This window comes from Leucopleurus acutus, assembly GCF_964270905.1.
Source record: "Leucopleurus acutus genome assembly, chromosome: 3".
Taxonomy (NCBI): domain Eukaryota; kingdom Metazoa; phylum Chordata; class Mammalia; order Artiodactyla; family Delphinidae; genus Leucopleurus; species Leucopleurus acutus.
The window spans coordinates 85,509,841-85,581,929 of record NC_139145.1 but is presented as its reverse complement, the minus strand read 5'-3'; the positions used below and the strand labels follow the sequence as shown (position 1 = coordinate 85,581,929).

At 37.0% G+C, this 72,089-nt stretch overlaps 1 protein-coding gene across 2 annotated transcripts; it reads left to right on the top strand.

Moving 5' to 3' along the window:
• Positions 1-15,928: 15,928 nt before the first annotated feature.
• On the top strand, positions 15,929-53,574 carry WDR36 (WD repeat domain 36). 2 transcript variants are annotated; one of them, XM_082835507.1, is made up of 23 exons: positions 15,929-16,174; positions 17,445-17,472; positions 19,091-19,191; positions 20,632-20,749; positions 22,559-22,691; positions 24,173-24,227; positions 25,508-25,640; positions 26,193-26,368; positions 26,686-26,806; positions 27,310-27,375; positions 28,347-28,433; positions 29,634-29,779; positions 34,527-34,641; positions 35,149-35,314; positions 36,106-36,214; positions 38,190-38,269; positions 44,219-44,326; positions 47,016-47,113; positions 47,544-47,689; positions 50,166-50,285; positions 50,468-50,549; positions 51,977-52,164; positions 53,291-53,574. In XM_082835507.1, the coding sequence occupies exons 1-23, from the start codon at positions 16,013-16,015 to the stop codon at positions 53,438-53,440; spliced, it is 2,688 nt and encodes an 895-aa protein (XP_082691633.1). In that variant the 5' UTR covers positions 15,929-16,012; the 3' UTR covers positions 53,441-53,574. The 2 variants fall into 2 exon arrangements, 1 of the variants encoding a protein (XP_082691633.1); XR_014326071.1 differs by lacking the exon at positions 53,291-53,574 and having other exon boundaries at positions 50,166-50,248; positions 51,977-52,013.
• The last annotated feature ends 18,515 nt before the right edge of the window (positions 53,575-72,089 follow it).

The window sequence follows — 72,089 nt, the reverse complement described above, 5'->3', positions numbered from 1 at the left end:
GTGAATGCCACACTCTCACTTCATCCCAGCTTACCCTTCCCCCTCCCTATCCTCAAGTCCATTCTCTACATAGGCATCTTTATTCCTGTCCTGACCTTAGGTTCTTCAAAACCTTTCTTTTTTTTAGATTCCATATATATATGTTAGCATACAGTATTTGTTTTCCTCTTTCTGACTTAGTTCACTCTGTATAACAGACTCTAGGTCCATCCACCTCACTACAGATAACGCAATTTCGTTTCTTTTTATGGCTGAGTAATATTCCACTGTTTATATGTGCCACATCTTCTTTATCCATTTATCTGTTGATGGACACGTAGGTTGCTTCCATGTCCTGGCTATTGTAAATAGAGCTGCAATGAACATTGTGGTACATGACTCTTTTTGAATTATGGTTTTCTCAGGGTATATACCCAGCAGTGGGACTCCTGGGTCATATGGTAGTTCTATTTGTAGTTTTTTAAGGAACCTCCATACTGTTCTCCATAGTGGATGTATCAATTTACAGTCCCACCAACAGGGCAAGAGGGTTCCCTTTTCTCCACACCCTCTCCAGCATTTATTGTTTGTAGATTTTTTGATGATGGCCATTCTGACTGTTGTGAGGTGATACTTCATTGTAGTTTTGATTTGCATTTCACTAATGATTCGTGATGCTGAACATCTTTTCTTTTCATGTGTTTGTTGGCAAACTGTATATCTTCTTTGGAGAAATGTCTGTTTAGGTCTTCTGCCCATTTTTGCATTGGTTTGTTTGTTTTTTGGATATTGAGCTGCAAGAGCTGCTTGTATATTTTGAAGATTAATCCTTTGTCAGTTGCTTCATTTGCAAATAATTTCTCCCATTCTGAGGGTTGTCTTTTGGTCTTGTTTATGGTTTCCTTTGCTGTGCAAAAGCTTTTAAGTTTCATTAGGTCCCATTTGTTTATTTTTATTTCCATTTCTCTATGAGATGGGTCAAAAAGGATCCTGCTGTGATTTATGTCATAAAGCATTCTGCCTATGTTTTCCTCTAAGAGTTTTATAGTGTATGGCCTTACATTTAGGTCTTTAATCCATTTGGAGTTTATTTTTGTGTATGGTGTTAGGAAGTGTTCTAATTTCATTCTTTTACATGTACCTGTCCAGTTTTCCCAGCACCACTTATTGAAGAGGCTGTCTTTTCTCCATTGTATGTTCTTGCCTCCTTTATCAAAGATAAGGTGACCATATGTGCATCGGTTTATCTCTGGGCTTTCTATCCTGTTCCATTGATCTATATTCCTGTTTTTGTGCCAGTACTATACTGTCTTGATTACTGTACCTTTGTAGTATAGTCTGAAGTCAGGGAGCATGATTCCCCCAGCTCTGTTTTTCTTTCTCAAGATTGCTTTGGCTATTTTGGGTCTTTAGTGTTTCCATACAAATTGTGCAATTTTTTGTTCTAGTTCTATGAAAAATGCCAGTGGTAGTTTGATAGGGATTGCTTTGAATCTGTAGATTGTTTTGGGTAGTATAGTCATTTCAACAATGTTGATTCTTCCAATCAAAGACATGGTATATCTCTCCATCTATTTGTATCACCTTTAATTCCTTTCATCAGTGTCTTATACATTTCTGCATGCAGGTCTTTTGTCTCCTTAGGTAGGTTTATTCCTAGGTATTTTATTCTTTTTGTTGCAATATTAAATGGGAGTGTTTCCTTAATTTCTCTTTCAGATTTTTCATCATTAGTGTATCGGAATGCAAGAGGTTTCTGTGCATTAATTTTGTATCCTGCTACTTTACCAAATTCATTGATTAGCTCTAGTAGTTTTCTGGTAGCATCTTTAGGATTCTCTATGTATAGTATCATGTCATCTGCAAACAATGACAGTTTTACTTCTTTTCCGATTTTGATTCCTTTTATTTCTTATTGTTCTCTGATTGCTGTGGCTAAAACTTCCAAAACTATGTTGAATAAGAGTGGTGAGAGTGGGCAACCTTGTCTTGTTCCTGATCTTAGTGGAAATGGTTTCAGTTTTTCACCATTGAGGATGATGTTGGCTGTGGGTTTCTCATATATGGCCTTTATTATGTTGAGGTAAGTTCCCTCTATGCCTACTTTCTGGAGGGTTTTTATCATAAATGGGTGTTGAATTCTGTCAAAAGCTTTTTCTGCATCTATTGAGATGATCATATGGTTTTTATTCTTCAATTTGTTAATATGGTATATCACATTGATTGATTTGCATATATTGAAGAATCCTTGCATTCCTGGGATAAACCCCACTTGTTCATGGTGTATGATCTGCTTAATGTGCTGTTGGATTCTGTTTGCTAGTATTTTGTTGAGGATTTTTCATCTATGTTCATCAGTGATATAGGCCTGTAGTTTTCTTTTTTTGTGGTATCTTTATCTGGTTTTGGTATCAGGGTGATGGTGGCCTTGTAGATTGAGTTTGGGAGTGTTCCTCCCTCTGCTATATTTTGGAAGAGTTTGAGAAGGATAGGTGTTAGCTCTTCTCTAAATGTTTGATAGAATTCACCTGTGAAGCCATCTGGTCCTGGGTTTTTTTTTGTTGGAAGATTTTTAATCACAGTCTCAATTTCAGTGTTTGTGATTGGTCTGTTTATATTTTCTGTTTCTTCCTGGTTCAGTCTTGAAGGCTGTGCTTTTCTAAGAATTTGTCCATTTCTTCCAGGTTGTCCATTTTACTGGCATAGAGTTGCTTTTAGTAATCTCTCATGATCCTTTGTATTTCTGTAGTGTCAGTTGTTACTTCTCCTTTTTCATATCTAATTCTATTGATTTGAGTCTTCTCCCTTTTTTTCTTGGTAAGTCTGGCTAATGGTTTATCAATTTTGTTTACCTTCTCAAAGAACCATCTCTTAGTTTTATTGATCTTTGCTATCATTTCCCTCATTTCTTTTTCATTTACTTCTGGTCTTTATGATTTCCTTCCTTCTGCTAACTTTGGGGTTTTTTTGTTCTTCTTTCTCTAATTGCTTTCAGTGTAAGGTTAGATTGTTTATTTGAGATGTTTCTTGTTTCTTGAGGTAGGATTGTATTGCGATAAACTTCCCTCTTAGAACTGCATTTGCTTCATCCCATAGGTTTTGGGCCATCGTGTTCTCATTGTCATTTTTTTCTAGGTATTTTTTGATTTCCTCTTTGATTCCTTCAGTGATCTCTTGGTTATTTAGTAGCATATTGTTTAGCCTCCATGTGTTTGTATTTTTTACAGATTTTTTTTCCTGTAATTGATATCTAGTCTCATAGCGTTGTCAACGGAAAAGATATTTGATATGATTTAATTTTCTTAAATTTACCAAGCCTTGATTTGTGGCCCAAGATATAACCTATCCTTGTGTATGTATAACTGATTTACTTTGTTATGATGCAGAAACTAACACAACATTGTAAAGCAATTATACTCCAATAAAAAAAAGATATAATCTATCCTAGATAATGTTCCATGAGGCCTTGAGAAGAAAGTGTATTCTGTTGTTTTTGGATGGAATATCCTATAAATATCAATTAAGTCCATCTTATTTAATGTGTCATTTAAAGCTTGTATTTCCTTATTTATTTTAATTTTGGATGATCTGTCCGTAGGTGAAAGTGGGCTGTTAAAGTCCCCTACTATTATTGTGTTACCGTCGAGTTCCCCTTTTATGGCTGTTAGCATTTGCCTTATGTATTGAGGTGCTCCTATGTTGGGTGCATAAGTATTTACAATTTTTATATTTTCTTCTTGGATTGATCCGTTGATCGTTAGGTAGTGTCCTTCTTTGTCTCTTGTAATAGTCTTTATTTTAAAGTCTATTTTGTCTGATATGATAATTGCTACTCCAGCTTTCTTTTGATATCCATTTGCATGGAATATCTTTTTCTACCCCCTCACTTTCAATCTGTATGTGTCCTAGGTCTGAAGTGGGTCTCTTGTAGATCGCATATATATTAGACTTGTTTTTGTATCCATTCAGCCAGTCTATGTCTTTTGGTTGGAGCACTCAATCTATTTACATTTAAGATAACCATCTATATGTATGTTCCTATTCCCATTTTCTTAATTGTTTTGGGTTTGTTATTGTAGGTCTTTTCCTTCTCTTGTGTTTCCTGCCTAGAGAAGTTCCTTTAGCATTTGTTGTAAAGCTGGTTTGGTGGTGCTGATTTCTCTTAGATTTTGCTTGTCTGTAAACGTTTTAAGTTCTCTGTTCAATCTGAATGAGATCCTTGCTGGGTAGAGTAATCTTTGTTGTAGGTTTTTGCCTTTCGTCACTTTAAATATGTCCTGTCACTCCCTTCTGGCTTGCAGAGTTTCTGCTGAAAGATCAGCTGTGAACCTTATGGGGATTCCCTTCTATGTTTTTTGTTGCTTTTCCTTTGCTGCTTTTAATGTTTTCTTTGTATTTAATTTTGATAGTTTGATTATTATATGTCTTGGCCTGTTTCTCCTTGGATTTATCCTGTATGGGACTCTCTGTGCTTCCTGGACTTGATTAACTATTTCCTTTCCCGTATTAGGGAAGTTTTCAATGATAATCTCTTCAAATATTTTCTCAGTTCCTTTCTTTTTCTCTTCTTCTTCTGGGACCCCTATAATTCGAATGTTGGTGTGTTTAATGTTGTCCCAGAGGTCTCTGAGACTGTCCTCAATTCCTTTTATTCTTTTTTCTGCTCTGCAGTAGTTACTTCCGCTATTTTATCTTCCAGGTCACTTATCTGTTCTTATGCCTCAGTTATTCTGCTATTGATTCCTTCTAGAGAATTTTTAATTTCATTTATTGTGTCATTCATCATTGTTTGTTTGCTGTTTAGTTCTTCTAGGTCCTTGTTAAACATTTCTTGTATTTTCTCCATTCTATTTCCAAGATGTTGGATCATCTTTCCTATCATTACTCTGAATTCTTTTTCAGTTAGACTGCCTATTTCCTCTTCATTTGTTTGGTCTGGTGGGTTTTTACCTTTCTCCTTCATCTGCTGTGTATTTCTCTGTCTTTTCATTTTGCTTAACTTACTGTGTTTGGGGTCTCCTTTTCGCAGGCTGCAGGTTCGTAGTTCCCGTTGTTTTTGGTGTCTGCCCACAATGGGTAAGGTTGGTTAAGTGGGTTGTGTAGGCTTTCTGGTGGGGGGGACTGGTGCCTGTGTTCTCGTGCCTGTGTTCTGGTGGATGAGGCTGGATGTTGTCTTTCTGGTAGGTAGGACTGTGTCTGGTGGTGTGTTTTGGGGAGGCTGTGCACTTTTTATGATTTTAGGCAGCCTCTCTGTTAATGGGTTGGGTTGTATTCCTGTCTTGCTAGTTGTTTGGCATGGGGTGTCAAGCACTGGAGCTTCTTGGTCGTTGAGTGGAGCTGGATCTCAGCATTGAGATGGAGATCTCTGGGAGAGCTCTTGCTGATTGATATTATGTGGGCCCGGGAGGTCTCTGGTGGTCCAATGTCCTAAACTCAGCTCCTCCACCTCAGAGGCTCAGGACTGACACTCAGCCAGAGCACCAAGATCCTGTCAGCCACACCTCAGAAGAGAAGGGAGAAAAAAAAGCAAGAAAGAAAAAAATAAAATAAAGTTATTTTAAAATAAAAAATATTATTAAAATTAAAAAGTAATAAAGAAATAAAAATGTAATTAAAAAAAGAAAGAGGGCAACCAAACCATTAAACAAATCCACCAATGATAACAAGTGCTAAAAACTATAGTAAAAAAAAGAAAAAAAATGGACAGAGAGAACCCTAGGACAAATGGTAAAAGCAAACCTATATAGACAAAATCACACAAAGAAGCATACACATACACACTCACAAAAAGAGAAAAAGGAAGGAAAAAAGATATATATTTTTAAAAAAGGAAGAGAGCAACCAAATCAATAAACAAATCAACCAATGATAATAAGCTCTAAATACTAAACAAAGATGAACATAAAACCAGAAACAAATCAGGTGCAGAAAGCAAACCCCAAGGCTACAGTTGCTCCCAAAGTCCACCTCCTCAGTTTGGGATGATTCATTGTCTATTCAGGTATTCCACAGATGCAGGGTATACATCAAGTTGGTTGTGGAGATTTAATCCACTGCTCCTGAGGCTGTACGGAGAGATTTCCCTTTCTCTTTGTTCGCAGAGCTACTGGGGTTCAGCTTTGGATTTGGCCCCGCCCCTGTGTGTAGGTCGCCCTCTGGCGTCTGTTCTTTGCCCAGACAGGACGGGCTTAAAGGAGCAGCTGATTCGGGGGCTCTGGCTCGCTCAGGCCGCGGGGAGGGAGGGGTACGGATATGGGGCAAGCCTAAGGCGGCAGAGGCCAGCGTGATGTTGCACCAGCCTGAGGCGCACCCTGCGTTCTCCCGGGGAAGTTGTCTCTGGATCACGGGACTCTGGCAGTGGCAGGCTGCACAGGCTCCCTGGAGGGGAGGTGTGGATAGTGACCTGTGCTTGCACACAGGCTTCTTGATGGCTGCAGCAGCAGCCTTAGCGTTTCATGCCTGTCTCTAGTGTCCGTGCTGATAGCCGCAGTTCACACCCATCTCTGGAGCTCATTTAGGCAATGCTCTGAAACTCCTTTCCTCGCACACCCCAAAACAATTGTTTCTTGCCTCTTAGGCAGCTCCAGACTTTTCCTGGACTCCCTCCCGGCTAGCTGTGGCGCACTAGCCCCCTTCAGGCTGTGTTCACGCAGTCAACCCCAGTCCTCTCCATGGGATCTGACCTCCGAAGCCCGAGCCTCAGCTCCCAGCCCCGCCCGCCCCGGAGGGTGAGCAGACAAGCCTCTCGGGTTGGTGAGTGCCGGTCGGCACCGATCCTCTCTGCGGGAAGCTCTCCACTTTGCCCTCCACACCCCTGTTGCTGTGCGCTCCTCCATGGCTCCGAAGCTTCCCCCCGCCACCCCCGTCTCCGCCAGTGAAGGGGCTTCCTAGTGTGTGGAAACCTTTCCTCCTTCACAGCTCCCTCCCACTGGTGCAGGTCCCGTCCCTATTCTTTTGTCTCTGTTTATTCTTTTTTCTTTTGCCCTACCGAGGTACGTGCGGAGTTTCTTGTCTTTTGGGAAGTCTGAGGTCTTCTGCCAGCGTTCAGCAGGTGTTCTGTAGGAGTTGTTCCACATGTAGATGTATTTTTGATATATTTGTGGCGAGGAAGGTGATCTCCGCGTCTTACTCCTCTGCCATCTTGAAGGTCTCTGCCTTATTCTTCTTGACTGGATATTTTGTTTCTGCATATTCTGCTTACAATGACTACATCCACCTTGTGACTATGAAGTGAAGATTATCACTGACTTACTGACAATGGCAAAGTATAAAGTTGGAAAGTATCTTGGTCTGTGATGATATTGTTGAGTTAGTGAACCAACTCTGGGTCCATACTACCTCTAAATTCCTTGAAACATGAGATAATAAATAGCTTTATTGTTTAAGCCACAATTTAATTGAGTACTCTAGAACTTTCAGCAGAAAACAGAATCCATCTCTGTGTGTAATAGAGGACCTCCATTCAGCTGGCTTAAATAATGAGAAAAATGTACTATGTCATATAATAATATGAGAGAAAAGATGGTTTCAGGGTTTGGTAACTTAGTAGTTCAAATATATCATCAAAGACTCAGATTCTTTTTGTGTTTCTGCTCTGTTTTCTCAACATGTTGCCTTTTCCTCAGGATTTTCTCCCCATGGTTGTAAGGTGATTGCAGAATTTTTAGGTTTTATATGCAGATGCAATAACTTTAAGCAGAAGAAAGCCGTTTTCAATTATGTCCCCCCCCCACCTTTTTGTTTAAACAGACAGACCTTTTCCCAAAACCTCCCAAAAGACTTCCCTTAAAATCTAATTGGCCAGAATTAGGTCTCAAGCCTTTGCTTAAACTAATCTCTGGTGAGAAAAATATTAATTACCATAATTATATTAGACTAATTAATATTCATCTACTCAGGGGAGGGGATTAACCCTTAGTGAACCATGAGGCCCTCTGCTATGTGAACATAGTGGGGATTCTGTTAACTAAGAATGAAAAGAAGTATGTGTCTACCACAGAAAACAAGCACTAAGTGAAGTGATACTTAGGAATTCAGAGAAAAGAGAGCTCCTTATGGACTGAAAAAGTCAGAGAAGGGTTTGCAGAGGAGGCAGAACTTGAACTGGGCCAGTAATAAAAGGGAGAATGTTTGCTATCCAGAGGGGAGCTTTGAGGACACTATGCAGAGAAAAGAGCTTAAGTAATCGCATAACTATTATAACAAGGTATTTAATGTGTTCAAGTTACTATTGCTGTAAAATAAGCCACTCAAAAGTTAGTGACCTAAAATAAACATTGTATTGTGCTATGGATTCCCTGGGTCTAGAATTCAGAAAGGGCACAGCTGGGATGGAGTGTCAGTTGAGAGAATTGAAATCTGGGAGTTACTCGACAGCTATGAGCTGAAACATTCTAGCCCATACTCTCATGCCTGATGGTTCATGCTGGCTGTCAGCTAAGACCACAGCTGGGTGATAGGCTGAAATACTGCACATGGCCTCTCCATGTGGTTTCTCCGCATGAACTATTTTGGGCTTTTTCTCTGAATGGAGGCTGACTCCAAGAGTGAGCATTCCCAGAGAGCAAGGTGGCAATGCCAGGGATTTTTATGATCTAGGTCTTTTTTTGTTTGTTTTGTAATATTTATTTATTTATTTTGATTTGATTTTTATTTAATTTTTTATACAGCATGTTCTTATTAGTTGTCTATTTTATACATATTAGTGTATATATGTCAATCCCATATGATCTAGTCTTGAGAGTCACATAGTAGCATGCTTACCATACTTTATTGTTTGAAGCAGTCAAAGATCCACCCAGGTTCAAGAGGAGAAGATAGAGATCTCAAGACTCTATGGTAGTAATGTCAAGATCACACTGTATTACAGGCATGTGGGATGGGCAATAATGTCATGATCATTTTTGGAAACGATCTACTACAGGGTGAAACTTTTTCTAAAGTCTCAAAGCTGAGAACAATAAATGATAAATAACTCTCCTCTGCCCATGAACCTTCTAAAGAAAACTTGCAAGACATTCATTTAGGACTTGCTTAAGATATTGCCAGCCTGATCTAGTGACTATAACTGGATCACAGCCAAAGTAAGAGAAAGCTAGATAGTAATTAGAGGGTTCTTTGAAGAGATTCTGTAGATGTAGAGAGAGTTATCGTTTTCTCACCAATCTCACCAAGAAGGAGGGAAGTGAGTTTCCCAACACTTCCAATTCTCAAGCTAAGTATGTGGCTCCAAAAACAAAACAAAACAAAACAATTATAGAGACTAGGGTTATGTACAAGCATGTGAAATTGACGACTTACTCCAAGTTTGCTGAATTGCATAATCTTGTAGGCTCAAATCCATGCCCACCTAAATGAAATATAAGACAGTTCTTGGAAGATCCTCTTATGTATCTTTCCAGATAAAGCAGAGTGCATAGAAAATAATGCCTACCTCTCATTAGGAGAAATCTGAGGGAAGGAGATTAGTCAGAATAGCCTGTAACTACTGGGCTCTTGAAAGGGATCAAGAGTTGGGCAAGCTGCATGAGACAGAGGACATTTCAGAGTCAAGAAAGTACTACCAAGAGTACCATCTAAATGGGGTATTTTCTTCACATCCTCTTCCTTCCCTGATCCCAAAGGAGTAGACTCAAGATGGCAGGGGCAAGGATAGCAAAAATAAAGAAAGAAAGAAAAAATTAAAAATATAAAATAGGAACTGTTCTGGCTGCTGTCCTTTTTGAAGCATGATTCTCTAACTTTTCCTTTAGTTCTATACATAATCCCATATTGCCCCCATTCTTTTTTCCCCCCATAGACTAGGCAGATTATTTTGTTTTCCAGTTTGCTTGTTTTGTTGTGTGTCCAACCCGATCATTTCCAACCAATACAGAAATAAAGGGTATGAGGGGAATGAAGGAGGATGGGTAGGGGCAAAACAAGAGTTTTCTGAGGAAAGTCAATTTCTTATTTTTGAAATATTTTGATAAAAGCTTTATGTTAAAAGATAACCTCTCCTATAGTGTTCTGATTTTTTACCTTAGCCTCTCCATCCAAGCTTTTTGGAATAGAGCTGTCTTCTCTTGTTTTGCTTTGTTCCTTAAGGACTAGACATCGTGTAACATATTTGAGAATATAACCTGTTTTACTCATTTATTTACTCATTCACACACTCATACATTTGTTCATTTATCGCTTTTTTGCTAATTTCTTGATGTGTGGAGGGCAAGCATCTGATTCACAGGAAAATTGGAAAGTAATAGTTACCCAGAGAAACAGTAGCTTAACCAGAATTACAATCCAGGGATCCAATTTGTAATAGTAAAAAATTATAAATAGCTAAATGTTGTACAATAAGACCTGATTAAATAAATTATGGTATATGAATAAATTAAAAAGCAAAAGAATGATTATCACAGAATTAGTAACGATTATTTATGATTAGGGAGAATTGGGTATGTAATGTTGAAAAGTTACTTGGGAAACGTCTAAGTTACTATCAATGTTTAATTACTTTATGTGAATGGTGATTACATGGACATTTGTTTTATTAACATTATTTGAAAATACATATGCTATGTAAGTATTAAATAATATTGTCAATATTTAGTTATATGAGTTTAATATATTTTTGTATCCTACATACTCATAATGTATATAGGATACAAAAAATATATTTTATCCAATATATTGTTTAAACATTACCTTTTCTATGAGAATTTACCTGGCAAAGTCTTTAAAATTGTAATTCTGACACTATCTATCCCTCTCTATGCTTTTTTTCCCCCAGAACACTTATCAACATCCTTCAAAGTTATTATTTACTTCTTCTTTATTGTCTATCTCTCTTTCATAGAAGACAAACTTCATGAGGACAAGTTTTTGTATGTTTTGATTATGTGTATGTCTGAAACAAGTCTTGTACATCTGATTTGATTATGGTGATATCAGAAGCATCTAGAAGTGCCTGGCATTCATTAGATGTTGTATAAATACTTCCTGAATAAAATGTAGGTTATTTCGGTGACAGGCATTTTCAGCATGAGATCACCAAACGGAAGCATCTGTAGGTCTTTTCTTTGGAACTGTTCAGTTTTCCTGCAATCTTCTAGGTGTATACAGGCCTGAAGGTTGGCTTTCTGGGAGCATGGTGTGGAAGAAATTGGGAGACCCACTGGTCAGTGTGTGATGTTCACTTCATCTGCCAGTCTCAGCTGCAACGTCTTTCTGTGCCTGCTGTCCAAATCTGGATTACTTAGGGTTCACTTCTCTAGAAAATAAACTTTAGTCTCTAGAAGAGTAGAATAATAGTCTCATTATTCTTAAAGGGCTGCAAATAATTCTTAATGAGATTCAGTTATTCCTCTCCCTGGAACTTCCTTGAAGAATTCAGGGTGAATGTAATGAGATTCAGGACCATATATAACTGAGGTTTTCCATCATGCAAGACCATGTAATTTCAGCAAAGCCCTTTCTCAACTGGTGCCAGAGAGTTTGAAGCCTTGATAACAAGTACTGGAAGCACACATTCTATGATCTCATGCATTGCCAGTATCCAACAGCATGACTGTTTTCTCACCGGCCATTTCCTCAACAGTCAGTAGGTTTCAAAGTGGCTTGTGGACTACTGGTATCAGAATCACTTGGGAAGCTTGTTAAATGCAGATACCTGTAGTCCACCCCTCTCCTTCTGAATCTGAATACTGGGTGGTAAGGCCTCAGTGATCCTTTCACATACTGACCACCACCAGCGACAATAATTTAGTCAGACATTCAGCCAGGTATTCAGTTATTTAGAATTCTAAACTGACCCATGAATATAGTTTTATATGGCCTTTTGAGATTTATAGCAGGATAAATTTAAAAAGGTAAGAAAGAGAACCACAAGAATCTATTATTTCTTTCAAATTTCTAGTTTTGGAGAGGTCTTTGATTGGCAGGGTATTGCTTCTGGGGAGACCATTTTTGCACCGGTGGATGCTAATTCCGTACCAATAAGATAAGCATGGGGAATTATGCACTCACAATTCTTCTTACCAATTTTCCAGGTTGGTGGATACCTCTAATCATAATATCCTCATTTTGTGTTTATTATGTACCTAAAATCTGCTCAAATCATATTGACAACAAACCATGCTCACACTGCCCTCTAGATAATTATATCATGAAGATCCATTGCAAGTTAAGAACCTCTAACGGTAACTGCTGGTTAATTTCTTCCATTTGTTCTTTCCTTTTCTTTTTTTTTTTTTTTTCCAGTTCTCTTAGTCTCTTAGTGTCAGGAAGGTCTGATAATGAATGGAGAAGAAAAGTCTCTATTACTATCAATGTAGCATAGGATATTTTTTTAAATGAGGATAAAAGAAAGACAGTGACCTTACTGTCAGTGGGCCTACATGGGTCTAGTCTCATACCAGATATTCTATTCAGGGAAAAGACCTCATGGAATATTTAGGAAAAGCTGTTACATGAAAGGCAATGTCATTTGGGAAGGTAACATTTTACAAATCATTGTGGGGCCAGGATTTCTGGCACTTGGGTCAGAAAAGTCCTCAAGAGAACAGCAGAATATTGAAGGTTATTTCTACAATATTGTCATCTGATGCTGATAGCCCGTGTGTCCTCTAATCCTAGCTCATGGCTATGGAGAACTTTAGCTTTGAGTTCCCACTATGACTGAAAAAAGAAGTAAAAGGATATTTAAAATAAAGACAACTGCTTCAGCCTGACTATGGAAGAGGATAATGTTATCTGGATGCTTATACTGATGGCAAATCCTAAGCATACTCTTTCCAGAGAATTGACTCTTCTTTCAGGCTAAGTGTGCCACCATAGGCACTATCAAATAACTGATTCAGGGCTTCCCTGGTGGCGCAGTGGTTGAGAGTCGCCTGCCGATGCAGGGGACATGGGTTCGTGCCCCAGTCCGGGAAGATCCCACATGCCACGGAGTGGCTGGGCCCGCGAGCCATGGCTGCTGAGCCTGTGCGTCCGGAGCCTGTGCTCCACAACGGGAGAGGCCACAACAGTGAGAGGCCCACGTACCGCAAAAAAAAAAAAAAAAAAAAGGATTTACATGAAAAGAGTTGAAAAGAAATGGTTTGTTGCTAAAGAGGTTTCTCTATGCTGCCACATGTAAGTGACATTTCTCAAGGAAGCTAACTAAAACAAACATTTCCTATAGTCTCCAAACTCTAGATCAGAATTGCCATTACAAGATTTTAGTGAATTGTACATGCTTACCTGTAGAACAAATAGATCTGACATATTCAGCAAATCTCTTATTTCTACCCTGGTTAACAATATCTCAGAGCAACGTGTATTTTAGCGGTTCTGCTCAACCAACAACAGACATGTTTGTGTACATTTTCCACCAGTGGAGGAAAAATTGGGCAGCCAGAATGAACAACTCCCCAAGGTAGAAAGTCTTAGATTGAGAATAAGGAGTACTGATATATGGTGCCTGCTCTTTTATCACCTAACTTCACAGTTGTAGTCCTTAGTAGTTCACTCATCTGTGAAATAAGGGGGCGGACAAGCAATATCTTGAAACCTCCTTGGGTTTCTGACATGCTTCTGCCAATACGATGAAATGAACTATATGCATTTCTAAATTTGATTAGCAAGGTAAGTATAAATATACTGGTTATATATTAATGTGTAACAAATTACCCCCAAATTTAGTGGCCTAAAACAGCAATTAACATTTATTATGTTAAACAGTTGAGACTCAGGAATTCAGGAGTGGCTTAAGAGAGTGATTCTGGCTTAGAGTCTTTCATCAAGTTGTAGTCAAGATGTCTGCATGGCTGCAGTCATCTGAAGGCTTTCCTGGGGCTGGAGAAGATGCTTTACTCACATGTCTAACAAGGTAGTGCTGGTGGCTGGCAGGAGGCCCTCAGTTCCCTGTCATGTGAAACACTCCATAGGACTGCTTGAGTATCTTCCCAATATGGCTGTTGAGTTTCTGCAGAGCAAATGACCCAAGAAGGAGCAAGTCAAAAGCGTCAATGTTTTTTATGACCTAGCCCTGTTACAGGTCAACCCTATTCAGTGTGAGAGGGGACTACACAAGGGCGTGAATACCAGGAGGTAAGTCATTGAGGGCATCTTGGAGGCTGGTAATCACAATACCAGTAACAAAAAATAAATGGTCTTTATTATATAAACTAATCAGAAAAGTCATATTTAACACTTTTTTAAAAGTTAGATATGACAACACGACATAGCTATATTTTTAATTTACCTGAATATTCTGAAGTCCCAATGCATTGAATCAAATTGAAAATGATCATTTGTCAATGATCGACTACATCCACCACGTGGCTTGCAGGATCTTAGTTCCCCTACCAGGTATCGAACTCGGGCCCCCTGCAGTGGAAGCCTGGAGTCCTAACCACTGGACTGCCAGGGAATTCTCTACCTTTTCTTTTATTCTAACTTGGGACTACCATCCTTAGGGGCATCTCTAAGTAAAAAGAGCAGTAGCTAGGTCCTTCTCTCCCACTACACATTCAAACACTTTGCTGGCTGCTAAATAGCAAGAAACTCAGGGAGGCAACTGATGGGGAGAAATGTACTCTGACCAACTGCTAAAACTGGAAAACTCACATGGTCCCTTTAAAAGATCACAGCAAAATAGCTAACATGCACGTCTACTGCTACCATATGACTAGATTTTCCATGACAGTTCTAATTTTTAAACGTTTGTCTTATTGTCCAGATGTAGGTCAAAGAACATAAATCTAATTGTCAGATAGGCCTACATTCAAATTGCTACACTACCATTAATTAAGTGACCCTGGACAAGTCAGGTAATCTCTGGGAACCTCAGGTTTCTTATCTAATGCGAACACACACCCATCATGTGATCTTGAAAATCAGATTGCTGAATGATTTCTCCCACCCTCCAGCTGCCCCTCAGTGATCTCTACTTATCCTTTTCTAAACCTTGTGCTAGTCTGGATTTTGGCACTAAATAATCTTGGAACTGAACAAATCATTTAATCCCAATGAATCAATTTCCTCATTTGTAAAACAACAATATAATTTTTGCCCTAAACACCTCACAGTCTTAATTTGAGGATTATATTAAGATAATGGGTGTTATCAAAGGCTTTGTGAACTGTAAAGTCCTGAACAGGAAACTTTTTCAATTTTATCCCCAAACTGTCAATATAGACAGAAGTCTTTGTGATTATAAAAATAATATGTGCATTATACAAAATTTAGAGAACTCTTACTGTTTATCTAGTAATTAAAAACATTTGTACATATTTCCATGACTCACAGGTAAAAATTAATAATCCATTAATATTCCAATTTATATTTTACTTTAAACAAACTCAGTAAAAAGCAAACAAAAATATTTTTATTATGGGAAATTTTGATTTTAAAAGGAAGCAGGACAGTATTATGAACTCTCACATACTCATTCCCCAGATTAAATAATTACCAATCTTATGTCATCTAAACCATGCACCTCATTCCCAATTATTTTGAAAACAAATCTCCAGATACATAATTTCATCCATAAATACATATCTCCAAAAGATAAAGACCTTTAAAAACATAATCACAATACTACTATCACATATTTAAACAATAATGTCTTAATATCATCAAATATCCACTCAGCGTTCAAATTTTCTTGGCAGTCTCATCGTTTCACACGTTTAACCTGACTCCATCTGAGTTAAGTCTTCGGTTTCCCCTTCACCCTCCTGGCCCTGTGCTTGCTTCCCCAGTCTTTCCCCTCCCCTAAGGTCCCGCTGAAAAGTGACTCGAGTGTCTTCCAGGCCCGGGAGAGCTGCGAGCACCGTTAAACTGCTGCAGACTGTGGACGGCGGAACTGAAGTCGCGCCTCCCCTTCGAGCTCCGCAGGGAGCTCTTTTTCAAGTGCACTGAGGACAGTCTCCGCTCACGCGATTGGCAGCGGGGACCGGAAGCGCTTGGGAACCCGGCAAAGGATTGTTCCACGAGACGCGCAGAGACCCTGGGTGCGCGGTTTCCACTGGGACTGGAGCCCAGGGGAAACCCCACCGCGGAAGCAATGGAGCGGAGCGCAGGAGACCGCACTGCTAGCGCCCTTTTCGCGGGGTTCCGGGCTTTGGGGCTTTTCAGCAACGACATTCCACACGTGGTGCGGTTCAGTGCGCTGAAGCGCCGATTCTATGTGACGACGTGCGTGGGCAAAAGCTTCCACACCTATGACGTGAGTGACTTCTTTCACCCGCTTCCCGGGAATCACCCTCCCCGGCCCCCAACTCTGTGGCAATCCCGCTCTGCTCCGTCACCTACCAAGGGCTTTCGCCACCGCATTACATCCACGTGTTGATTTAGCCCTTGAAGTCTGCTTGGGAAGAGTTTCGGAGGCAGTCTGTCTAGGGGGAGGTACTAGAGAATATTTCAGTTCAATAGCAATGTATTTGCTCTGTAAATATTTGTTGAAGTTCTCTTGAAGATGTAAATGTGATTTTAAAAACTCCCTGGCGCCACCACCTTCTTCATCAGAAAGACTTCTTCAGAAAGACTTGCAAGCAATTTTGTGCAATTCGCGACAAGAGCTGGGTTAGAAATACAGGCTAAAAAACATTGGGATAACTGGAGGGGGTGCGATTAATTATGTTGTAGGGGACAGTCCACATTTGATAGCAAGCTAATTTCCCTAAACTTCCCCTGAGTAACTTTCTTAAAGTCACATAGCTGGATCAGTAACCATAAATTGGGGTCCACAAACTGCAGCCTGCAAGCCAGTTCTGCCAACAGTTTTTGTATGACCCATGACGTTTTTATTTATTTATTTTCCTGTGTATGTTTGTGTTTATTCTAATATAGCATAATCTCCAAGTAAAATTTGCATAGTAGTAGGATGCAGTATAATCAAATTTTGACGTGGGATGGAGACATCCATATACTCTTGATTAAGAAACAGATTATTTAATTCATCTTCAAGGGCTCTTTCAGTCTTACACATCTCTAGGGTATGAATTTCTCCTTATACCCCTCTGAGCTCTGTGCTTCTGAGATGAATGGTTTTGACGTTTTTAAATGATTGGGAAATAATCCAAAGAAGAATAATATTTCATGGCATACGAAAATTTTGAAAATTACAGTCTATATCCATAAGTCAAATGTATTGGAATACAGCCATGCACGTTTGTTTTTATGTCATATATGGCTGCTTTCGTGGTACATTATCAGTTGAGTAATTGCAACAAAAACCGCACAGCATGCAAAGCGTTAAAATATTTACTACATGACCCATATAGAAAACTATGTGTGACACCTACCCTTTCATCTGATGAAATAGTAGAAAATATAAGCTTTCCTAATAATGAAAGTTAGGGTCAGTTAAGTGTCTCTTTAAGGAAGGACAGAATAGCAAATTTATGTATGAGGTTAGATCTTAATCTTCAAATGTTAAATTATTATAGTTGTTTTTGTTAGTAAAAATTTAATCATTTCTTTTTTCTTTAAGACAGGTTCAGAAACTTAGTCTGGTTGCAGTAAGTAAGTATAGACTTTATCCTGAATTTGTGCATGTTTAGTATCTTAAAATTTTTTATAATTTTGACATAATTTAAGACTTGCAAAACAAGGACTCCAGCGTGTATTTATAGTAAACTTACATAGCAACAACAACAAAAAGTCCAAGACAGGATCGTGTGTTGCCTTCAGTTGTCATGTCTCTTTGGTCTTCTTTAATCTAGACTAATTCATCAGACTTTCTTTGTGTTTTACAACATTTATTTTTTGAAGAGTATAGGCTAGTTCTTTTTTAGAATATTCTTCAGTTTGACTTTTTCTAATGCTTCCTGATGATTAGATTCAGGTTATGCAGTATGGCAATAAAAACAGAAATGATGCTGAATTCTCAATGAACCATATCAGGAGGCACATGCTATTGGTTAGTCTTATTCCTGGCAGTGAAAACTTTGATCATTTGGTTAAGGTGACATTTATCAGGCAGCTCCATTTTAAAGTTTTACCCTTTGTAACTAATAAATGTAATAAGTGGTAAGATACATTGAGACCATGTAAGTGTCCTTTTACTCTACAAAGTTTCAACTACTGCTAGGTTTATCATTTGGTGATGATTCTTGCCTGAATCAGTTATTAGTAGGATGATTATCAGTGATTTTCTGATTCTATCATTCTATTGTAAGAAAGAGTTTTCCCTTTTTCCACATTTTAATATTTTTTTCCCCAGTGGAAGGAATTTTTTTTTTTGAAAACTCTTTAATAGAATAAAGAGCTTGCCAGGGCTGAGAGATTCTAGTTTCACCATCAAATATGATCTTTGTAAGAGAAACAGAGCTATAAAGAATCCAGTGTACATGTCTGATAAACTTATATTTTTAAAATTATAGAAGGCAGTAGAAGGGCACTAAAACCTAAGTCAAATACTAAAGCGAAGGGTAAACCAATAAAAATAGTATTTTGGAAATGAAATCCCAAAGCAGAATATCAGCATGAAAGATACTTAAAGCGATTCTCTATATTTTAAGCCTCCCGCCCCCAAAATAGGAAGTAAAAAGAAAAGGCCAGTGTGACCATGGTAGTGAGAGAGGAATCAAGAAATCCTATCATAAGAAATGGCATATTTATCTTGGAGAAGACTGAGTGGAAACCATATTATTCACTTGAAAGGTCAGCATGTAGAATATCGTGTGGAGGTTTTTTTAGGTTACTCTAAAGGGTAGAGTTAGAGTTCTAGGTTTTGATTTACTTTTAAAATTTTCCTGCAGTTATTAGGAACTTGATGTTCCTGAAGGCATTCATATGAAGGCTAGGTGACCATCTGCCAGAGTTTTGTGTATTTAGTGAGGATTTTTTTTTTTTTTCCAAATAACCTCAAAAGCTTCTTCTCATTTCTTTAGGATTACATTTTTATGTCTGCAAATACCAGACATTAATTCTCTAGGGAAGGTCAAGGTGATGTCATATTTTTAGTGTGATAGTTACTATTAGATGTCTAAAATAACATTGAAATCTAAATTTTATACTCTGATTCTCATACATACATATTTTTAAATTATAGTCAGGAAAAATGTTATACATATACTTGAGGTTTCTATTTGTTCCAAGATCTTAAAAATCCTTACTTCTTATATTTCCTTTTTCCTAGGTAACTCCCTTCCACAGGATATCTGTTGTATGGCAGCTGATGGGAGGCTAGTGTTTGCTGCTTATGGGAATGTTTTCTCTGCCTTTGCCCGTAATAAAGAGGTTTGTATCACTGAACTATTTTAATTTGTTTGTCTTTTGCAGTCAGTAGTTGATTGTCATGGTAGTTGAGGGAACTTTAATGTTAATTCTTCATCTGGGACACTCTGGACATTTTTTTTTTTAATGTATATTCACTTTTCTGGAGGAAGAGAAAGTTGATTTCATCAAATTCTCAAAATTAGTTAAAACTGGTGCTTTAGGTCAGTTTTCTTTGCCAAGGATCAATGTTAGAATTATTTGCACAGCTCATAAAACATTTTTGTGACCAGCCACGTCCTATCTCTGGAGTTTTCTACTTTGTTTATTTGGTTGGGGTAGGATTTAGTTAAGAGTAGTTTGAAAATGTTTTCCTAAGAGATTCCTATTTGCACTACTGCTTTATGTGGATTGACTTTTTCATTATGAATAACACAGCCCATGACTCATTTTCTAAGAACCAAGTGCTTGTTTCCTATATAGAGAAAGCTAGATTCTCTGTTTTCTCTACTAAGGAAGGATCTTTTCTTGTTAATTTACTCATTCATTTCTAAGTTTGTCCTGGAACAACTGACTTGAGAGGCGACCTGGCTCTAGTGGTCCAGAATGAAAAGGGAAAGTGGCCATGGGGATGCCTAGATAGCCAAGTGATAGAATCACTGTGCTTTTCAAAGTTTAACTTGGACTGATGATGTTTGTTCCCAACATTTTCCATCATCACTACCTACGGCAGAGGAAGGCAACTTACCTGTACAGTTCTTTAATGGGAGTTGTTTTGACTTTTAGAGAGTCAGGAAAAGTGTCGTTTTTTTTTTTGCAAAATATTGCAATTTGTAGTTTTCCCTGGGAGATAAACATAGAAAGTAGGGGTAGAAAGGTATCAGAGACTATCAACTGTAGGAAGCGGTTACCATCCCTAGGGCCAAAGGGACAAGGAGAAGAAATAGTGTTTCTGGAGCCTGGTGGGAACTGAAACCGTGGGGGAGGGGACTGTAGTTATTGAGGATGCAGCTGCTGCTGTAAGGGTAAGGGTGTCTGTGTCAAGACAGAAAGCTATATGGAAGGAGTATCCTATATCTCTCTCCCTTGTCTCATGTGGAAGCCAGCTGGTGATGGCTGTAGAGGTCAGCCTTCTAGAACATACCATCAGCATGGAATTGCGCTGATTGGATGGGGTGAGGGACCCAGCTGTGTGCATGCTTCCTAAGCTCAGTTGAGAAGCTGAGCCTCAGAGATCTCATTTCTGTGTTCCTAGTTCATGTTTCCTTATTGGACTGGCTGGGGGAGCAGGTAAAAATGCCTGATTCCTTGCTATTTGTTAATCTAACCTTGGGTAATCAAAAGTTGGACCACATTTCTTAACATGAGCATCTTCAGGATTAGCCTGTTTTTTGGATAATATGAATAATAATACATGATGAATGAATAATAATAATGAAATTCCTTTGAACTTTGACATTGTAGGTAGTACATACCTTTAAGGGTCATAAGGCAGAAATCCATCTTTTGCAACCCTTTGGGGATCACGTTATTTCTGTTGATACTGACGGTATTCTTATTATTTGGCACATATATTCAGAAGGTAAGAACCAATTTATTGCTTTATCTTGGGGTAGTATGTGTGTAGCTAAAATTAAGTATCTAGGCAAGCATAACTTCTATATCAGAGGAGTAAAGCAGTAAAAAAAATTTTAAGAATCTTTAACAAGTGTAAGGAAAAAGGTTCTAAGTAAAAAATGGGTAAGTATCAATAATTTTAGTCAGCTAGTTGAGCTAACTGTTTATAACCTGCTTAATGTGTTTTTCTGAACTAAGACTAGTTCAGTATTAGTATAGCAGTTCTCCAAGTTTAATGACATGTTATATTATTTTCTCTGTGGGGTGAATTTTGGTGTATGTTCACATCTGAGTAATACTTGGTTTGTATTTTCAACTTTCAGTAAGTGAGATTATAATAGTAAACTTGAAGATCCAGTAATCTGAAGGAAAATATACAGCCTTTTTCTAAGAATATGAGTCAGTGTCCTTTAACTGTGATATTCTTAAACAGTGTCACTGAGCTATGTTTATAGGACCATGTTATCTTCAAAGGTTAGGAACTTATCACCAGAATATCCCCAGCTTTCTTCATGTAAAAGACTGTGGGGTCTCTCATGAATTAAAGCTTTTAAGTTTTTTAATCTGTTACATTTTTAGCTTTTGTTATCTCTTGATTAACTCATTTTTTGATGTAATGTGTTTATTTTTAGTAAAAATCCTAGAAAGATTGCCCTCCTGGGAGTCATTCCATGTTCTTGTTCAGATTAGTCACTGTTTGTTTTGTCTTTGCTCAGATGGAGGGAACAGAATTCCAAAGGTAGTACCTGTGCAGATGGATGTTAAAAGGCCTTTTATAAAATTAGAGAACCTGATTCTTAGAGTTCAGTAGGCTTTCTGTTGATCCTTATGTCCAGCTTTTTGTTGCTGTTGCTGCAGCACAGTGTCTTCAGGGAGCTGTTTGTGGTGATCTTAAGTAAAACTGTTAGTTACGAACAGAGGCAAGAATCTTTTAAAATAGTATTTAAGTAAAATTTATGTAATTTTCACCTGTTAATCTATTCTCCTTAAACTGGGGTACACATACCCCTGGGAGTGTGTAGCAACCAGATAGTATGTGAAACTAAAGATTAAAAGAAATGTACCTTCTCTGATATTCAAATTTATTAGGAAATTTAGTGAAAAATTGTTTTCATCGTGGATGAACTGTGAAGTAGAAAAGAAAATTCACACATAGAAATTTTAAACATACGTGGCATTTCAAAAAATGTTTTGATCTTGCAGCGAGAGAGAGCTGGCTGTGCCATTTTCTACTCCACGGGGCTATAAGGTCTTCTCCTCTGCTAGAGGTTCTCCTGTGAAAATGTGACAAGCACTGCTCCTTTCACTGAAGTTTGCCTCTGACTTTTACATGTTTGAGGAGCCAGTCAAGCTCTCTAGATATTTGGTCCTTCACTCCCTAGAATAGCTCAGCTCAGTGCATGCGCTTCACTTGGAACATTTGCTGCCTCTTGATCAAATTATAAAAATACTAAGTCTGATCCCTAGTGTCATTTTTTTTTGAACCCTTGTTTTCATTCCTGTAAACCAATTTGTCAGTGAAATTTTAAACAGTATTGATATTAGAACTTTTAGAAAATTCTTGACAGTCAAAGTTAAATTTGCAAGTTGACCCTCATCACATTTGTTTAATTTCTCAGGGAATGTTTATAGGTTAGCATATGTCTTTGATTTATATTAGTACATAAATCTTTGATATGGTAGATTTTAAGTGCTAAATATATGGGTATATGAAAAATATTTTAAACTATTTTATTAAAAAGTTACATATTGTTTATAACTTTTACTTTCATAGAAGAATACCTGCAGTTGTCTTTTGATAAATCAGTATTTAAAATTTCTGCAATTTTGCATCCGAGTACCTACTTGAATAAAATACTTCTTGGCAGTGAACAAGGAAGCCTCCAGTTGTGGAATGTAAAATCCAAGTAAGCACAATATTTAGAACATAAGTGATTCTTACCTAATCCTCATCACTACTCCCTGATGCGTACTTAAGTCTCTCAATTCTCCTTGCCTTTATATGTTTATTTGGAGAGCTTTCAGTAAATATACCTGTTTTTGGAGTTATACTCACGGCATCACATATGTGAAAGCTCGGATATGGTCTTGGAACATGGTAGGCAGCTTCATAAATCCTCGTTGAAAAGTATATACTAACGGCCTTAGTCACTGTAAAGAATTCATAAAGCTGTAAAGAAGGCTCTAGTACACAGGATCAGAAGATAATTATGAGATTGTCACTGGGAAGCTTTTAGTTCTCAGTAAACTAAGAAAGGTAAGATGGCAAAGCAAATCAGTGTTAATTTAGTGCTAGCATTTAGGAATGGTTTTCAGGGTAAAAGTACATTGATCATCAACCACAGACATGACGGATATCTACTTAATATTATTGGTATAGCTTGGGGTCTAGATAAATGATTTTAGATACCTCTGCCTGTTATTTGAACGTTTATCCAGAGAAAAAAGTGGCAGCTCACTTTTCTTTGTATAGCATTAAAAGGGCAAACAAAAATATTTGACCATCCAAATTGTTCTTTCCAAAGCCCTTATAAATTCGAAAAGGGAAATAAGATTTTCAGAGGTTTAATGTTTATCCTAGTTCTAATTCAGTGTTTCTGTTCAATTTAATAAATATCATTGACTACCTACGCTGCACTAGGCTGAGGGATAATGACTGAAATATTCTGTGCCCTAAGGTTATCTCTTTAGGTTCTTTATGTGATGTTTACACTCTTTATTGTACATTAAGTATCCCTTGGATAATCACTGAGTGATCTAATCTGTGCCCCTTAAAAAATTTAACATATGCTTAAGTACTTTGTCATTATAACAATTTCATATATCTCTGCTCTATGGATTCTTTATCATTTATGGCTTGATTCTGAAATTTAGAGCAGCGTCAGTATTGTCGTATAACAGTCATGTAACATACAAGGAGTATTGTAATTATAATATATTCCCTTTTGTGATATGTTTCTAGGAACACGTTGCAGTGAAAAATGAGATCTGCCAATATTCTAAGATTTTATTTTAAATTGTATCTGTCATATAACATGGTTACTCATGTATTTTTTTTCTTTCTATTTAATTTCTTAAAGATGTTGCATGGTAGAGTAGTTCTTAGCAGCTTAGGATCTGGAGTTGGTCTCTCTGGGCTCTGTCAATTTTAGCCATGTGATCTTAGCTTGATTTTTTTCACATAATTAAGTTTCTTAGTTTCTTTATCTGGAAAATGGTGGTATCTACCTCATGGAATTATTTTAATATATATACTTAGAATAGTGTGGGGCAGAGTAAGAACTTAATAAATATCACCTGTTATTATTTCATTTTTTAATATGTAGTTGATTTTGTTTTTCTGCCCCCCCCCAAAAAAAATAGCTTTCAACTATTTTTCTTGTTGTAGTAAACTTCTGTATACATTTGCGGGATGGAAAGTTGGAGTGACAGCGCTTCAGCAGGTTAGTATTTTTCTGTTATGTCAAAGAAGAAATGAAGCTCATAGTAGTAGCATCTTTCATTTTCAGGGGCCAACCATATTTTTGGACCTAAAGACAAAATAATATATAGACTAGTGTATCTTTACAAATATTACCATAAAAAATAGTGTTTTGGAAATGTAATTGAAAACAGCGCCTTTGTCTATAAACGTTGTGGAAACCTTTTTGCCTGGAATTAGGCTCTAAATCTGTGGTTGCTATGGAACCATGTTTACCACTCATTTTGTAAGCATGTAGTCCAGTGCCTTGTAAAGAGCGGAGATGAGTTTTTCAGTGAAGCAAGGGAGATTTTAGGTCATTCGGAGAAATTTGTCAGGATGTTGAGATTTGTAGCTTGAGATAATTGGGACCCAAATCTTAATAATTCATTAAATGCTTGACTTTTCCAGAAATAACTGCTTTTTGTTTTTATGAGTCTATAGGACATGTATGAATGAATGACTGTATGTCTGCAGAGAATCTTATATCTATTTTGGACACATATACAGCCATGTACCCTTGTCTTTCTAAATGTCAGTTGCTTATACCTGCCCAGTTTATATACATTCCTTTATTCTCTCACACTACCGTCAGCCTTACTCTGCTTTTACCTACCCAGAAGACCCCAAAGGTATCAGATGACTAGGTCCTTTGAGGGCAAGACATCGTACTTGTTTTAGTATACCCAGCTTCTACACAGGGTCTCATGCGTAGTAGTTACTTGATGGCAAATTAATAACATGTTTAGCCTGATTCCATTTTGTAATGGTATTAGACATTGATCTTGTGTGCTAAAATAAAGAAATTTATGGAGTCTGTATGTAAGACCATTTATAAAATGAAGATTATAGGGCTCCCCTGGTGGCGCAGTGGTTGAGAGTCCGCCTGCTGATGCAGGGGACACGGGTTCGTGCCCCGGTCCGGGAAGATCCCACATGCCACGGAGCAGCAAGGCCCGTGAGCCATGGCCGCTGAGCCTGTGCGTCCGGAGCCTGTGCTCCACAACGGGAGAGATCACAACAGTGAGAGGCCCACGTACCGCAAAAAAAAAAAAAAAAAAGAAGAAGATTATAATCATAGACTATTAGATTAGATATTCCATTATTTCTTTTGATAACACATAAGTAATGATGTACTCATCAGTATTATTAAAGCTATTAATAATTTGATAACACATAAGCAATGATGTAATCATCAGTATTATTAAAGCTATTAATTTAATTTGATTAAGAAAATAAAAAGTTGAGTAATTTAATTTTCAGGCACCAGCTGTGGATGTTGTTGCTGTTGGTCTTATGTCGGGTCAGATTATCATTCACAACATTAAGTTTGATGAAACATTAATGAAGTTTCGTCAAGACTGGGGACCTATTACTTCGATTTCATTTCGCACAGGTAACTTAACTTTTTTTTTTTTTTTAATTTATTTTTGGCTGCGGTGGGTCTTCGTTGCTGTGCAGGGGCTTTCTCTGGTTGCGGCGAATGGGGGCTACTCTTCGCGGAGGTGCGAGGGCTTCTCATTGCGGTGGCTTCTCTTATTGCAGAGCACGGGCTCAGTAGTTGTGGCGCACGGTCTTAGTTGCTCTGCGGCATGTGGGATCTTCCCGGACCAGGGCTTAAACCCGTGTCCCCTGCGTTGGCAGGTGGATTCTTAACCACTGTGCCACCAGGGAAGTTCTTAATTTATTGATTGATGAAAATTAAGAACACTTGAAATGCATTAGTTTGAAGCTCATAGAGATTTTCTTAATATTTTCTTATAATTTAATGTAATAGAAATGAATGAAATACTGGAATATAAAGAGCCAAAGGAATATTGATAGATTATTGGTGTATAGTCTTTTTTTAAACTTTATATTTATGGATTAAAAGGATGGAGAGAGAAATTCTTAAGTTTAATTGTTTTATGTTGCACGTTTTTCTTTATGTATTCTATTTTAACAACAGATGGTCATCCAGTAATGGCAGCTGGAAGCCCATGTGGCCATATTGGACTCTGGGATCTAGAAGACAAAAAGTTAATCAATCAAATGAGAAATGCACATTCTACAGCAATTGCCGGACTGACATTTCTCCATAGAGAACCACTTCTTGTCACAAATGGTGCTGACAATGCTCTCAGGGTACTATGATTCTTATCTTTCTTGGCTCATGTGTCCTACCCTTTGGTTATTATAAGCCTGCTGTACTGTATCAGCCTGGAACCTAGCAGATGAAGGGAATATGGGATGAGATATTGATACAGATGAAATAGAACGCATAGCAGGTTACATGATTTTAGTAAAGTGAGAGAGTTACAGCTTAGCTTTTCCCAGCCCCCACTCCAGGGTCAGTGGTCTGCACGCAATACCCAGTGCCACATTTGTATAGGAGATGATTTGACTGCTTGCAGACCACTTAAAACATTGTGGAAGAACCTTACTTTTTTATTTCTTGGCAGATATGGATATTTGATGGTCCCACAGGTGAAGGCCGGCTTTTGAGATTCAGAATGGGACATAGTGCTCCTCTTACCAAAATAAGATATTATGGACAAAACGGACAACAAATTCTTAGCGCAAGTGAGTTTCTGCTTTGTGCATTAATTTATTTCAGCAAGTAATGAGAACAGTGTTTAATATTTATTAGGTATTTAATATTTATTTGGTATTTACACAGTTTTAGATTCAAATGCCCCTTTGAGTGACTTGGAAATCTGGGTAAAATGAGGTGATTGTTTTTCAATACTTCAGGGAACACTGTAGCTGCTAATACTTTTATTTGGAGTGTCATTCTATTTACTAATCCTCAGAGACAGAAAGGGCAAATTCCAGAAATGTGGCCCTTGCCTATACAGATAATCTACTGGCAATTATTAGCACCTCAGTTTATCCTTTGTTCTTACTAAATGGCATTCTGTGTGCAGTTGAATATGATAAATTAGGTAGTTGCAATCAGCTCGCCTTTTAAAGTGCTGCAAACTAACTTCAAGCTTTTTGTAGAATCTAATATTATAAGAGCTGTGATTTAAATGGTCCATTGTTTCAATGAAGCTTGATTAGGCATTTTCTCTTTATATCAACAGGTCAGGATGGAACTCTTCAGTCATTTTCCACAATACATGAAAAATTTAACAAGAGCTTGGGACATGGTACGTCATTTTCAAGATGGAAAAAAAAACTGTTGGTCACACACAAAAAATCATTTCAAGATTCTGTAAGATAATCAGAGGCGGTTTCATTGATAATTTCCTCTTTCTTCAGATGAAATAAAAATCCTTTGTATGAAAGAGTAGTAGTAAGATACTTAAGATCGATGTTGCTATAGAAGTGATTGAGGTGCTACTGTGAGGTTATTGAAGAGTTAGATATCTTAGGTGGTAAAAAACATCTTAAGTGGTAAAAACATACTGCTGCCACCGAAAAGACATTAATGATCTAACTTGAGCCATCTGCAGACTATAACATTTTAAAGATGGAAGGAAGCTTAGAGAAAGCATCAAAGTAAGAAGCATCCTATCTTTTTGCAAAAAGGGCTCTTTTATTCTGTATCCCTTCCCATGGTTTCTGTTATTTGAAAGAGTTTGTTTATTAAACAAAAACATTCAGTTTTATTTATAATTACTCTTCTTTGCAAGCCAATATCCTGGCTATTCATGCATGTATATACTTCCAGATGAATTTCAGGATCATTTTAAAACCAATATCCAAAATAATTCTTCTTAGAATCAAATTGGAGAGATTTGATATTTTTAAGAATCGTCACATTTAGGAATATGATATATCCTCATTCAAGTTGTCTTTAATGTTCCTCAGTGAAGTTTTTTTAGTTTTCCTCCTATTGGTCCTACATATTTAAGATTATTCAGTGGTATTTTATATATTTTAATATAATTTGCTAATATTTATTTTTTTGCTAATATTGTGACTGCAGTCTGTTCATTTATATTTCTGTCATTGTTAATACTACTGATAATAGTGGTAATATCATCTTTATTTTGCACCTGACTTAAATGGGAATATCTTGAAGTTTATAGTTATATGACAATGAATAGCTTTTTTTATATATACATTTTTCATTAAGAAGGATTCATAGCTCTATTCCCTTCTCCCCTAACCACAGGATTAATAAATAAAAAGAGAGTCAAACGTAAAGGACTTCAGAATACCATGTCAGTGAGACTTCCACCCATCACAAAGTTTGCAGCTGGTAAGAAACTTCATACTGTGTTTCGAGTTCTGCTCTGTCATTTATTTCCTCCTATGTATTTCTTTATTTCCTCCATTTTAATAAATGTTTTTACAAATATTAATAAGCATCCGGAGGGTAACTCAAAATATATTTCTTTATTTCTCCCATTTTAATAAATGTTTCAGCAAATATTAATAAGTATCCAGGATGCATCCCAAGTGCATGCTAGTCTTGTGTGAAGACTGAAAATGAGTTATTTATAATTTGAACTTGTTATCTAATAATTTAGGCTTTGTTCTCTGTAAGCTATTAATAAACAATATTTGCTATTTCATTTTGTAGCTCTTCTATTTATTCTATTATATGCCTGGTATAAGAAAATCACTAATGTAAAAAGGTGAGAACTGAGAACATAGAGCGCTGGCTAATTTAATAAACATCTGAACATACTGAGGTCTTAGTATACTGTGTCATTTGAGCAGTGCACCATTCGAAGAAGTGATTTTAAGAAAAATGTAGATAGGTGATAAGATTGTTGAGTGAAAACTATCATAGAAATAATTGTATAGGCACCATTTCCATTTCAAGGTTATTTATAACAACCTGATGACTGGTCATTTTTTTTTTTAACTTTAACCCCCCCTCCTGTTTATTTTCTATCTTAGAACCTGAGTGGTCTTTCTAAAAGATCTGAATCATGTCATTTATATGCTTAAAAATCTTTCATGGCTCCTTATCACCTTTTGGGTGCAACCTCCTCTCCTTCACATGGCTTTCAAGACCCTTGGTAATGTGACCTAGTGGCCTTGTCCTCCTGCCACCCCTCTCAAGACACTTACTTGCTGTGCTTAATTTTGTACAAGTTACTCTTGGGCCTGTGTGTGTGTCTCAACCTCTCTCTGCTCTAGCAACCCCCCACCCCGATTAATTTCTATTTGTTTTACTTCTTTCAGGGACCATTTATTACTCTCCCCAGTTCTCTTAGTAAACTCTTCCTGAGTGCTCTTACAAGACACCGTCTTACTTTATTGTAATTTCTTCTAATCAGAATCTCTTGTTAGATTGGAAGCTCATTGCTCTCAGAAATTACCTGTTTACCATCCTGTCCCTAGTGCCTAATTACAACAGAGAATATTAAATGCTTAATAAATAAAATACGTGAATGAATGAGTGAGGGAATGAAAAGCAATTTGATTTATGCTTTTAATTATGTTTTAGAGGAAGCTCGTGAAAGTGACTGGGATGGTATCATTGCTTGCCATCAAGGTAAGCTATCTTGCTCAACCTGGAACTATCAAAGATCTACAATAGGTGCTTACTTTCTCAAGCCAAAAGAGCTGAAGAAAGATGACATAACTGCAACAGTAAGTGAACTTGTTTTTAAGGGCGTTTTCTCCTGTAAAACTGTCTTGTGGTTATCTTATTATACTCAAGTTTATTAATGATAATATTCATTGAAAGAACAAAGAACATAGTTTAACATTTTGAAATTTTTCCCTAATAGTGTTAAGTTTTCCAGCTTGGAGAGAATTATTTTAAGTTTAAGTTAAGTTTTGCTTAATTAGATGTTGTATATTGGTTATTTTAATTTTCTGATTAATATAGGATTACTCAGGATACACTTTGAGGGGGATTTCAGCATTTATCAATATACTTTCGTACCTGAATTATGTTGAGTATATAGTACTATATTCAGTGAAAGTGAATCTTAAGGTTTCTTCCTTCCTTTTCTTTCTTTCAATGTGGAGTAAGATTCAGCTAAATCTTTAATGAGTTAAAGATGTAGAAGTTATTTAAATCCTTCATTTCTTACATTTGTCTGATTGAGTACTGTCTAAGCCTTTTTTAAATATGGTTTTTAAATGCCACTGTTAACTTAAAACTTCTTACTCCTCTATTAAAATTTTATTTTGTTTTCTTTTGATAATAATGTAAGTCGTCTGTTGGGTTCAGGTTTTAAGGTATAAAGAAATGATGTCAAATTTGGTTTGCAGAATCGTTGCCTCTGCTTTTTCAAAATAAGTTTTACTGACATATAATTCACATACTGTAAAATTCACTCATTTAAAGTGTACAATTTAATGGGTTTTAGTGTATTCTTAGAGTTGTGCAGTTATCACCAAAATCTAATCAGTCTAATTTTAGAGCATTCTCATCACCTCAGAAAGAAACCCTGTACCCACTAGCAATAAGCCCCATCCTCTCACTTTTCCCCTTTGCCATCTCCCCAACCTAGGCAACCACAACCTACTTTCTATCTATAGATTTGCCTATTCTGGGCATTTCACACAGATAGAATCATACAGTATATGGTCTCTGTGACTGGCTTCTTTCAGTTAGCATTTTTAAGGTTAATGTTTTTAAGGTTCATCCATGTTGTAGCATGTATCAATACTTTATTCCTTTTATTGCTGAATAATATTTCATTTTCAACTTTTGAAATTTTGTTTAGCCATTGATAGTTGGTGGACATTTGTATTGTTTCTAGTTTTTGACTATTACAAATAATGCTTCTGTGGACATCAGTGCACAAGTTTTTGTGTGGACATATGTTTTTGTTTCTCTATATTTACATCTGGGAGTGGAATTGTTAGGTCATAATGTAACTCTAACGTTTTTGAGGAACTGCCAACCTGTTTTCCAAAGTGGCTGCACAAGTTTATATTCCCACCAGCAATGTATAAGGGTTCCAATTTCTGTATGTCCTAGCCAACACTTGTGCTTATCTGTCTTTTGATTATTGCTGTCCCAGTGTGTATGAAGTAGTATATCACTGTGGTTTCTGATTTGCATTTCCCCAGTGACTTAACAATGTTGAGCATCTTTTCATGTACTTATTGGCCATTTCTACATCTTTGGAGAAATGTCTATTCAAATTCTTTGCCATTGTTTAATGGGGTTATTTATCTTTTTCCTCTTGAGTTGAAATAGCTCTTTATATATTCTGGATACAGGTCCCTTATCACATATGTCATTTGCAAATATTTTCTCCCATTCTGTGGGATGTCATTTCCTTTTCATGTTGGTGTCATTTCAGCATAAGGGGTTTTAATTTTGAAGTCCAACCTTTTTTTTTTTTTCTTGTGGTTTTTTGAAAAATTTTGCCTAACTCAAGGCCATGAAAAATTTACTCCTGTGATTTCATCTGAGAGTTTCATAATGTTAGCTCTTAAATTTAGATCTGTAATCCTTTTCGAGTTAATTTTTGTGTATGATGTCATGTAGGCATCCAAGTTCATTCTTTACATTTGGATATCTAGTTATGTCAGCATCATTTGCCCAAAACACTGTTCTTTCCCCATTGAATGGCCTGGGTACCCTTGCCAAAAATTGTTTGACATGAATGTGAGGGTTTTTTTCTGGATTCTCAGTTTTCTTTAATTGTTCTATATGTCTATTTTTATGCCAGTACCACACTGTCTTGATTATGGTACCTTTCTAGTAAGTTTTTTGAAATCAGGATGATTGAATCTTCCAAGTTCTTCTTTTTGCAAGATTGTTTTGGCTATTCTGGTCTATTGCATTTTCATATGAATTTTAGCATCAGCTTGTCAATTTTTGCAAAGAAGGCAGTTAGGATTTTGATAGGGATCTTGTTGATTCCACACCTCAGTTTGAGGAGTGTTAACCATCATAATATTACTCCTGATCCATAAACATGGGATGTCTTTCCACTTAATTAGATTTTTAATTTCTGTTAGCAGTGTTTTGTAGTTGTCAGTATACAAGCCTCATACTTCTTTGGGTAATTTTTCCTAGAATTGTATTCTTTTCAGTACTGTTATAAATAGAATTCTTTCCTTAATTTCATTTCGGATTGTTCATTGCTAATGTATGGAAATATAATTGATTTTTGCACATTGATCTTGTATCTTAACAACCTTGCTGAACTTATCTATTAGCTCTATTAGTTTGTTAGATGCCTCTGCTTTTGAAAATGCATATTTCAAGTATAACCACATTTGATCCTATTTTGTACAAATTTTTTTGTCAGTATGTATGCTCTGTTCTCCATAGTACAAACATCTACTCTTAAGCTTTTATCTGTAAACCATAGAGAGTCTATCTTAAACTTCTTAAGTTTACCTGCAAAGTTTTGAGTAGCTATTGTAATAGTAGTGGTAATAATAATTACAGCTAACATTTTTTGTGTGCTTACTTTGTTCTAGGCTCTCTGCCTAGCACATATCAGTATTATATTATTTTCACAATAGTCCTATGATAATGGAGTATTGTTAGCCTCTTTTTATAGGCAGTAAAACTGAGGCTGAGGCTTACTGTAACGAGTAATATACCTGAGATCAGTAAAACTAGTAAATGGAAGAGCTGGGATTTGAACCTAGGACCACTCCTTCTAGAACCTATGTTCTTAACTCATAGCCTATAATGATCACTCATAGAACTGTGTGTGTGTGTGTGTATACACACACACACACACACAATGATACTTAACTGGTGCTGGGTTGGAGTCAGCTATCTGGAACAAAGCCAGGAGCCCATAAGTAGTAAACCAGTAAGTATTTATCAGAGAACCCATGTGCTAGAGTACAATTTGTCAATCAGAGGTAACCTTCTTAGCTTATTCATTTTTGCTTTGCTTGTGCTGTCTTCAACAATAGGTTAGAATGAATAAGTAACTAAGTAAAAGGAGACTTCCAGAAGCAGTCCCATTAACAACAATAAATCCTATTAAAATAAATGCAGGTTCCAGAAAGTGCAGCAGTCCCCCCTTATCCATGGTTTCATTTTCCATGGTTTCAGTTATCTGCAGTCAACTTTGATCTGAAAATATTAAATAGAAAATTCCAGAAGTACACAATTTATAAGTTTTAAATTGCATGCCATCTGAGTAGCACTGTCCCTCTCTGTCATGAATCATCTTTTTATCTAACGTGTCCATGCTCTATACACTACCTGCCCATTAGTACAGAAAAAAACATAGTATATATAGGGTTTGGTGCTGTCTACTGTTTCAGGCATCCACTGGGGGTCTTGGAACATATTCCCTGCAGATAAGGGGGACTACTGTATAGCAGGGCCATCAGGGGCCATTACTTGTAGGTTATAGCCTAGTATCTTTATTAGTTCCTGAGAGGATAAATATATAACATAGCATAAACATTTATGAGTTGTTCAGAATAGGTAAAATTATGTTAGTGTTCTATTTGAGAAGATAGAATGCTTTATAAGGTTAGTCCATAATTTCCTATCTAAAACTTTTTTTAAGTTATAAGCTATAATTGTCTAGAAAAAATATAGATGTAAGTGGAGCATACTTCTGTGGATGCTGTGTAAAGATATCTTGACTCAGTGGTGTATCAGTCTTATGCTGCTTTGCACAGTTAAATATCCTCTGTTGAATATTTTCTTTTAGGTCTTAGAAGTCATCTGTTTCTTTAGGCATAAATTCAACAGTTTTTTAAATTAACTCTTGGGTGGGTGACATCTGACTGATGCAGTGGCAATGAAGGATTTCTCTGAGCATGACCCACCACATAGCCAGTCTCATGTTTTTAACAGAAAAAAAGACATCTTTTTAATATAATATTTCTACTTTAAGTATTAAAATATGAGTTTATTTTACAGAAACTGCTTATAAACTAAATGTTTTCCATGCAGTATCTCATGTATTTCCTTCCTAATACGTTGTAATTAAAATATTTTGGGCTTTTTCATTGGACATCCCAACTGATATGGTTCCAGTTTTATATCCGCTATAAAAGCAATTACAAAAGTAAGGTAATGAGAAATTAGGCAATGGAATGCTTTGACTTTAGTACCGTTGTGAATAAATTAAAAATTGAAGACCAGTTGATATACCATTCTCCTGAATGAATTTCAATTGAGTTAACTTTGGTTATGTTTTGCTGTCTTGGAAGTATGGATTTCTCCATACTTCTTAGAGAATGGAGGTAGAATCAAACAGATATTTCTAATACACCCAAATATAATTACATTATGTTTAAGAAAATTAACGAAGCAATTCATTTATCGTTCATTTTTTAAAAATGAGATAATTAGTAGATTTAAAAAAATACTTTGGAAACCATTAAGTACAATAAAAATGTTAGCTATTTTCTGTGTCATTTGTGTTAATTTTTTTCCCTTAAGGCAGTGGATATAACTTCTTGTGGAAACTTTGCTGTGATTGGTCTCTCATCAGGAACTGTAGATGTATATAACATGCAGTCGGGTATACACCGAGGAAGTTTTGGCAAGGATCAAGGTATTGAATTTATTTTTCTTTTTCTTATTTTTAAAAAAAGTAATATAGATAGATAAAAGGCTAATAACTGTCGCTGGCATTTATTAAATTCTTGAGTGCCAGTCATTTTGCTAAAGTTGTATATGGGTTATCATCAGCCGTATGTGTCAGTTCCTGCCATCATATCTATTTGAAACACCATGTTGAAATAAAGAGAATGAAGTCATAGTTGTATTAGGGGTAAGTGGATATTATAGAAATTAAAGGTTCTTTTTTTCTTCTTGCATTAAGCAGAAAATCTTAACTATTTTTTGAAATCTTAATGGCATCAACCTGATGGATTTTGTTATTACTCAAGTGGTATAATAATCTTCTCTCTGCTCCCTAAAATCCATATTAATTTAAAGATTTTAGGGGTGTTAAATAGTGGGAACTTAGATATTTAAATAAAGGAATCACTGTTTGTGTAGTGTTCAGAGAGTCAGTTGCAATTCTTATTTCTTTTTTCTTTTAACATATGCTTTAAAGCCCATAAAGGATCTGTTAGAGGTGTTGCAGTGGATGGATTAAACCAGTTGACAGTTACAACTGGTAGTGAAGGAGTACTCAAGTTCTGGAACTTTAAAAACAAAGTTTTAATTCATTCTGTGAGCCTTGATTCATCTCCAAATATGATGCTGCTACATAGAGACAGGTAAAGTTTTTCTTTTAATGATAATGGACTTTCTTCTTGATGTTTTTAGTTCTTAATTTAAGTACAGTAGACCTTTGAACAACACAGGTTTGAACTGTGCAGGTGCACTTATACACAACTTTCACTAAATACTCACTGTAGCACTACATGATCCACTGTTGGTTGAGTCCACAGATGCAGAACCATGGACATGGAGGGCCAACTGTAAAGTTAATATCATCTTTTTTTAAAAATTTTATTTTTGGCTGCATTGGGTCTTTGTTGCTGCACACAGGCTTTTTCTAGTTGCGGCAAGCTGGGGCTACTCTTCGTTTCAGTGCGTGGGCTTCTCACTGCGGTGGCTTCTTTTGTTGTGGAGCATGGGCTCTAGATGCGTGGGCATCAGTAGTTGTGGCTCACGGGCTCTAGAGTGCAGGCTCAGTAGTTGTGGCGCACGGGCTTATTTGCTCTGTGGCATGTGGGATATTCCCAGACCAGGGATCGAACCCGTGTCCCCTGCATTGGCAAGCGGATTCTTAACTACTGTGCCACCAGGGAAGTCCCCCAGCTGTAAAGTTATATGCAGATTTTTGTCTGCAGAGGGGTGGCACCCTAACCCTCATGTAAAGTGGTCAACTATAGGTAATTTACCAAGTGGGAAAAACCAGACTTTTCATGTAAAAGAACAGCATTTTGCTTAATTTCCCCCAAAGGTATACTTGATTAACAAAATTTAAATGACTGTGAGATTTTAGTTCAAGGGTTTTTTTTTGTTTGTTTGTTCATTAAAACTGTTGCATTTATTTTGCTAGTGGCATTCTGGGACTCGCCTTGGACGACTTCTCCATTACTGTTTTGGACATAGAAACTAGGAAGATTGTCAGAGAGTTTTCTGGACACCAAGGCCAAATAAATGACATGGTAAAACAAACTTCAGATGTTTAAATAAAACTTGATTCATTTCTATTTCTGTTTAGGTTTAAAAAGTTCAAATAATTGAAATTTTTAATAGCATTAAACTCATCATAGGAGATGTTCAAAATGAATAATTAGGAGACTAATTTTCAAAAAAGAGATTTTTAAGGAAAATTTAGAATTAAAAGAAGTTTAATATTTCTCAGGAAGTTAATGCCATTAAAGTATAAATCCCAGAGTTCATTTTTTTCTCTTTAAACAAGGCCAAAATATACTTTGGAGAGTGAATCATTGAAACATAAGTGTATCATTTTTGACTTAATATTAAACTAAGCTGAGAGAACTCATTTCTGTTTTTCTACATTCATAATGAATTAATAGGAGACCTGGAATATCTGATTCTTGGTTCATTCTAGTTTAGTGTTTAGTTTATATATCTTAACTTCAAAAGAGTTTAATTAATAAAAATGTGTTTTAGCTTACTATTATGTTGTTATAGTGAGAAATATGGTAATAAGTACTCTAGTTTAAAAAGTGTAAGTTGAAGACTTTGCATCAATTGCAGATACCTTTATTTACTTGAAACAGAAAAAATAAAAGAAAATCCTACATAGTGACACTCCCAACAGCTACTTTTATTTATCAGTTCTCACACCAAAAATCTGAATTTGCAATGTTTACCCCCATTTCCTTAAAAATCAGGGGTGGGGGGTTAATGGTCGGGAAATTGTGTTATTCTGCAGATAAGAGATTGGCAGAACTACCCATCAACAGAATTTGTTGTGACAGCATCTATAGAAATGGGGGTGGGAGTGGAGTAATTTTGATGAAATTGCATTTTTGAAAACATCTGTCAATGCCATCTTGCTCTTCCTATTTCTTTCCTTTTCAAACTTTACTTTCAAGTTATACGTCTGGAGTTTCCCCTAGTCAATAACAAATTACTCCTGTTCCATTAAACCTATGAGCATTTATTACATGACTTCACCTATCAAAGTCATTTTCCCATACTTTATTATCTGCACTATCCTTCTGTAAATTGAGTTCTCTGCACCTTAAGGTTTGAGTTTCCACAGTATCATCGCAGCCCCATGACCAAGTTGGAGTTCACTTATCCCACTATTATTTGCTAATACGGATGGTCATAATCCCTATGGTGTGTTTACACTCCTGGATGAACAACCTACTACCATTATAAACCTTAAAGTTTTTCCTTTTGGGTCTTCTTTTACATTTGACTTGGTTTAAAGCTCATGTGCTGCAGGAAGAGAGCTATTATTTTTCCATTTTTATCTACAGAGAAGATATAACTTCTTCATGGTGGCATAAGTAGTTTATTATTTAAATTTATTTTGAAAATCTGATTATTGTGGTTTTAATTTATACTTTGGAAATAAAAGATCATTAAGGGAGAAAAGACTTAACTGAATCTATAAGTACAAGCTGAAGGACTTCTTTAGTAACTTCACTATATTAAGAGAAATTGCATTCTTCAAAATCATTCTTAGAAAGCCATTCTAAGATATAGATGGTTTTCAAGGAAATGGAGCTTTTGTTCCTTTCACAGATACTTTATTATTGAAATTAGGCTCACAAAATATTTCTAATAGAATGTTCTCAAAACAGCAGTTTTATGTTAAAAACAATTAGTAGTCAGTTTGTTAACTGTCTATAAATATAGGAGATTATGGGGTAGAAATTGAAAATTGGGTGAAACTGTTCATTTTTAAAACTTTTTATAATTCATGTAAAAGCTTAGTCCTTAGCTGTATCCAAATCAGTGGTATATAAGATGGCATTTTATGTAATAAGATGTAAATTTTATACTTCAAACATTTTTTAATGAAGCATGCGTTATCTTTTCATTTCTTGTATTCTTTAAGCTGTTAAATATACAGACAAACATACAGAAATACATATACACACACACATATATTTATATATGTATTCTTTTTTTTTTTTTTTTTTTTTTAATTTAAAGGCCTTCAGTCCTGATGGTCGTTGGTTAATAAGTGCTTCAATGGATTGCTCTATTAGAACTTGGGACCTTCCATCTGGATGGTGAGTTTTTAAATCTCTAACCTTATCTGAGGTTTTCTCAGTCATTGTCATTACATGTGACTTTTACCTGTTGTTAATGGATTATGTACTTTTAGAATGTGAATATATTTGGGGAGTTTTTCTAACCTGACTATATTTTATCCTTGTAGTGTTTTTTATCTCAAACAGCAGAGATTAGTGCCATAAAAGATAATAGGAAAATCCAACCTCTTAGGTTCTCTACTCCTACAAAATTGAGATATAGAAGTGAGTTGCATAAACCTTAAGAAAGCACATTTGGCCTTTTTGATACTCCAAAGTAGAGATCGTACTTTAGGACTACAAACTTTATTTTGAGTATTTTTTTGTTTTTGTTGTTGTTGTTGATACTGAATTTAGTTAAGAGATTAGAACACTTTGCTTTGTGTGTATTATATATTTTCTGTCTCTAACATAATTCTTGAAAAAAGACATTTAGATACCTTAAAGTACTGAAAATGTGTCTTAAGATTTGGGTAAAACCCAACAGTGTTCAGAAATCTGGCATAGATTGAAATGTGCTACTAAAACAGCACTTGAAGAAAAAACCTTAATTCTGTTCAGTAATTTGAGAGAGAGAGTACTTTGTTGTTAAAAATTATGTAGGGATACAATTTGAAATCATATCACTTAACATAGAATTGCTTAGATTGAGTTTGAAAGGAGTGATGGGAAAAGGAACATACCATAAGAAAAGAGATACATGAGAAAGATGAGAAGGAAGCTAGTACTTTTCAATCTTTTGAAATGTTCCTAAACTAAGTTTTGTCCAATTCTACTACTCTTCTTTCTCAGGAATTAGATAAGCTCATACCTGAAAGCAATTTGACCTTTACAAAGGAAAAACGCTGATGTACTTATTTCCCTTTAAGTTTGATAAAGGAATGAGGCAAAGCTGTCTATACAGCATACATACTGGATTTGGAAATATGCACAGCAAGAGTGTCACTAATGGGTCCAACTCTAATAACTAGGGAATTTGGTCCACAGGTGGGTCTCTTTTGTACTTAGAGTAAAGCAAAATATAATTAGTTGCCTGTGTCCTTCAGCTTCAAAACATTCACCTCAAGTTGGTACTTTCTTAATTAAAAAAAAAAGAAACACAACTTTTTTCTAAAGGTACCATTAGAAATATTGATTAGTCTTTTGCTTCTTGGACTTTTGCTTCTATCTAAAAGTGAACATTATAATTTGAATTACTTTACAGTAGGAAAGTTGTACAGAAAATAGAGTTGACACAATGCCCTTTTCAGTAGTTTAAGTTCACATTATTAGATGGGAGAGACAGGTTAATGTTCAGTAGTACTACACTAGCAAAATATTTTTTTAAAGTGGTAAGGTTTTTTTTGGAATGGAAGAATTAGGATCTGAAAGTAGCGTTCAAAGCCACCAGTCTTTGACTCAGCATTAGCCTTTTTTGCTGAATTTCTTAGTAAAAAGATGAACAGATTCAAATCCGATAGATTTTCAACTCTGGTATCTTATTTTTCAGTGAACACAGGCAATTTTAAGTGAATACAAAAGCATTAAGCTGGGAGAAACACCAGAGCAAGAAGTGAGTCACATAGGGATTGTTTAAAGAAAATATAATGATTGGACCAAAGTATATTTTTAATAAAGAAAAAACTACTTTTTTGGTTAAGATTTGAAGTGGAGCAAATGAGAAAGGTTGAAAAGCAGTATCATACAACTGCTGCTGCCTAACTGCAGCCAAGCTAACATTTACCATGAGCTGCTATGCACTTGATATGCTTTTATTTTTCGTCTTTTCTCATATCCTATTAGGTATAGGTACTGTTTTTTAGTCCTGTTTTACAAATGAGGAAACGGAGGCTCAGAGAGAAGTTAAGTGATTTGCCCAAGGCGACATAGTTTGTTAATGAGATTTTGCTGTAATAAGCATAGGGGAAAGACATTTCCCAATAGTTGTAATATCAGCCTTGCTTGGGTTGTGTCATATGTTCTAAGGATGATTTGGTTTTCTTGATGTAGAAGATAGTAAGGAAGTAAGGATCAGTATTTCACCATACAACCATAGGTAACTGTTGGGTTTTTTTGTTTTTGTTTTAATATTTATTTTTTTTAATCTTGGTTGTGCTGGGTCGTAGTTGCGGCACACGGGATCTTCACTGAGGCATGTGGACTTCTTAGTTGCGGCATGCGGGCTCTTAGTTGTAGTATGCATGCAGGATCTAGTTCCCCGACCAGGGATTGAACCCAGGCCCCCTGCATTGGGAGCGCAGTGTCTTACCCACTCGACCACCAGGGAAGTCCTCTGTTGGGTTTTTTGATTTCCCCTATTTGTTTTAAACATAATTAGTATGGCAACCTTTGGAGAGTCCTAGTTTTTTCTTCAGTAAGCAGTTTTATCATTTACATAACATGTTAAATATGTAAAGAATGAATATACTCATTACGAAGGCTAAAAAGTGATACGTATGAGTAAACCTTTGGTGTGTGTGGTAACATACAGATGTATCCATCTGGAATTGTGCCTATCTAAAACAAATTGCAGGGACTACTTGGTGGTGCAGTGATTAAGAGTCCACCTGCCAATGCAGGGGACACGGGTTCGAGCCCTGGTCCAGGAAGGTCCCACATGCCGCGGAGCAGCTAAGCCTATGCACCACAACTGCTGAGCCTGTGTTGTGGAGCCCATGAGCCACAACTACTGGCTCACGCCCCACAGCTACTGAAGCCCGTGTGCCTAGAGCCCATGCTCCACAACAAGAGAAGCCACAGCAATGCGAAGCCCGTGCACCGCAACAAAGAGTAGCCCCCACTTGCCGCAACTAGAGAAAGCCTGCATGCAGCAACGAAGACCCAATGCATCCAAAAAAATAATTAAAACAAATTGCATAGGTACTGAACTGTTTACTGTAAAGGGTTTTTTGTTTAAGTGCTGAAAATTTTCTTGTGTTTGTAGGATTCTCAGAGAAGCAGAGTTGAAATTTTTTTTTAATTTCTTTTTTTTTATTTTTATTATTTTGATAAAATACTGCTTTAGCACAGGCTCAGCAGTTGTGGTGCATGGGCTTAGTTGCTCTGTGGCATGTGGGATCTTCCCGGACCAGGGATTGAAACCCGTGTCCCCTGCATTGGCAGGCAGATTCTTAACCACTGCACTACCAGGGAAGTCCCAGAGTTGAAATTTTTTATCCCTGAAATTATCTGTCATCCCCTACCACTACCACCTGTAATTTCTGGTTGGTTTTAATCTCCTAGAAGTTTAGGTTGAACTCTTTTGGGGGTGAGAAAAATATAAAATTAAATAGTTTTAATAGAATTTTGCATTTTTTTTCTGTCTCATTCACCTGACCTTGCTTTCTGAGGAGCATTACATGAGAATAATTGCAGTAGAACATTGTTTTGCATTTCTCACTGAGGCAAAACTATCCCTTTATTCTGTTCATTAAAGTTTCCTTTGTAAGGTGATTCCGTCACTCTGGAGATTGAACATCTAGACATTCTCTGCATTTGTTTAGAATATAATCAGAAGTGGGTTAATGTTACTTCTGTTTATGAGGAGCTTTGTACTTGAAAATCTGATCCCTTAAAATGGGAATTTTTTTTCAGTTTTTCTCTCAAAAAACATAATTTACCTGAGACTTCATTCTGTAGGATTAGCAGGAGACTATATGGTAGTTAGGTCTGGGATTAAGCCTGTAGACTTAAGCTTTATGAACTAATTTGGTCATGTAAAATATGCTATGGATGTGGAAACCACCTTCCTCAGTTTGATGCTTTTACGTAATGGAAGGCCAGCCTACCCACACACAACAGCTGTGGAAGTCACATTGCACAATGAATTTGCCAAAGCAATTATAGTATCAAGTAAAATAAATTTGCTCAAGCAGTAGATTTCTCTTTTTAACAGATAGATTCTGAACATGTTAGGGAGTTTCACCCCTCACACACTTACACTTGTAGTGAACAAATATTAAGACAAAGAAGAAATGGTAAGATCTGAAATTGCTGAGTTTAGGTTTAATCATCAGTATACATGGAGATAAAGTTTCTGCTCTGGGTTGTTTGCATTAAATGAATTAACAAATAATTTTACAGTCTCTGGTTATAATAAGTGTTTAGCCATCGTCCTTCTCCTCAATTCCTTTGATCCCCAAGAGCAGCTGTTCTTGTGAGTTTCCAAAGAAGGGCTGAGCAGAAATCTGACAGATTATTACTCTTTTTTCCCCATAAGTGAAAATTAAACATCAGTCATTGTCCTGAGCACACTTTGGTTTGTTTGTAGTGCTCCTAAATTTAGTCTTGTCCTACTACCTAGTTAAGGTTCACATTGTTAATCACTCTGTGAACACACTGAGAGAGATTTTATCATGGATAAGTCATTTAATGCTTCCATTGGAAAGTCTTCATTTTGAGCTGCTCAGAGTGTGCTTCATGAATCACCAGTGTAGGCATCTTTTGGGTGTGTGTGCTATCAAACTGTCGTACCTTTAGTTTCCATAATGGTTTTACTGAGCTTATAGTGATTAAGTGTGCAGACTGCTTGGTGACAGATATGGCTCAGTTACTTTCTACCTTGGGCAAGTTTTTAAATCTTACTGGGCCTCATTTTTCTAATGTGTATAGTTAGGACAGATCTGCCTCATAGGGTTGTGAGGATTAAATCAGTAGGCACAAGTGCTCAGGATACTTCCTAGCATGGAGCACTAAAAAAGGTGTTAACTCCTGTCATTTGCTTTCTTGAAATAATTTGGTTTATTTAATGTAGATTCTGAGCTTCAGTCAGCTTGCCATGCCTTCTCATGGATAATGTATTGGCTTCAGTGAGTAAAGTAGTTTTTAAAACAGCCCTGATTAAAACCAGTATACTCCTCTTAAAGTATACAAGGTATTCACACTCTTAGCCAGCCTAAGAAGCCTCTTCTGCAAGATGCCAATGTGTTAGGCCTTCCTTTGCTCCTTAAATTCACCTCGTTAAATTTCCTGCTTCCACCATCCTAGTTCAAATCTTCACTGCTTGTTAGATGACTACTACCATAATCTCACTGTTCTTTCTGTTCAGATATATTCTACATTCTGCTAGCAGATTTTCTTATGAAAGTGAAGATTACAGCACTATCTGCTCAAAAGCCTGTAGTGACTTTCCATTTATTAAAAGACAAAAACAAACTCAGATGTTTGGTATTCAAGACCAAACTGCACTCCTCGCTAGACAGTATTTTCCCTCACCTTGCCCTCCACATTTCCCTCATCCAGAAGATGCTTTCTTTACCATCAACATCCATTGAATTCCTGTCCATTTGTAAGGCTCACCTCACACACTGTTTTCTGAGAAGCCTATTCTGAGTCATCTTGAGTGTGATTGCTCCCTTTTCCTCCCCAATTTCAACCCCTGCTCATAGCTTTTTGAAGCTGTGAGACTAGTGCTGCTTTATGGTTATGCTCTATAGACTGAATTTTCATGTTTCATATATAGCATGGATACCTATCTGAAAAACAGAATTGCTCAAATTTTTTTTCTACTACCATTCCCTTATTATTTATAATGATTTTATTACTTTCTTCTGTTGCCTACACCTTTTATTATTTTACTGAAATAACAAATACAGGAGAGTACTGATAATCTATTTTAAACGTGTGACATCTTTAGAATTGTTTCCAAGTCTGCCAAAATGGCATTCCAGAAAAACAGCATTTCCTCCTGTATTCTCCCTGTTGATGAAACTCTCTCCAGTTAATTGGTCTATTTAGTGCTCTGCTCTGGGTCGTTCTCATTAAGGAGATTATTTTCACATAGTAACTTAGTTAACAAAGCTCTTTGTTAGTGATGACTTTCTGGTGTTGGTGATTTAAAAAAAAATTTTCTGCATCTCTTACCCTTTGTTTTTTTAGCAAAAATGTATTTTGTGAATTATATCCTTTTGGTAGAGTTCAAATATTTTAACATCTTGATTCTTTCTATAGCCTTATAGACAGCTTTTTGTTGGACTCAGCTCCTCTTAATGTTACTATGTCCCCTACTGGAGACTTTCTGGCCACTTCCCATGTAGACCACCTTGGAATTTATCTATGGTAAGTTCTTGTATACAGCTCTCTTTGGGGTAAGAAGGAAAAGGAAGACGATATTGTCAGACAATCATAGTTGCTAACATTGCCCTTTAGGTTTTTTTTTTTAACTTATAAAATGGAAATGTCACATAGTTCACCATAAGTGTATGACTAAGTCAACATCTGCTTGATAATTTAGATAGCTTTGCTCAAGTGTGTATTCTAAACCACATGATTGATTTTTATCTGTTATACTATTTGGCTTTTATTTGCGGAAAGGATAAGTGAGTTTAAAAATCTTAGAAAAGGGATATCCCCAGCCAGGCTGGTCTTCCTGCCACTGCCTCAATACCCCTTTATGACCTTGGCTAGTCACTTCTCAACTTCAGACTCCTTTATCTATAAAATAAGGCATAAGTATGGGCTGAATGCTTTCTAAGATTCATTTTAGTTGCATAACTTTTCATAGCCATGTACAGATCTTAATGGTGGTCTTCTAATGGTGATGAACATAGAAGAGTTCAAAATAAATGATCCATTATCTGGGTCTAGAAAATTTTTTGTTTGTTTTCTGAGTTGAGATGCCTAATTCTTTTAACTCTTATTGAGGAAGAGGAAAAAATGAATTCCTTTTCTAATTACAAGATTTTCTGATTGGCTTTTTAGGATATGAAAGTAAATTCACTATATAATAGAAATAGATTCTGGCCATCTTAATAAGCAAAATGGGATATCTCCTGGAATCTGAGGCTTGAACAATCAAGACAAGAGAAGAATGGTAGCTGTGGTACCTCAGCAGCAAGAGCATATAGTACAGCTATTAACTCAGAATCTGATATTTCCAATTTTTATTTTCCATTCCAGATTCATTATGTTTGGGAGACAGAATGTGATTAGCCCACTTTGGGACAGGTATCCACATCTTGATTAGTCATCCAAGGCCATGGTGCAGGGTCAGGTAGCACTTAGAGGACCATTCTAGAAAGGAGAAATCCATGATTGTTCAGCAACCCCCCAAGAATCTGTTCAGCATATTCTCTCTCTGACTTAATTCTCCCAGTCCATCTTTACTTCATTTATAATTTCCTTACATGAAGGTTGCCATTTGTCAAAGCAACATAAATATACGGATGTTATGTTACCTTATAAAAGTATTAGCCATTACTGATCTCTCAAATAAATATTGGGTTGGCCAAAAAGTGCCTTCAGTTTTTAAGTAAAAATAAAAGACACATTTTTCATTTTTTACCAAGAACTTTATTGAACAATGTATTCACCCTTTTGTTCCACTACCTTCTGCCATTTTTCAGGCAGCTTCCTAATTCCACCTTCCCAAAGCTTTTTGTCTTTTTGAGCAAAGAATTGTTCCAGGTGCCTTTTCAGTCTTTCAAGGAATTGAAATTTTTTCCATTAAGAGAATTTTGTAAAGACCGAAATAAATGGAAATCCGAAGGTGCATTGTCTGATGAATACGACAGATGAATTAGAACTTCTCAGCCAAGCTGTAACAGTTTTTGCTGGTCATCAAAGAAACAAATGCAGTCTTGCGTTATCCTGATGGAAGATTATGTGTTTTCTGTTGACTAATTCTGGATGCTTTTCGTCGAGTGCTGCTTTCAGTTGGTACAGTTGGGAGCAGTACTTGTTGGAATTAATTGTTTGGTTTCCTGGAAGGAGCTCATAATAGAGGACTCCCTTCCATTCCCACCATATATACAACATCACCTTTGGATGAAGACTGGCCTTTGGTGTGGTTGGTGGTGGTTCATTTCGCTTGCCCCACGATCTTTTCCGTTCCACATTATTGTACAGTTCCACTTTTCATCGCCCGTCACAATTTGTTTTAAAAACGGAATGTTTTTAAAATGTTTTACGTTTAAGTAGAGAAACATATGCGGAAATACGATCAAGGTTTTTTTCGCTTAACTTACATGGAACAGAAACATCAAAGCGATTAATAACCAAGCTGGTGCAAATGATTGTCAATGCTTGATTTGGACATTTTGAGTATGTTGGCTATCTCCTGCCTAGTATAACGTTGACTGTCCTCAATTAATGTCTCTATTTGATCGCTATCAACTTTAACTGGTCCACCTGACAGTGGGGCATCGTCCAGCAAGAAATCTCCAGCACAGAACTTTGCAAACCACTTTTGACACGTTCTATCAGTCAAGGCACCTTCTCCATACACTGTGCAAATCTTTTGCATTTTGGTTGCATTTTTACCTTTCTTGAAATAATAAAGCATAATATGCCAAAAATGTTGCTTTTTTTGGTCCATTTTCAATATTAAAATGGCTACACAAAAATTCCCCAATTTGCTAAGTCTTTTTTTAAATGCATGCTGATATGACAGCTGTCACATACAACCTAACAAAATTGTTTCGAATGAAGTTGAAGACAACTAAGTGCTACTAGAGCCATCTTAGGGGAGAAAACGAACGAACCTTTTGGCCAACCCAATAGTTTTTTGTGCTACATTAGGAATAAAGACTCCATTAATAATGTGTATGCACACCTTTCTTATGATGACATCTATGATATGAATCAGCATTTTCAAATTAATACTATCTATTTTTGAGATCATTTTTTAACTTACAAGTGATCAGAATTTATAGCCAAGTTCAAGATTGTGGAGATTATTACCAGTAATTGAAGTTTCCCTGAACATATTTTTATGTTTTACAATATTGCATATGTTTTTGTTTCTCAGGTCCAATATTTCCCTGTATTCAGTTGTTTCATTACGGCCACTTCCCACAGATTATGTTCCTTCAGTAGTGATGCTTCCTGGTACTTGTCAAACCCAAGGTAATCACAAAATAGTAAAGTAGTTTTTGAAGTGTAATATAATAAACCTAACGTGCAGGATATTGATACTGAAGGCAAAATTTAATGCATTCAATCAAAGTATTTTTTAGCTTATATGAAATATTTTGAATGACTTCATGAATTTATGCAAAGATATAATTGATGTATTGATATCAAATAGTATATCAGTGGAGAAATGTTTTGAGTCTGGTGATGGGAACTGTAGTTAATATGAGAAAATAAGAAGATGAACCAAATAAATAGAAAGATTTTACAAGGCTATATTGAGTGAACATGTTATGAAATACTAATGGAACTAATTAGTTCTAAATGAACTAATTAGTTCATTTAGAATGAACTAATTTGCTTTTATATGGTAAAAATCTCATTCAGCATTAATTTGTTTTACCTGAAAATTTTTTGTTTTAAGATGTAGAATTATTAGAAGAAACCACAGAACCAAGTGATGAAATGATAGAGTATGACTCCCCAGAACAGTTGAATGAGCAGCTGGTGACTCTGTCACTACTTCCTGAATCCCGGTGGAAAAATCTTCTAAATCTTGATGTTATTAAGGTAATACTATAGTACACTTAATATTGGCCCCTAAAGACACATTTCAAAAGTATTTTCTTTAGTAGAGGTAGCTTCCCTTACTTTGAGGGCTTTAGGAGGAGCAGGTGATGCCTAAGGTAGTAAAGAGAATACCATTTGGTTAAATGCTGTTTAATCTAGTATGATTATCGCAAGATTTTCTCTCTATATATGTATCAACTTTGAGGGCAATCAAGGACCTTTGGATATAGCAAAAGTATAGCCTGCAACTACAGAGCTATTAGAAATTGGATGTTTTAAGCCCAGCCTAATAAATTACTTTTTTTTTTTTTTTTTTTTTTTGTGGTACACGGGCCTCTCACTGTTGTGGCCTCTCCCGTTGCAGAGCACAGGCTCTGGACGTGCAGGCTCAGCGGCCATGACTCACAGGCCCAGCCGCTCCACGGCATATGGGATCTTCCCGGACTGGGGCACGAACCCGTGTCCCCTGCATCGGCAGGCAGACTCTCAACCACTGCGCCACCAGGGAAGCCCTAAATTACTTTTTTAACTTCTGAAATAAGAAAAAAAAAATATTGCCATAATGTGTGATGTTTCTATTCCTAGACATTTTGGGGATTAGAATACTTTCACTGGCCTTTTTAAAAGTAAGCTTCACTCACCCTTTATCATACCACACCCTGCTCTGTCAGCTATAAGAAGATTTGCTGTTGGGTTCAGGCACATAATTTAATATGAACTAGGTACGGGGTAGTGTCCTGAGACAGCAGTGGAAAAAAACTTAGGCCCTTTGTCCTTGAGTTTACAATTTTACATTAAAAATGGACAATTATGGCATAAATTAATTTTTTAAAAGCATGTTTCATGACCCCTATTTGTGAGTAGCAAAAGCAATTGAAAGGTATAGAGGTATAGACTAGAGTAGAAAATTTCAGACTGTCCTTTGATAATTAGGGTAAGTATTGTTTTATGAAATGCATACAGTCACCAGAGGTTATGTGTGTAATAAGTGTACTAAGTCACATTAAGGGCTGGCATTAAAAAAAAGTGTAAGGAACACTGACATAACTATGACAAGGTGCAGCAAGTATTTTTGTAACTAATAACAAGAAAAGTTGTTTGTGTCTTGGGTAAGAAAAGAGAGAGGTTTTCACATGTTAATTTGACTCACAGAATTTAAAAGTGCTTCTTTTTACTTGCTCACTTTTTGAAAGATTGGGCATCAGCATAAAGGTATGCTGTCCAGGCACATAGTTATGAAATCTCTCCATTATGTTGTCTAGTTTGTCAGCCGTAAAGGGACAAAATATCTGCTGCTCAGATATAGTTTGTTCTGCATAAAAACATCCAGAAACCTGAGTGAATGCTCTTTATGAGAGAAATATGCTAACACCTCCAATATTTTTATTTCCTTCTGAATGAAAGAGGTTAGAATTTTTATTTTTGTCCTATGGGTAACTTTTCTACTTTAGGTTTTCTTTATGAAATTAGGTGATTTCCAGAGCCCTGTGGAACTTCTCCAAAGCCCTTTGTTTTTATTTACAACTCAGTGACTGTCTGCCTTCTAACTCAAGAACAATGAGTTAGGAGAGTAACTGTGACTTTTACTATACTTTCTACCATCACAAAGAAGGGCTGTGCTTTCATTGCTAGTGGCAGTGCTTCCTCTGGCTTTCATGTAACAACTTTCTTTTATGCTGTGCCTCCAGGAGGCCACAAGTATCCCGGGCTTTCTTTCAAAAAGCAACTCCCCAGGGTTCCTAAAGAATGGAAGAGGAATAGTGTAAGGTAAAATTGTGCGACTCCTTTATTAGGCAGTTTACCATATGCTCCTGAGATAGTGATCTGTAACAATGTAGTCACCAAAACTGAATTCTGTCAGTGGGAATTCCAAGGGAGGTTTTCATCATAGAATTTTGCTAACACTTGAAATATTTTATAAATGAGCAACAGTATTCTCTTTTTAAAAGCACAAAGTACTAAGGAAAAATAAAAATTCCAACAAAATAGAAGAATGAGGGCCATGCTTCACAGAAAAATTTCACCAAATTACTTCTAATGGTGGAGTCTAACTCTGGCTCCAAATTTCTTTTGGAGAAAAGATATTTGAAAAACTGTTGAGCATTTATGTAAATTTTGCTTTCTAGCCCATTTTGCAGAAAAGGTTGTATTTCAGTAAAAAGGAAGTTCAAAATTACTTGTTACTTCTTCACGTAAATACTCATGTTTCAGGAAAATGGGCTGTTTTTGCCTTAGAGCTTCTCCTGAACCCTGTCATTTTTCTTCTGCCTTATCAGCAAGAATACTGGAGGTTTGCACTGGGAATCCCAGTTTAAGGATATCTGTGGTTTTGGTTGGTTGGGATTTTATTTTAGCAAACTAGTCTGAAAAAGTTTCATCCCTTTCTTTACTTTTTGGACTTATTAAAAATTAAGTGGGAATTAAATACTTAATTACTTACTAGTCTTTTTTCCTTTTCTCATTTTCTCTTAATTAGAAAAAGAATAAACCAAAGGAACCACCGAAAGTACCCAAATCAGCACCGTTTTTTATTCCAACAGTTCCTGGCCTTGTACCCAGGTATGCTGCACCTGAACAAAATAGTGATCCTCAACAGGTAAGAAGCAAATTGGAGGGAGCATTCTAAGTATATGGGGTGCATATTTTGTGTTTTACATTTGTAGTTTTAACCAAGACCCAGTTTTACAGATATAAATTACTGATAGCTTTTAATTATAAACTATAAATTTTCTGTTACATTTATGGTTTTTGAATAATGTTTATTTGTTTTTGTTTAAGTCTAAAGTGGTAAATCTTGGAATTTTGGCTCAAAAATCAGATTTCTGCTTGAAACTTGAGGAAGGACTGGTAAATAATAAATGTAAGTTAAATTATAAAATATTTTACGAAGTATTTCAGTTTATTTTACTTTATATGAAGAGAATTGAGTGAAATATTAGATTTCTCAGTAGCTGAAAGTAAAAACCAGAAGGACTGAAATTTTGGTTTTAATCTTAAGTAGTTTTAGCTTTGTGTTATATTAAATGAGTGACACTAAACTCAGATGGTATTGAGATTATAATAATCTTTTGAGAACCTTTCATTCTTTATGGAAATTGGATTTTTTTTTTTTGCTTTTGTTTTTACTTACAAATACAGTTTGCAATATAGTTTGCAATACCAAATTATCACATAAAAAGGTAATTTTAAAATTGAGTGTTTTAATAGATTTAAACTTTGAAAGCTACAGACTGTAGCTAATAATGATAGTAAGAGCTGTAAGCAAAAATCACATTCTCCTGTTTGACTTATACTCTTGTTTTCTGATCCAAATGCTTTGTTTTCATACCACTGTCACTCGAGTGCACACTGGCAAAAGTCAAAGAATGGTACTGATGGCTAAAGAACAGCAGGATTAAACAGGGAGTAACTTGTTATATTTATGGGGGAACAAAGAAAAAAAGCACTACTATTTAATATATACTGAAGAACAGAAAGTAAAACGTATTAGACTTTTGTCATTGGTGTTCTTCCTTTTCAGAAAGCTAAAAGCATAGTCATTGCCATTGTAATATCAAATACCTCGTATAAAATTTGTAAGTGTATAGAATATGTTTTCATAGGATGCATATGAAACAAGAGTGCTTACTTCTAGGGAAATGAAGTAGATTTGGGGTGGGTAAGATTAGGGTGGAGTCTTTCCCCACATATATTTCTGTAGTGTTAATGTTTCTTAATAATCATGTGGTATTTTTATAATTTTTATAATGATAGAAAGAAAAATAAATTCCCTCACCTCATCTTGTTCCCAGTGGCAAATACTATTAATAACTTGGCGTATACCTCTGTAGCCTTCTTACATTTGGATTTGTTTGACTGGTTCATGAGCATATTAAAATGTCTGTTGCTAGGTATTAATTAGATTTTAACAGCCTTAATAGGAAAAAAGCTTACTGAAAATGCAAAACAAAAATTAAGCCATAGGGCTTCCCTGGTGGCGCAGTGGTTGAGAGTCCGCCTGCCGATGCAGGGGACACGGGTTCATGCCGCGGTCCGGGAGGATCCCACGTGCCTTGCAGCGGCTGGGCCCGTGAGCCATGGCCGCTGAGCCTGCGCGTCCGGAGCCTGTGCTCCGCAACGGGAGAGGCCACAACAGTGAGAGGCCCGCGTACCGCAAAAAAAAAAAAAAAAAGCCATAGAAGTAATTTCTTGTGCAATTTAAGTATATGTTGGGTTTAAAATGTAAACTAGTTTCCTAAAAGAAATGACTGTAGATAATAACTGGATTCTTATTAAAACTTAATGTAGATGAAGCTGCTCTTAACCTTCTGAAAGAATTAGGCCCGTCAGGAATTGAAACAGAGCTGCGAAGTTTGTCTCCTGATTGTGGTGGTTCTGTAGAAGTTATGAAGAGCTTCTTGAAAATGATCAGGATGATGTTGGACAAAAAGCGTGACTTTGAGTTAGCCCAGGCATACCTTGCGTTGTTTTTAAAGGTAAGTCTAATATATAAAAAAGTACTTCGCAGCTTGCCCTCCTCTAGAGTAGTGCTGTCTGATAGAACTTGCTGCAAAGATGGAAATGTTCCATATCCACACTTACCGTGTGTGACTACTGAGCACTTGAATTGTGGCTAATGTGACTGAGAAACTGAATTTTTCACTTTATAGAAATTTAGTTAATTTAAATAGCTTCCTGTGCCTAGTGACTACCATACTGGATGGCTGGATAGTGCAGCAGCTTGTAATTGTTTTTTGTTGGCTTTTGTTTTTTAACACAATTTTGACTCAACCCCCTGACTTTTATGTGTCATCCATTTGATCAGTATACTAAACTTAACTTTTTAATGTAGTTACATTTTGGCAGACTTTTTTAATGATCATGAAGAGAGTCAGGTTTTATGTTTATTTTTTGTTTTGTTTTTTCTGCTGTTGAAATCAAAATATTTACTTCTATCCTGGTTGAAGGAGTTTCAAATGATTTGACAATGACAGTTGCTTTTATGACTAATATAATAGAGAACTCATGTTTATCTCAGTAGTATAATGTATTGAAGGAGGTAGATGATGCTGATTTTCAGTAATAGCAGATATGATTCTTCATTTATCCCATAAATATCTAAAACAACTTTTCACTTGATGCAATTATTTTAAATTATTTGAAAAGTAGTATGTAGAATTAAAAATAGAAATGCCATAAATTGTTTCTATATTCTTTCCCAAATTTACCTTCCTGAATATGTTTACTTAAATCTTTAGAAAATAAAGCAAAGGGCCCATAGGTCATTCATTAACAATGGGTTACTATGAAAGGAGAAACTTAAAAGAAGCACAGAAATACAGATTTAGTGTTAGAACTGGGACCTTGTTTCTGGATCTGTATCAGGACTGTCCTTATGTGGAGGAGAGTGATGACCACTTGAATTCTATTAAAAGAGTGACAGTACCATAAAGGAACTCATAATAGAGGAGAGGGAGATGGGAGATGGCAATAAACCAGCATTTAAGAAAAAAAATTAAGAATAGTACCTTCTGAGCTTCCTTGGTAAAACAGTTAAATCCAGAATAAACAAAAATTTTAATTTTCTTAAATTAAATGTTCAACTATCGTTTTTCTTTTCAGTTACACCTTAAAATGCTTCCTTCAGAGCCAGTACTTCTAGAGGAAATGACTAAGTTGTCATCACAGTTGGAAGAAAACTGGATCCATTTACAATCACTCTTCAATCAAAGCATGTGTGTTTTAAATTACATTAAAAGTGCTTTGTTGTAAAAATAAACTTAGGTGACTAAATAAAGACTTTTATATTAAAGAGATTGAGTTTAACTTACAACCTTGTTTTCCAAGTGTCAATGTGAAAAGAAAATAAATGCCAGCACTACCAACTAGTCCGTCATTCTCCACTTTAAATGCTGAATACTTTCTTGAAATAAAAGTGTACCTATTTTTTGTTTTAAAGACATAAAGAGTATTCTCAAATGATTTATTTTCTGAGTCTCTTCACACCAGTTACTTGGATATGACTTCTTTTGAATTGTCATCACCAAGCTCGTGTTTTTTGAATATTTGTAACATACGAGGTACGCTGGATGTTTAATGTACAATATTGCTGAACTACACTGAAGATAAAACCAATACATAAAACAGTTATGAAAATGCCTTCATGTTATAAGGTAAAAAGGCATGTTTCCTTCCTTGGTGGCCTTTGATGAAAACATAGTTAGAGCCGGAAGGTGTGTCAGACAGTGCAGCCCTCTTGCATTGCAGAAGAGGAAACTGCTGAGGTCTGCTGAGGATCTCAGAAACAGATCCAGATTTTCTAACACTGGCCTAGTTAGTCTTCTCTACATTGTAGCCTTTCTAAAGGAACTTATTCTTTTATTCTTTTATATGAGAGGCACTTTCACAAGGCAACTTGCTATAGGAGGCAGTTGAACAGATACCTAGGATAGGTGAGGGAAATTCCGAATTCCATTGAAGATATCCTTCAAAGGTTTTTCTTCCCCACTGATGACCTTTTTATTTGGGAAGAAACTGCTGACTGTACTTTTCTGTCATAACCATTGTGAAACCAGATAGTTCTGGTACTTTTTTTTCTCATTGTCATTGTTTTTGTGGTTCAAGATTTCAATATGTGAATTAAAAGTAAGCAGTTCTCAAAAGCACACTGTTCTAAAAACTTGTTAGTTTTTACACTCAAAAGTAGTGTCATTCGTAAAATTCAGCTGGTTGTATTTGAACACCAATACTATTCTATTCTGATTAGGATGTAGCTTTACAGAATAATCTCCAGAAGGAATAGTCCTCACAAGGAGATGATCAACGATAACTTTAACTATCAAAGTGTTTTTGTTTAATGGTGAAAGGTGGAATTAGTAAATGGCTGAGGAAGTAAGCCAATCTGGTTTGGTACTTTGTTCTTTTAGAAATGTATATAAACTTAAGCCATCGACTTAAATGTTAATAATGATTTAAGTTGTAACTTTAAAAACTGTATTTCCCCTTGCCCCAAATACTATATTCTAAAGATATGGCAAAATTTCAGTATACAATTATGTACAATGTGAAGACTGTAAATATCTAAAACAAGAGTTCTAAACTGAAATTGTATTGCTGTGACAAATCTTGAACTGAGCTTTCTTTTTCAGGTGAGAATAGAGGAGTTGAGTGTATTGTTTTTATTGGAGATAGCTTTAGATAGTATTAAAGCATCATTTTGGCAGGTAATCTTCTAAAACCTTTCCTGTATGTTTGCCATCGAGGAAGGGAGGGAGAAAGAAATACAAAGGATAATTTTTTGTGTATATTTTTTCTTAAAATGTATCATTCTGTGCATATTGCTTTTTCTTTACATTTTAAATTACAAGTGTAGTATATGACTACATTTTACTTGTAAAACCATCAAAGACAAGTCCTTTTTTTTGTGGAGCACAGGCTCCGGACGCACAGGCTCAGTGGCCATGGCTCACGGGCCCAGCCGCTCCGCGGCATGTGGGATCCTCCCGGACCGGGGCACGAACCCGTGTCCCCTGCATCAGCAGGCGGACTCTCAACCACTGCGCCACCAGGGAAGCCCGACAAGTCTATTTTTTATAGTCACCTTCAATCCCAATACCTTCCCTAGAAGTAACAGTTGTTAACCTTCCATCTAGACCTTTTTCTGTGAATATATATACATGTTATGTATAGCTACAGGAAATAAAATGTATAGCTTCAGTTTTTACATAAATATATGTATATCATTCAACTTTTCTATGTGATTTCTTTACTTGAGTATAATCTCACCTAATCTCACCTGTTTACATTTATATAGTGTGCCACAAGCTATTTACTCTATAATGGACACTGGGGTAGTTTCCCTTTCGTTTTTTGTTTACAAACAATGCTGAAAGAATGTCATCCTGTATGACTATGTGCATATAGGGATTTCTCTAGTGTGCCAAAGCTTTGAATTGCTGGGCCAGAGTTAGGCAGTTTTAAAGAGATACTTCATTTGGCTTCCAAAATGCCTGGTAGCAATTTACAGCTTCTCAGCAAGGAATGAGTACCTGCTCCCCATATCCCTAATCAAATCCCATTTGATTTAGATTTTTAAATTTTTTTAATTAATCTAATAGGTAAAAATTACCATTTTTATTGTTTATATTAAAAAAACTGACTAGTGAAGATGGGCATCTTTTCATATATTTATTTTAGACATGTGAATTGCCTTTTGCCAACACTGCTCATTTTTCTGTTGAAGGATTTGTCTTTTTATCTCATGGATTTGTTAGGAGTTTTTCATATAGTTTGGATAGATATTAGTCTTTTATGACTGCTGCAATGTTTTCTCCCAGTTGGTCACTTAAGTCTTTAGCTTTACTTTTGGTGTCTCTTTTAAAGAGATGTTTTATATATAGTAAAATTGGTAAGTATTTTTATGACTTTTATTTCAAAATATAGAGCATATTCTGTATTTTCTTTTAAGATAATTATGTATGCATCCAGATCTCCATCTGGAATTGATTTCTGTGAAGAGTGCAAGGAACAGAGCTACACTTATTCAAAAGTCCAAAAACCATTTGAAGTTCATTTTTACTGATTTGGGATGCTGTTTTATTATGTGTTAAATTCTCTAATTAAGGTATTTAATATTCCTAATAAATAATGCATTGCTTATAGTTTCTGGTATGTTTTCAGAGATGGGGGTAAAGCATTCCTAATGTTTTTCAAAAATTTTTGGCTATTGGTGAGCATATCTTTTTGAAGTTTTGATTTTAGTTGCAGTAAATTTATAGTATTGATTTGAAAAGAATTACAGTTGACCCTTAAACAGGCGGGGGTTAGGGGTGCCAACCTTCCATGCAGTCAAAATCTGAGCATAATTTATAGTTAGCTCTCCATACCTGTGGTTTCTCCATATCTGGTTCTGCATTGTGGATTCAACTAACTGCAGATTTTGTAGTATTGTACTATATACTACTGAAAAAAAACATGTATAAGTGAACCCACACAGTTCAAACCCATGTTGTTCAAGGGTCAACCATACAATAGTATTTCTTTTTGAGAAAACTCTATATCTTCATTAAACCAGGAGTGGGCTTCTCTTGATTTCATAAGATTTCTTTATATAATCATACATTTTTTTGACAGACTCTTTTTTGGGGATTTTATTTTTGTTGTTACAGTTAAATATACTTTTCCTGATATATTTTATAGTTATTGCTGTCATGGTAAAAGCAATTTGCTATTTATGTGTTGATCTTTTATGACACTGCAGAACTCTTAAAAGTTTGTCAGTATAGGGCTTCCCTGGTGGCAGAGTGGTTGACAGTCCGCCTGCCAATGCAGGGGACACGCGTTCGTGCCCCGGTCCGGGAAGATCCCACATGCCTCGGAGCGGCTAGGCCCGTGAGCCATGGCCGGTGAGCCTGCGCGTCCAGAGCCTGTGCTCCACAACGGGAGAAGACACAACAGTGAGAGGCCCGCGTACCGCAAAAAAAAAAAAAAAGTTTGTCAGTGTAGTCTTAGAAAATCCAAGAGAATCCCATCTTCTTCAATTGATTGGCCTTTATTTTCTATCCAGTATTCATATTTCACTTGTTTTTAGTTAGGATTGCTTTAGCAATCTGGCATAGAATGTTGGATACTAGCACTGCTTAGCAGAGATTTTTGTGTTGTTACTGACTTTAGTGGAAATGCTTTTAGTGTTCCATCATTAAGGATAATGTATGCTCTGAATTTCTGATAGATATCCTTGGTTAAGTTCTACTTTATTATTAATTTGCTACTTTAAAAAATTTAAACTAGTATAGAATTTTATCAAGTGTTTTTTCAGCATATATTGGAAAATCAATATCTTTAATTGTTGTAATTGGTGAATTTTATTCAAAGATTTCTAACACTGAGTCATTTTTATTTCTGGAATAGAACTTTTTATAAGTGAGATGAAACTGGTGCATTTGTTTGCTTCATGGAATTCAGCTATCCTTGATATATTTTTTTAAACTTGTCTAGTCAAAAGGGAAAAAAACCTTGCATAAAGTCTTTATTATATGGTGATTTTTACCTACTTAATTTTTTCTGTGGTTACTGAACTAATTGGACTTCCTGTCTCTTCTCAAGCCAATGTTGGTAAACTATATTTTCCTTACAAATCATGACTTTAATCTAGATTTTCAAATTTATTAGTGTAAATTATATTAGGATTATGCCTTTTTATTAATTACTAGGTTGCAAGTGACCAAAACCTAACTCAAATACATGAGTATCTGCAAAGTCCAGGGATAAAAATTGGCTTTACCTATTGATGGATCCATGGGTTCCATAGGAATTAGTCCCTTTCTCCATCTCTCCTTTTTATTCTCATTATGGTTAACTGTTCAGTCAAGATCTCTCTTCATTCCCTGATTCATCAGATATTTATTGAGAACTTAGTATGTGCCAGCATCTTATTTGTGCTGGGAATATAAGCGATCAAAACTTGAAAAAATACAGCTGCCAGCAGCTCTGAATTTACATATTTTCCACTTAAACTAATTAGAAAGTGATTATCTTTAAACAAATCCTGAAACAGAATTTCAATGAGCCTACTTAAACTTTGAACCATAGTTAAGGGTGACTGTATGGTGATATATTTAGGCAGAGGGAGAGAGGCCTGTAACAGATCACAGTTTTCCATGACTGTGGGTGACATCTGGAGAGCTCTGAACTTTCCACCTGTTCACGAGAGGAACGAGGGAGAGCTGAGAGTATAGTGTCCACAGGCTGGCTGCAAAGCCACTGTGACACAGTGAGCCATGACCCCATAGCAGAGTGTAACTGCACCATCCTAGCCCAGGGTGCAGCTGGAAGGCTAGCTGAGACTTAAGGCACAGGCTAAATGGGATGACAGTGGTGGGTGGAGGGAGAAGGAAAGGATCTGGCAACACAGAAGGTTTTTATCCACATGCCATCTTGGAAAGGAGAAGGGAGTGGATTGAACCACTGAGAAGAAAGCATGCCTTAGTGGATAATTTGAAAATAAAATTTCACAAAATGTGTATTCAAAAGAGCCTAAACTAATGTGAAAGACACTGAGATACTTTTTATTTGGTAAATTTGTTTCCCCCAACCCCTGAATCCAGTGGCATGACGGTTTAGGATGAAATTCAGAATTCTGTGGGATTTTTTTCAGTGTCTGTGCTGTAGGCTGAATTTCCAATTCCAATTATGCTAATTTCCAATTACAGCTGAATTCTACTAAATATCTCTAAAGGAGTACATAAAGTATTCATTAGTTTTCATCTCCTTTTAAAGTGATTTATCTACACAGACATGCAAATAACAATGATTTAATGTTCATGGGAAAAAATAAGAATGGCACAAATCCCAGACAAATAATTTTTAGCAATATCATTTATTTTCTATTACAGCCAGGAATGTATATTTCAAATCAAAAGGTTTTGTTACCATTTTAATTTTTTCCACTGTCTCTGACTAACCAGTTATAATTTATTTTGGCTCTTTTTCCCTACCCGAACTTTCCAAGTCTGGCCTCTATCCCATAACTCTAGCTTTGTTTCTTCACTCCTAGCCACACCCTGCTGTCTAGAGTAAATATTATGCAAGCACAGTGGCCGAATTAGTGGCAGGTGCGAGGATTTTCCGGCCTGGATTCACCTTGCCCTGTTGATTGGGTCTCTTAGGCAGTATAACATACGAAAAGGCGACAGCCTCCCCACCCAGCACAGTGTTTCGCTCCTTCCTTCAGTCACTGACTTACAATGCTACTCACTTAGCACCTACTCTGTCTCAGGTGCTGTTTTATGCTTTTGAACTACTTCAGAAAACAAAACATACAAGGACTCTGGTCCTTGTGGGGCTGAGTTTTAACTCACCATTCTTTCAAAATCTCTTGGTTGGCCATTTTCCTTTGCTCTCTTCTAGTGCAAAGACAAAAGAGACCGTTTCTAAGCCTCCACACTTCGCAAAACCAGCGACTGCCCAGAGTTTGTTACAAAGCGCAGACCCCGTGTGCGTGCGTGCGTGCGTGCCTGACAGAAGGTCTCAAGCAGCTTCTAAGCGTGCAAGATACCTACGTGAGAGAGAGTACGACGTGAGGAAACGCCTGCTTGCTCTTTCGCTGCGGTTCTTTTTTAACAAAGAATTTGGTTATAACTTAGAAAAGCAATGCATATAATGAGATTAAATAATTAAGGGGGGAAAAAAACCTACGTTTTTTCTCAGAAGACGCCACCTCTTCGTTCTCTGGAGACAACGGGTTGGTACCAGTCGGCCAGATTTGAGGAAGCGGAAGCAGAAGCGGAAGCGGAAGCGAGGCATCGGCCCGGCCCCATTTGTTAGACTGGGCTCATGGATCTGAGGGCCACTCCCCAGGCGGCTGGGTGCCAGTGTTCGCTCTTGGCACACTGGACACAGTATGACCCGAAGGGAAGGTGGAGACAGGATGCCTGTTGCTGCGGTGACAAGGTGAGGTGAAGGGCGGGGACTGTAACGGGTGAGGAAATAATAGGTACACGTGGGGACCGTGTGCTTCCCTCAATCCATCCCATTACCTTTCCTCAGTGGTTCATTCACAGTCCTATGTGGTGTTGGACAAGGTGTTGGAGATACCGACGCAAATAAGCCAGCTTGACCCCAAACTCCAAGACATGAGCCACACAGGAGGAGAACATCTGCCTCTGTGAGCCCGGGCAGGCTGCGTGGAGAAGAGGACAACTGTCAGGAGAGCTCAAAGAGAGGTGGGTGGGGCTTCCCTGGTGGCGCAGTGGTTGAGAGTCCGCCTGCCGATGCAGGGGACACGGGCTCTTCCCGGTCCGGGGAGATCCCACATGCCGCGGAGCGGCTGGGCCCGTGAGCCATGGCCGCTGAGCCTGCGCGTCCGGAGCCTGTGCTCCGCGGCGGGAGAGGCCACGGCAGTGAGAGACCCGCGTACCGGGGGGAAAAAAAAAAAAAAAAAACTTAAAAAAAAAGAGAGGTGGGTGGCCAGGGGAGTGGTGGAGTAGAGAGAGACAAGAATTCAGAGACCAAGGGGAGATGAAAAAGGCAGTGGAAAGTCAGGGGTGGCCACATGCTCTTTGTTACCTCTGGGGGAGTGTGGAGACCAATGGTCCTTAAACTAAGTACAAAGGAAACGAACTTTTCTGCAATATTTTATGTATTTTTACCTAAAATTAGACAAAATCGGATAAAATGTTGATTCTGGGTGTTGTATGCTTACATTTCAGTACTCTTTATGTTTAGGTGTTTGTTTGGTTTCTTTTACTCTATTTTACTTTATTTTTTACTCTTCATTTAGTTTTTCAAATAAAATTTGTTTATGTATATAGCTTAACATCCATCCACCCAAATGTACATACATCCTGTTATGCACAGATATTCTATGTGGCTGGCCAGAATTGCATTTCCTCCCGGAAAGCACCACTGGAGCTACAACTGCGCTTGCTGCCCTAATTACTGGACCTTCACCCAGACCTTAAAACTTGAGCTGATGACACTCGCTTGGGGATGCAAGTCTCTAGCATTGGCTCTTTGAGAGGAGGTGATACTCTCCAGTTCCCGTCTTCTCTCGGCATTTGGTTGACATGAGCTGGGATGTAGGAGACCCATGGAAGTGTCCATGACTCACCTGGCGTTGGGCTGAGCCTGGAGTTCTTCCAGGAAGTGGTGGGAAGGACAACTGGCAAAAGAGATCCACACCTAAATAAATGGTGTGGTGCATGCCTGAAGTTTCCCAGAAAGCTTGAGGAATATTGGGGCTGAGAGTTTCACTATTCTTCAGCGGTAAGCAGAAAGAAATAACCCACTTGGTTCCTCACGAACTAAATGTCTTATAGAGACACAGTATCACGTTAGCTTATCTCTTTACCCTTTACCAGAGCCCACGGAAGGAAATTACCATGCTCCTTCCTGCTGGGAAGTAACAGTCTCATAACAAATATACCACACCTTGTATTGCTTGAAACCAAGTTTATCTTTAAAAAACACTAAGCCTTAAAAAATTATTCTTTATTTGAAACAAAAGGCCTTTTTCTTATAGTTCTTATGTAGCAAAACCCCTGAACAAAGAGCATTGCCCAGAGACACTTAGGGTAAATTTAGATCATATGGGAAAGTGTCTCATTGTTTTCCGTTATCTTCAAGTTGCTCTACCTGGTTGGTTTCCTCCTCTTCTGTTAACATGGCAGTCATGTTCTCATAGATCTGCCTCTGTTTGTGCTGTCACCTTCAGCTGAACTTCCAAATTTGGTATAAAGTCCATTTCAGTGTTGTGCACACAACAGGTGTACAATAAATACCTAATTCCATGGTTTTCATAGCGTGATACAGTTGCCTGGGGGTTCCTGAAATCCTTTCAGGGGGTCAGCAAAATATTACAAAAAACCATTTTAGTAATAAGACTCAAAAGTTAGTTGCCTCTTTCTGATCTCGGTATGTCAAATACAGGAATATTAATAGGTATAATCTATATAACTAAAGCTTGGTGAGGCCCTTTATAAGTTTTAAGAGTAAAGAAGTCCTGAGACCAAAAATGCTGAGAATTACTGCCCTTATTAATTGGCTAAAGAAATACATAACCTCACCAAGAGGTGCTAGCATAAACTATGCAATACCTTATGCTCGTATCTGAAAATGCCTTAAAACCTGATGTTCCAAGATATAGAATATGAATCAGTACTGCTCTTAGATTCTCTGAGAGGGCCAGTGGGGCCAGCTCAGGTTTTGAGATCCCATTCAACGTCATATTTAGTTGGAATCAGTGGTCTGTTGAGTTCAGTGAGGACTAGATGGCAAACTTTAGGCTAAGACAATGAAGTGACAAATCAAGAGTGCTAAAAATTGTTAAGATAATGAAATGTATCAATCCAGGTGTTTAGAATCAATTTTAGCTATTTTCAGCAGAAAAAAATGTTAAAGAACATTAGGGTAAAGTAACTACAATAAAAATTAATTTAAAAAAAAGAACATTAGGAATCTTTCCAAATCTTTTGTGGCCTTTGTAGTTAAGAACGATGTCCAGATCACCCCAAGTCACTTGCATGGCCAGCCCTGGGTGCTGGGTGTCTCTGGTACCTCTGAAGGCTGGGGATCTTGGCCACCACTCTCAGTGGAACAGATTCTGTACAGTACCTCCTCCATGGCAATGACTTACAATTCATATTATGTGGACACATCCAATTGGAACAGTCTAAGGCTCATGCCTGTATCCAAGCCACAAGGGAGGCCAAGAGAGTGAGGTTCTGGATTCTGTGTTGGGGATCCAGGGACTTTAGGTGGGAAGAATGTTCAGGAGGTATTTGGAGTGAAAAAGTAGGATAGATATCCCTATAGTTCTTACCTTGGCTGTCCAACACACACCCTTCTTTCCAGCAACAATAACAGCAGCAACAATAATAAAATACTATCTTTCATACAAATAAAAACACACTCACCCTTTCTCTTAAATGGAGAAACAATTCTCTATCAGTTATAAATGATTTGAGGATTAAGTAACAGAAAATCCCAACTAACCACGATTAGAACAAATGGGGAATTATTTTTCTCATACACCAAGAAGTCTAGAAGTAGGTAGTTTTTCACATTGGTTCAATTATTCAGTGATGCTGTAAAGGGCATAGGGTTTTGTTTGTTTTGGGGGTTTTTTGTGTTGCTTTGTTTTGTTTTCCTGCTTTCCCTGCTTCATTTTTATGACAGGAACATAGTTCCTCATATCTGTCATTTTGTGGTCTCAGGATGCCTGCCAACAACTGTAGACATCAGACCTATCAAACCTTCCCAAGCATGAAAGAAGGGAGATCGGCAAAATTATTTATTCTTTTGAGGCTTTGTTCTTTTAATAGGAAAGACCCCTAATCACCACCCAAACAGATTCTCCCTAAGTATCACTGGACAGAACTGGCTCACATGACTACCACTTGGCCAATCACTGATAAAGAGAAATGATTAACTTAGACCAAACATGATTTATCCCCAAGGGCTGGGAAAGAGAGCAATGGGCACTATCTAAACATGAAATTGGGGTGCTATTAGAAGGGAAGAAATGGCAGACATTGCTGTTACATTGGCAATAGACACTGTCTTTGGTTCATAATAACCAAAAACAAACAAAAACTACATTCATTGTCCACTGGAGATTGTTCTTATTGAGTTATGAGTTAAATATGATTTAAATGAAATTTGGTGTATAATTTAACAGTGGTCAAATATTTTAGCATGAAATGAAAGGGAATGGATATTAAGGGATGAAAATGGTCCAAATAGTCCCGCTTATTCTGCCTTGTGAGCCTGGCTCACCATTTCTGAGTAGCTATCAGTGATGAACACAACACTTCTAGAATTGGCAGCAATGTGGCTCTTAGAAAACAATCTAGAAGGGAAGATTTAAAGCCAAAGGTGACATTTGTGACAAGGTCTGACAGTATTCTCCTGTATAAATTTGCTTTTTAATAGCAGCCTAAATTCCAGACTTCCTTTCAACTCAAGGGGTGGTGCCGGCTGGTCTCGTTGCTCTCAGCTGCCCCACCCACCTCAGGTCCTCACTCTACTAAGTCATTATGAGCATAGTAGCTGCTCACATAGTTGTGGTTTTTTTTGAAGTATAATTGATATAAAAATTTGCATGTAATGTATGTGTTTTGATGAGTTTGGGGCATATGCATAGACCCATGATAGCATCGCCCCACGTTGGCTGAATCAGAGTGCCCTCTGCTGATTCCCAGAGTCCCATGTTCATTCAGCACTAACTAAAGCAGTCTTACTCAGGTCTAGTCCAGGATGTGTGGTCAAAGTGCTGATGAGTCAGTCTTCTCAGCACCTCATCTGTAAGCAGCAACACCTTGTGTAAATTAAGGATCGAAAGGACTTTTCAATCAAGGGATGGCAAACAGCTGATTCTATCTCTTTCTCGCATCTAAAAATGTTAAGTAACTTAATATCAGAAAGGAGATGCTAGGGAAGATTTTAGAACATTTTCCAGGGGTTTATATTGAACTGAAAGCCATCTCAGTATCATCTGCATGAAAATATGTTACATTCAGAAGAAAGAATGTTTACTTTTAAAAATAAAGACATATCTATAAATTTTACTTTCCATTAAGAAGAAGTGACAAAAAGAGAAATGACATGTTTTAAGGAGAGAAAACATGTCACGCCACTTTCCAGGAACAGTTAACTAATGCTACGTTTTTAAATGAAATGCTACGTTTTTAAAGAAAACAAATGTAAATAACATAGACTATAGAGTAATCCATGTTTTTCTCATTAAGCCTAACTATAGCAACTTAAAAATATATCTCTTCCTCTCCTTCCTTCAAAAACAGCAGCCACAAAAGTGCCTGCTTAAAAACCCCATATCATTTGATACTTTTTCAGTGACCAGAAAGTTGTTGGCTGTGGAAAACTGAATTGCCAGTTGTAGTTAGTACTCCACTCTTAGGGTTTCCGGCTGGGCCTAAGAACTAAATTGACACAAACCAATTAACAGGAGAAAAGCATACAGATTTATTCCATATAAGGTTCATGTGCCATGGGAATCCTCATAAGGAAATGAAGACCCAAAGAAGTGACAAAACCTAAATGCTTTTATACTAGGTTGAACGAAGAGAGGCAATTGTGGGAAAGTAACTAAATATATGGGAAGTTTAAAGGAAGATGAGAAGTATTTTAATAAGGCGTGCTTATACAGAATTCTCTCAGCCTTGACTCCCAGTCTCTGGTGATAATGTTTCTTTCCCCCAGTACAGGGAGGACATCTTTCACATGAGAGTTTTCTCTTCTGTTTTCAAGAATAAAAGCTGAGGTCAAAGCACCTTTCTTACACCTACTGCTTTTCGAGTCTTTAGCAAAAAATAATCCTTATGCCCAAATAGCAAATTTGGGCCATTCTGCAGTCACTAAACTGTCTCCACTTCGAACTTACAGTTGGGCACAAAGTATGACATTAGAAGACTTTGGAGTCAGAAGCACCTGGCTTCTAAGCAGAGCTCTGCCACTTGCCAGCTAGGAGATCTTAGCTTCTTTGACTCTCAATTTCCTCATCTGTAAAGAGAGGATAAAAAGAATTCTACCTCATAAGGTTATTTTGAGAGTTGATTCCCTATTGTATTCTGGCTTCTGAGAGGGCTAACCCTCCTAGTTTGGGGAGCAGTCTGAGAAATAGGTTAATACATGATCCCAATCCCTGTCTGAGTCACAGTGGTATCACTGAGGGAGCCTCCACCTTTTTCCAGCGAGAGAAACAGCAGGTCTGCAATGCCCCAAAAGTTCTCAAACATACAGGACTAGATTTACAAATTTTCTCACAATTGTAAACCCCACTTCCTTTGTTCCTTCTGATTTCACCCAGATGCCTACCTAATGCTTCCCTTGAGGTGGTCTTTGCACCCGAGGTCCCAGTTAGCTGTGTACATCTGCCTCTTTGTACACCATGTCTTTATAATGTATTGGATGGTCCTGTATCTTAGTCTTTGTTGACATCTGCACTGTCTTTCCTTGGAGTTATCCTTACTTATTCTTGATATTCTATTCATTGTAGGCCAACGACATTACGCTTTTGTCACATGCAAAGAACCAGAGATTTTCCTTCCATTATGCCTTGTAGATATCATTTGTCAACGCTAGTTTATCTGTCTGTATTTTATCAGTCCTTGACTTTTTTTCCCCTTGTTTATTTATTTTGTGCAGGACTTTATCCTCAGATTGTCTACTTATTTCTAAAAATACTGTTTAATTTAAACACATGAACACATATTTTTAACTAAGTTCATTTTTTCCCAGCAATGAAAATTATATATGAAAAGTATGAAAAAGCATACAGCATGGGGATCTGATGCAAAGGTTGACACTTAATATCTGAAAGGTTTTGATGAAAACAGACTTTAGAAAATACTGTTCATTATTAGATGCTTCCTTAGGTCTGTTTATACTAAAGGAGCAGCTACTGACAAGCAGTTCAGTCAGAGTCTATTCAGAAGCTATCCATTTGTAGGATCAGAGAAACAGGGAGGAAAGATTGGAATTGTTAAAATTCAGAAGCTTGGAGAAGGGGCCTCTGAGTAGCAGGGATTAGTAGGATCTCTGAGGCACACATCCTGTCCAAATACTACTGGTGCCCTGGATCTGGAACTCAGAATGCTGAGGACAGTGGTGCAGCCTGGCTGGTTACTTTTGCCTCAGGAACTTGGAGGAGGTGCCAAAAGGAGATAGAACAGATCTCTAAGGAGGCTGCTTTGGCCAACTGGTGCTGTTGCCTCTGAGTGAATACTGTGAGGCCCTAGTAGTCTGGAAAAACTGCAACCTGGAGTCAGCCATTGCTTCTGGAATAAACTGCTGCTTCTGGATCAAAGAGTGTTGCTAGAGGTCTGCTGAATAGAGCAGAAAGCAAACAAGAAAGAGAATGTCACTTCTTCCAACTCCAGCTTCTCGTCTTGTAGTCTTCCTTCAGCAGCCTCTTATTGGTGGAGCCTGACAGGACTCTGGAGAGAATCCCAGTCTTCCCTACCCCCAGGGAAATAGTAGCAATGTAATTTCCCTGTGGTAATCAGGAAAAATCACCCAGACAGTAGACCCTCTCCTTTGTCTCCTTTTGCCTGTTTGTTTAGTGGCACAAGGAGCCTAGAAGGTAAGTAGAGTCTCAGCTTCCAACTCAGTTTGATTTGTTCCCTGGTGGAAGCATTCTTCCCTTAGGAACCAAGACTTCCAAACCAGAAATGCTGAAAGTTGAGGGGAAGGCAACCAAGCACTCTGAGAGAGGGTTATTCATTGTAATAGGTCAGTCACTCCCACTTTTTCACAACCACTTAATTCTCAGATTCAGAAATTTTGATTATGGGAGAATCAGCACCATATATTGGTTGTAGAATCAAAACATACACTGCCTTCTGCAAGATAATATCCGTCCTATTTTAGGGCATTGTCTCTAAACTAGCATCATAACTGAGTCTTCACTAAACTATTCCAATAGTCTATCATGTCACGTTCTTCTGAAGTTTCAGGGTCATGGTAAGATCAGTGAATGTCATAAGCATGAGCCCTTTGGTGTACTTCTTTTGCTATGGCATGAGTTTCTTGACCTGAAAAAATATTGTGGGAATGCCATGGCGGTGACAGAGGCACTCTGTAAGTTCATACATGGTGGTGCTGGCAGAAGTATTAAAAGCAAGGAACACAAATGCATATCTGGAATATGAGTCTATTGTAGTGAGGACGAATTGTTGTCCCCTCCGTGATGGAAGAAATCCAATATAATTAACCTGCCACTGTATGGCTGGCTGGTTCTCTCAGGAAGTACAAGCATATTAAGGGCTCAGCATTAGTCTCTGCTGTGCAAAAGCAAAGCACTCAACAGTAGCGGTAGTCATATCAGCCTATGCATGTTTTAAAGCCTATGCATTGCTTACATCCCTGCCTCCATGGCCATTTTGTAACATGGGCACTTTAAACAAGCACTAGGGTGGCTGGGGAAAGAGGCCAACTGACATCCACAGTATGTGTCTTGTCCACTGGATTACTGAAAGCTCCCCCTGTAGTGGATGCCCTTTGGTGATATTCACATGGGACACAAATACTTTCACTTTTCCTACTCTGAGTCATTGCTCTCAAGTTGTGCAGCTGACCAAAATTTGCATATGTTGTCTGGATAGAAGAGCTCAGCATACTAATTAGCCAAATGGATTAAGCCCAGGGCAGTTCTTGTCTAGGTGTAGATGCAGTAGCCCTTGAACATTATTTTAGCTATTTTATTCATCCAGAGTGATGCAGCATAATGCTTTTTATGCGTTTTATCGATTGATATCAGTGTGGAGAACGCTAGAATCATCATATTCTGTCAGAGACCTCAGGTTTTACATGTATAAAATCCTTGACAGAAGCTAATAGATAATGCAGTCTCGGAATCTGTCAATCTATCATTTTAAAGGTATCTTGAATCTGCTAACATGTCCCACTTTCTCCTCTGACAATCACCTAATATGATGATGATATATTTCTCTGCCCTTGCAGCACCAAGGATCTATTAGGTAAGCAACCCCTCCCCACCCTTTCTCCCTCCCAATACTTCAAAAGGACTATATCTCAATACTGCCGTGCAGTCAAGAGTCATAAACTTCTAAAGTTAAAAGGGCGTGGGGAACCTAAGTAGTAATTAAGAATCATCCAAATGATTGGCTCTCTTATTCTTCCCTAGTGCTTACAAATATTTTGATATTTTCTATAGTAACTGTGATACTCCAGAAGCAAGTAGCCTGATAAAATGGTGGAATAGCTTACTAAAGACTCAATTATGTTTCTGAGGAAGTGTTTTTCTCAAAAGGAAATCAGAGTCATCATTTTACGTATGTGTCATGCAGATTTCTGAGGAGGTTTAGAAAGACTCTAACCTCAGAGTTTATAATTATTTACCTCACCACAAAAAAAAAAAAAAAAAGGATTCAGATTAACTGGAGTAGATTTCATGCAAAACTGTGAAAGGAGGGCATATATTTTGCAAAGGGGAGGTTTCTCTAACAAAAGTTCATTCCTTTTCTGAAGAAAAAATAGGATTGAGTTTGTTTTAGAGCAGAGAGGATTTCAAGTGGACTTCTAAATATTCTTAGCTGTAAGATTTGAGGGACATGGAATTCTCTTCCATGGGAATATGTGGTATCTCCTTTATTGAAGGACCTTAATGATGCTGATTCTGATTGATTTGGGATAATTTGGATGCAATTCAGAGGCACAAGGAAGGACCAAATCAGTATACTTCAGATGTTATTTTTACCCCCAAGATGATTTAGCCACCATTCTTTCAAGGAACTACTTCATTAGCTGCATGGTACAGACATGTGCTTTGCTGTTTCAATAGACTCAGTTTTGCTTTTAGGCAAAATTTCAACTTCCCCTGATCTGCTGAAATTGAACTCTATGCCTCATTTGTTCAGTCGTTTGTTCATTTAACACATGCTTGCATACCAACTCTGAGCTTTGCGAGAAGTTAAAGTTGAATAAAACTTACTTATTTTGACATTATTTGAACTGATTGATATCTCTTATAAGGGCCCAGTATAAAAGCATTCTGTGTTATTGCTTGGTATATAGTTAAGATGCTAAACACGTACATTGCAAACACTAGATTTATGATAGCAAAGACCTGGCTTGTGCTTTTCTCCAGACTGGGGGGTAGGATAATCAGACATGCTGAATTGTGGCAGCAGGGATCTAACATTTAATCTTCATTCTGGCCTCTTCCCTCCTAGTCATTAATTCCTCCCCAAGGAAGGATGAGTGACTTATCTGGTTGATGGATATGGGAGGAGAAATTGTGTGCACATTCAGCTCAGCTCTTCTTTCCATTCCTCTTCCTTTAGAGAATGTTATTGTCTACAGTCTGCCACAGGGTAAAAGTGGCCTGCCATTGGAGAGTGGAGACAGTGAGAGGGCTGAAGCTGTCCAGTTCTGCCAGGAAATGCATGAACAAGTGAGTTAAATTAGAGTCAAATATGACAGAACTATTTGGCTCCAGCTCTAAAGCCATGTTCTACAGTCAAATTTTCTAGTAAAGAAAGTACATATTTTGAGTATGTTATCTTTAAGTATATCAGCTTTGCTAAACTTTTATCTGTTTCCTAATTTGCAGTAGGGTGGGGAAGAGGAGTGTGATAAAATTTTAAAACATGTAACTCATACAGATACATGATGAGCATATGTGAAAGATATATTTCACTCATTAATGATGGAAATATCAGGAAAGTAAAGCTGGTTCAAAGAGGATATAAAAGACTGAAAGAAAGTAAAAGACAGCTAAGATCAATTCCTCAGATACAAAACTAGTTACTGTTCTGTAGAGCAGTACATTTCAAACTTTGGGATATCTTTTCTTCTGAAAAGAAATTACTTGCATCTCTACTGGACAAAAAAAAATGTGCTTATGTTCTCCAAGTAAATAAATAGCGTTACAGAATCAGGGCCTTAATCAAAAGTAAATAATATGTCCAAGTCATCTTCCCTTATATCATCAGATGATCCTTGTTAGACAACATGGCTTCTTAGACAGTGCTCTAGTATGGCTTTCAAAAGGCATGAAGTAATCTTTTTGCCTTATGTGCAAGTGTGGATACTTTTTTCTTAAGAGTTGTTCTTTATCAGGACACCAAAAATCCTAAAAAGACAAGCACTCATTCAATAAAGAAGAGAAGAAAACACTCTGTCCTGGAACATGGCCAGCTGAAGGCAGTTGTCACTAACTGGGCACCTTCACCACCACAAACAACATTCCTAAAACTAATCCATGCCCCACAGCATGTGTTATGGACTGAATATTTGTGTATTTCCCAATTCATGTGTTGAAATCCTAACGCCACCCCCAACCCCACCTCCAATGTGATGGTATTAGGAGATGGAGCCTTTAGGAAATAATTAGGTCATAGCAGTAGAACTCTCATAATGGGATTAGTGCCCTTATAAGAAGAGACATGAGAGAGCTAGTTTCCTCTCGCCTCTCTGCTATGGAGGATACAGGAAGAAGGCAGACAGCTATCTGTAAAACAGGAAGAGGGCCTTCACTAGATATCAGATCTACTGGCTCTACCTTGGACTTCCCAGCCTCTAGAATTTTGGGGAATAAATGTCTGTTTTTTAAGCCACCCTGTCTATGATACTCTATTAATAACAACCCAGATTGACTATGACAGCATATATATAGTGATTGACTTTGGACAGAAATCTTTACCTTTAGATGAGTGAATTGCAAAATGTGCCTTCAGATTGCTAAATTAATTGACCTGTTTTAACAGAGCTCTTTACTGCCTGGACCATAGCATGTAGTTTACCTGGGTGTTAGCCTCTACTTTTATTGCCCATGTGAATACTAAGGAGTATCTGATATAAATCATGGTTTTATTGTGAATCATTAACATTTAGCTCTTACAACAACAATTGACCAGAAATTTTCTGTTTATTCTTGAAACCACACCTGCTTTCTATGACATAAACATAGAACAGAGCATTTGTATACCTCTTAGCCATGGCTGGAAGCTATGGAGCTGGTTCATCCAAAAGTGTTTCTGATCATTTTCACTAAATATAAATGGAACTAGGACATAAAACTGTCCTATGCCATTTTGTAGTGAAATGTGTTCTGTCAACTGCCTAGTCCTAGTAACTCTGAGAGTTACAATTATTTGTTAGGAAGAAAAAATTCTGAGGGAGCAGTAATAACCTGGTATCTGTGTAAAGATGAAATAGCTAGGCTATTCTGTTGTTTCTTTTTATGGGATCAGGAAATGATAGCGGGGATACAATCAGAAATTGTATTATGATTCAAAACAGTGAAGAAGGTCTTAGATAACTCTTAACAATTTACTAAATTGTAAAAGTTCAGTTATAGTTCATCCAAGACTTTCCTGTACGTTTCATAGAATACAGTTGAGAAAGTTGGACTACAGCCAATTGTGTATAAAATTGGTAC

Excerpts from the sequence above, each read along its gene's own strand:
- WDR36 (XM_082835507.1), top strand. The coding sequence starts at position 16,013 with ATGGAGCGGAGCGCAGGAGACCGCACTGCTAGCGCCCTTTTCGCGGGG. Across the intron at positions 29,780-34,526 it reads AAGATGACATAACTGCAACA|GCAGTGGATATAACTTCTTG; the intron begins GTAAGTGAACTT and ends TTTTCCCTTAAG. Across the intron at positions 35,315-36,105 it reads ATGCTGCTACATAGAGACAG|TGGCATTCTGGGACTCGCCT; the intron begins GTAAAGTTTTTC and ends TTATTTTGCTAG.